At 43.2% G+C, this 72089-nt stretch overlaps 1 protein-coding gene across 1 annotated transcript; it reads right to left on the bottom strand.

Annotated features, from left to right (window-relative positions):
- Positions 1–18702: 18702 nt before the first annotated feature.
- Positions 18703–39483, bottom strand: LOC109683009 (ral guanine nucleotide dissociation stimulator-like). Its single transcript, XM_074060260.1, has 13 exons — positions 39344–39483; positions 25625–25684; positions 24655–24848; positions 24188–24408; positions 23308–23617; positions 22873–22976; positions 22376–22460; positions 21134–21202; positions 20677–20763; positions 20210–20242; positions 19777–19898; positions 19490–19585; positions 18703–19211 (listed from the first exon to the last, which is right to left on the bottom strand). The coding sequence occupies exons 5-13, from the start codon at positions 23578–23580 to the stop codon at positions 18899–18901; spliced, it is 1182 nt and encodes a 393-aa protein (XP_073916361.1). The 5' UTR covers positions 23581–23617; positions 24188–24408; positions 24655–24848; positions 25625–25684; positions 39344–39483; the 3' UTR covers positions 18703–18898.
- Positions 39484–72089: the final 32606 nt, after the last annotated feature.

Raw genomic sequence — 72089 nt, 5'->3', positions numbered from 1 at the left:
TAGGGTCCACTGATGTTCCTGTATGTCTATGGGTACAGAACCCTACAATTCTCTCAGTCACAAATTCTTGAACCAGTTGTAATTTCATGCTGATGAGTCTAGGACTGGGAAATGGGAATCCTCCTGCGATTTCCTTTCCCCCTCTTCTCCAGTATCCGTGTCTTCTCTCTGGGTGTATTACTTGGCTTGCATGGACCATATGCTTCAATGGCTTCCCAAGAAAGGATGCTCACAGGGGAGGTAAACCAGTGAGCCTTGGTACAATGGGGAATATGCATCTAATTCATGCTCCCATTGGCTGACTATAGAGCCTAGATTTAAAATTAATTTTCAGAAAACATTTTTCAGCGTTTTGATGGCCTTGGTCATTCCCAGTGTTGCTGATGAAAATATGAAGCCATCATGACTTCTAATTTATTCATGTGATCTATGATTTTATTCTGGAAGCTTAGCTATCTTCCTTTTTTCCCCAGTATTCAAACAATTTTCCTCATTTTGAGTCTGTTTGCATTTGTTGCACTGAGTACTTGATGTGTCCTTTTAATCTGGAAACGTATGTTCCTCAGTCTGGTGTAGTTTCCCCAAATTTCCATTGATGATACCACCCTGTTATTTTTGGAAATACTTATATTCACTTATTGGTGAAATTTATAGTCAAAATTTCAGCTCCAATTTTTGGAAGATTTCCTCAATTTTTATTTCAAACCTCAAATTAAAGTTTTCCTTCATTATCTTGCCTTCCTTATTAAATGAGTTCCTACCCCCTTAAGCTTTCTCTTTTTCATAGTATCCAATTCTTGTTTCATGGATACAGAATCCTTTTTCACTTCCCAGAGGATATGGAGCTTGCAATGTTGTCTCTTCCTTGCATATTGTTTGTTCTCTCCAAGTCCTTTTTTGGTGTTTCCTTTCATCATTATCTTTCACATGGGAGATTTCCCAGAGTGTCTACTCCTTGGTATAGTGCTTTTGATTAACGGACTAAACAGCTGATTAAGGGCTTTGAGACTATTGGGAGATGCTCTTAGTTTTAGACTTTATTCAGTGATGATCAGGCTGGTCCTTCTGTGAGCAATCTCCAATAACAGTGACTTAGATATTTTCTCTCAGGAGCATCCTGCTCCCCAGTGCAGGATTTTCCAATCTCTGTCCTTCTAAGAGAGGAGTGAAGAAAGGGGGCTGGGTATCCTCAGCTTTCAGTTCACCTGCAGTTGTTCATGCCTGTCTTCAGCATGGCATGAGCTGTCACCTGTATTTCTTACCTAGCAACTCTCTTTCCTCTCCTTTCCAAACAATATGTCTTCAAATTAATTCCAGGTAGAGGAGAGGCCACTGCCTGGCAACATAGACTTGTAAAAGTGTCTTGTTTGAGTATTGCTCACCAACTTTTACTAGTCCTTGTCTGAGCCATCCTTTCCTCCAGTTTCCAGGACCTTCCAGGCTCCTGACATTTTGAGAACTACACAGTGTGAGGGATATTGTTTCTCAGCTTTCTCCACTGCAGGTTTAGGGCTTGGCTAGCTGCTCCATGAGTGACCACTTGTCCATCTGCTGCCCAGCTTCCACATGTGCATCCTTTATCCTCCAGGTTATAGATTTAAAAAATATTTAAAAATCTATTTAGTGTAGTTTTAGTGGGAAGTGAGCAAAAATAGGTGTGTATCTCACCACCTCATCCAGAATTCCCACCTGACTTTTAATTTTGACTTTGTATATTACAACAGGTCATCAGAATGTATGTATTGTACATATCATCATATGTCATTCTATATATTTTTAGTGAAAACTCTTTTTATAATGTTATTTTAAGAGGGACTAAATTTAGTTCTTAAAAATGTTTTCTGGCCCATTACTATATATTTTTAGTAAAGTCAAGACCTGCCCAAAGCATGTGTGTAGTGTTTTTCTCCAAAAGTCCCTCTCTTTAGAGCATCCTCTTCACTTCTGTGCATAGAGAAGCATGATGCCACCTGAGCTGCCATGCCGCAAGGACCCCAGTGTGTGTCACGGAACTGGCTCTTCTTGCTATCACTTGAGACCATACTGTTCTTCAGTTGTAGATAAGATTCCCAGAGATTCTGCAGTCTTGTCTGGCATTACAGCCACAGTGAGGGAAGGAATTACAGGAGAGTGTGTTGCCATTATCTTGGGCCTTTCTATGGTTGAGGTCTGAAATGTCTCCTTCCAAAAGTTCATGTATAGAAGGTGTGGTCCCCAGTGCAGTAATGTTCAGAGGTGGGGCCTTTGGAAGACGATTGAATCATGAGGGTTCTGACCTCATTAGTGGTTCAAGTCATTGATGTATTCATAATCTAATGGGAAATGGGGTATCTTTGGAGGAAGTAGGTACACATGAATGCATCAACAGACTGAGTGGAAGTAGTATGTAGCTTCTGACCAACATTTAAGAATTGAGGTCATTTTTTGTTGCTTTCTCTTCTACCTGCTGGACAGAGAGGACTCCAGACCCTGGGAGACAGCAGTGTAAGACACTTGGAGGAAGAGTATGGACACTCACATGGGGCTGTTGGAAGGAAACATGTCTCTGGAGATATGGCCTTGAAAGAAATATTTTGTTCTTGTCTTCCTCCCCTCTCTATGCTTCCTGCCCAGCATGAGGTGAGCTTCTCTGCCATCATGTTCTGCTTTCCCACAGCCCTAAAACAACAGAGCCAAGTGACCGTGAACTGAAACCGTGAGCCCAAATAAACCTTTCCTCCTTTAAGTTAACTTTCTCAAGTATTTTGACAGTGATGAAAAACTGACCAATATAGATCTGATCCTTTACTCCTCAGTCATCCTCCACTCTTCTGTGCTTAAAACCTATTTTTGCATCTTTGGCACTCAAGCTAAACTTATGTCCAAACTCCAGAAAGAGGTGACATATTTTATAATGACCTATAACATATGCTTATAAGGAGTTTTTCTCTCTTTGAAAAATATTCTGTTATCTACAGAAAAGGTATTGGTGGCTTGGATTTTTGGCTATTTTGGCCTTTGAAACATAAGGAGAATCAGAGGTATTTTGTTTGTATTATTAACGCTGTTAATGTATCAGCTCTCTCTAGAGTTTTGAAACCCTGTCACCATTAAGACCAATTCTAAACTAAAAATTCTCTACTTTTAGATGTTGTATATCTGGATTTCTAGACTTTGAAGCTTAAGGTTGGAGGAGTGGAAAAATTCAATATTAGTTCACTAAATCTTCATGATGACTCATTTTGTGTGGCTTTCATCATTTTATGGGTGAGGACACTGAGACTCAGGGACAGGAAGTGACTTTCCTAAGGTGTGGTGGGGGAGTAGGACGCTCAGGATTGATGTGCTATGACTGAAGACGTATGGTCAGCAGGGAGACAGGTCAGAATTGTGCATGATATCCAGAGTGATGCACTTGGGAGGGACTAAAGGAGTGTGTGGTTAGTGTCTGTGTTCTATGTACTGTGCTTGGTGCTTCACCTGACATCACCTACAAGGGTGCATCACCCCCATCTTTCAAAGGATTCCATGGAGGTGTTGAGTGAAAGCAGGTATCATGGGGGCATTAGGCATTATTTTATTAGATTCATTTGACAACATTTCATGTTCAATAATAATAGAGATGAGATCAGAGAAAGAAAGGCTGAGTGTTCAGTTCTATGTTTCCCTAGCTCTTGGCGTCTCCCTTCGGGAAGGGAGGATGGTGTAGGGACATAAGCTCAGAAGCCAGGTTAACGAGGTTCAGAGCATGGCTCTGCCATTTATGGCAGCCTGACCTCTCAGTGCCTCAGTTTCTCACCAGTAACATGGATATCAAGTAACATTCACTGGCCTGTTCAGAGGATTAAAACAGATATCAAATTTTTATACATTTTAAAAAAATGAAGAATAGGAGGGTAAAATAGGTCTTTTCTGGGGGGTAGGTACCAGTGGAAGGGGATAGCATAAGAAAAAGGTGAAGGAGGGTGAACATGGTGGGTGTATTTTATATTCCTATATGAAAATAGAAGAATGATACCTGTTGAAATTGTTCTAAGAAGTCGGGGAGGAGGGAGGAGAGAGCAGGGAGAACAACGGAGGGGGAAAATCTAACTAAGATATATAGAAAGCTCATATGTAAATATCACAGTGTATCCCCCTGTACAACTATTATATGCTAATAAAAAGAAAGTATATCACATTATTTTTTTTCTGTACTAGGAGAGAATTCAGGGTCTTGTGCCTGCTAGGCAGGTGCTCTGCCACTTGAACCATGTCCCCAGCCTTTTTTGCTTTGCTTATTATTTTTATTTGACAAATAATGTATCTATTAATGGGATGTAATGTGATTTGATGCATATGTACATTGCGGAATGATCAATTTTGTGTAATTAGCATATCAATTGCCTCAAATATCTATCATTTCTTTGTGGTGGGAACATTTAAAATAATCTTTTAGCTATTTTGAAATACATAAAATATTATGATTAATATTATGATTAATATTTTATGTAAATACTATGTCACCTTGCTGTACAGTAGAACACCAGAACTTATTCCTTTCTTTGTTAGAGTACACACTAATTCTAAAAAGGGGTTTCATTTAGATATCTCTATACATGAATATAATTATCAAATTCACCCCCTCTATTACTCTTTTTTTAATCCCCCCTCCCCTTTTAAACAATTCATGCATATGAAGTTCTTTGATCATATTCACTCCCTCATCACCCTGTCTTTTTCCCTTCCACTGTTTTCCTCCTCCTCTGCAGTCCCCCTTTTGCACTATGGCATTCTTTTTTTTTTCAGGTCTAGAGTCCACATATGAGAGAGAACGTGTGATATGTCTTTCTCAGTCTGGCTTATTTTGGTTAGCATAATGATCTTCAGTTCCACCTATTTTCCTGCAAATGACATTTCATTCTTCTTTAAAGCTGAACAATACTCCATTGTGTAAGCATACCACATTTTCTTTATCCATTGATGGGTACCTAGGCTATTTCATATTTTGGCTATTGTGAACAGTAGTGATATAAACATGGGTGTGCAGTTATCTCTACTGTATGCTGACTTGCATGCCTTTGGACACATGTCCAGGAGTGGCAGGATCATATGGTAGTTCTAGTTTTAGTTTCTTTAGGAACCTCCATACTAATTTCTATGGTAACTCCCCCAATTTATATTCACACCAGCGGTCTACAAGGCGTTGTGGTTATTTTTGAGATAGGGTCTTGCTTTATGCTGGGCTGGCCTGGACCATGAGCCTGGCCATGTAGCTGTGGATGACAGGTGTGCACTACTGTGCTCAGCCATTGGTTGAGATGAGTCATGTGGCTCAGGCCCCCTACAGTTGGAGACATGCTGGGCCATGAATTACTTTCCTTCTATGCCTCAGAGTGACAATGGCTGGGTGCATAGCCTGTCATGAAGATCAAGGAAGAGGCATATTCAGCAACTTGTACACATAAGCATTGTCTCCTTTTAGGAGCATCTTTCCTTCCAGAACTGGAACTTTGGAAGGTCAACAGACAATAAAGGCAGTAATGATGACCACAATGGACCCCCTGTTACTACATGTGAGAAGAACTTCACTTTGTAAGTTATGACTCCTGGGACCCTGAGGTACCACCGATATCCTTCTTGCACAGGTGAGAAAACAGATTCAGAGTGGTCAGGGAGTTCCTGAATCTATCAAGGCAGAGCAAAGGGCAAGAGGGACTTGTGTTTGTGAGAGTGTGTGTGGAGTGGGAGACGATTTCTGCACTTTGCCTACAGCTCAGCTTTGTGTGTGTGGTTTTGCACAGTAAATAGTAAGAACCAGATGTCTGTGTCCCCATCCCAGCCATTCCACCTGCCACTTGAATAGACAATCATTATTGTCAGCAGAGGTGCCAGAATGCCCCTCCAGGGCAGGATACCATGGGCACATCTGTCTCCCTCTCTTGCCTCTAGATCTGCTAAGCTCCAGGCAACACTTCTAGCTCTGTTGCATGTTGTGCTTGTCCCCAGGACACCCTAACCTGGCAATTCTCTGTCCTCTCAGGCTGTGGTCACAGACCCGGGAAGGCTCTCTAGGTGGCAGATGAAAACACCCCATTCAATATTTATGGGGAAGTAATTTATACCATTGTGTATTTTCCTCATCTGCCCATGATCAGCAGGACTGTCTGTTCAACCTGTGCATGGGGTTTGCATGTGTCTGGTTGTATGGATCTGCATGTGTGCACCTGTGTGTCTTCATTTCTGTGTCTGTGAGTATAGTGTTGGGAGGTTAGGTTTTCTGCTGTGGGGCCCTCTGTGTCTTTGAATGAATTTGGGTGTAGGTATCCATCACTGAGTGTGGGTCAGTTGTACAAATCTGTGTGCACATGTGTATCTGCTTGGGCACACATGTGTACAAACCAGTGTGTGAGTATATTCTCTCTGTGACTCTATCAACCCTTCACCTGAACAGGAACTGAGTTAGGATATGCGAAGCACTCAGAGCAATGCCTGCCACCAACCTGGACTTATGCCTTGGTCTCTCTGTTCCCATAAACACTCAGCGATCCCCCAAGTTGTGCAAAGTGGCTCCCAGCCCCTCTCTGCACAGCTACTACTTTAGCTCTCTCTGCTTAGACACAAATGACAAATCGCCTGTTGACACACAGGGCTCTTGACCTCCTGCATCCCAGAATGTACTCACTGCTGACCAAGAGGAGTATGGTCCTCCCTGCCTGGCAAACCGCCAGTTCTTGGGGCTTGCCTGCCACATTGGATCTTCAGCCAAATGTTTCTCAGTCTGTTTCTTCTACACCCCACTTCAGCCTTCTCGAAGCTCCCCCAACTCTACTGTCTTCCTACCCGTTGATAATAAATAACATTTACCCAAAGGTTTAGTGTCCCTAATCCAAAGGGCTTGGTACCAGAAGTTCCCCCAATTTCAGTCCTTCAGATTTGCAGTGTTTGCATAGACTTTCAGTGCTCAAAAAGTTGTATATTTGACACCTTTCAGAATCTGGATTTTTGATGAGTGATGCTCTACCAGTACATACACCTGTGACTATTCATTACATGGTTCCCTCCCCTACTGCCCAATGTGTGAGCAGAGGCCAGGTCCATTCTCACTCTGTAACATCCTTGCTCTAGAACAATGTCTGGTTTGTAGAAAGTATTCAGGATGCACCCTCATTTACTGAGCACCTACACAGAGCTAAGCACTTCACAGAACTCACCAAATGCTTGCAGTCCCTGTAGTAAGCAGTTCTATCTCACTCAAAATCATAGAAACCTTTCAAGACATTAGTGATCTCATCTGGTGAATGAATACAGAGAGGAAGGAAGAGTGAGTATCTCAATTAGATACTCACAGACAGTAGTTTGTCCCCAACCAACAAACACTGGAAAAGGAATATGTGGCCTTGCCTGGGGACATTCTTGATTGTCTTATTTGGAGGAGTCTTCCTGCATCTAGTATGTAGAGGAGGGATGTAGCTAAACACCTTCTAATGCACTGAACAACAACCAGGGAACATCCCACACCAAATATCATTTCATACTGTGTAGCCCAAGAAGCCCTGTTCTAGGAAATTAAAACGAATTATTAAAAAAAAGACTACAGACTTAGAGTAGTCAGGAAAGTTTCCAAGATAAGGTGACACTTTGTTTGGACAAAGCAGTTGGAAAGATTATCTTCTGAGTGATGCCTTTTGCCTGACTTGTTCTTTCTTCAATAAGACTCTTCCCTTACAAAGTTCTCTGTCACAGTGTAAAAACACAAATTCACGTGACACAGAGACACTTACACATATGCACACAGATGCAGATAAGGACACATGCAGTCACAGATGTTCATGTGCACATGTGTGATTATGCTCACACACAAATGCACACTGAGGCAAATATATATTCTCACATATTCATCCTGACCCAAGGGCCTCCCCAAGGTGACTGGATCTCCTCCTCACACTCTCAGGGAGCTGTCCAGTTGCTGGTCATAGTGTCAGCCTCCTTTGCCTGGGAATTCCAGCACCCCTCTCTAAAGTCTCTACACAATACCCTAGTCTGAATCCTCCTTGTCCCACTCACAAAAGGATTGTGGTCAGCGAACTCATGCCTCACCTTGATTCTGAGATCCTGGCACAGGAGACAAATGAGGTCATGTGTGGATACTGGGAACCAGGGAAAGGCAGAAGTTGGTGTTGAGGCTGCAGTGGGGCTCATGTGGTCAAGGCCCCTGTGTCTCTTCTGTGCCTCTAGGGACAGGGCCAGCACTAATTGCCAACTGCTTCTGGAAGATGTTGATTTCAGTCCTCTGAGGAACCTGCACCTTCAAGGAAAGGAAGCAGTGAGTAGACCCTGGGGTGACTGTGGTCATCCACTGAGTGTGGATTAGGTGTACATGTTTGTGCCTTTCTCCGGTGACTGGGCAATCCCTGTCTCTGTCCACAGTGGCCCCTGCCCTGTCCTCTTATTGCATCCTCCTACTCATGAAGATTCATCCTGATCCTTCACACCACTTTTCTGAGTTATTTCATGGCAGCCTGTGCAGGGCACTGGTCATAGTGGCTCCCAGAAGGAGTGTCACCCATGAGGGTACCTGTTTTAGTCCTGCCTGGTTCTGCTTGTGGATGATTGGGAGGGGCTCACTTGTGAGTATGACCCTGCCAGCTCCTGGAGGGTCACAGGACCTTGCAACCTGCACTGAGACCTTAACCAAGCCCTGCTCTTGCTATGCTTCCACCTTAGCTCCAGCCTCCCCCACCTCCTGCAGCTCTGCTCAAGGCCAGATTCTTACTCCAGTTCTTAAGAATCTGGTACAGGAGAGTGGGGAAGGAATCATAGATATTCCTGAAAAGAGGGAGACCAGCTCACTGCCTCTCTTCACGTTTGCCAAAACCAAACTCAAAAGTTGGAGTTCAGGATGAACATCTGTGAGCACCATGGCCACAGTATCTCTTGCTGCTCTCAACTGTGTGTTAAATGAACTCAGCCCTCACCTCCATATGGTCCCTGATCTACCTGGGACATGGCATCCTCATTTTACCTCAACCAGTCAACCTGCACAACCATAGGAATGATGCTCTCAGGTATACTGAGCTGAGCCTAGGAGGCCCACAGCACCAACCTGCCATTCTTTTGTAGGAGTTCATGATAGGGACAGGAGCTTTCTAGCACAGTGCTCTTTGTTCCTGGAGAAGCCTGGTGTTGATGCTGTGCTCATTTTTGTACAGATAAATGGCCATGAAAACCTCCGGTATTTTGCTATCACTTCTGCTATCAGCAAAGATCACAGGCAGTTGCAAGAACAGTTCCTGCACTCTACCATGTGGAGATGCATTTGGATAAACATTTGGAGACAAGAGGGCAGGATCTGCCTTCCTTGGTAAGAAATGGCAGGTGTTAATTTAGGTCACTAGGTGTCCTGAACATAAAGTGTCGGCTTACCATGTGTTCTGAATCTGCCAAGCTTCTCTCTTGCTTCTGCCACCTGGAGCACACAGGGAGGGAACATGGGATCTACGGCCAGCAACACCCTGGCCTGACTGTCATAGAGGACTGGCCAGGAATGCATGAGTCTCTTCCACTGGGCTACGAAATGAACCTTAAGATGTCTTTAGAAAACTCAACCTGACCTGGGTTGAGTTCAGGTCTGTGTTCTGGCTCTGAACTACATTTAAATAGCCACATCAGTTCAGAGGCCTTGGCATCCCAGGCTGCAAGACCTGGGCACCTGAGAGTGGGTCTCCTATTGACTCTGACAGCAGTGTTGAAGATCCTCAAACAGCTGGCTTATCACACATGAGGAGGCAGTGTGGAGCTAATCTCACGGTGGGAACCTATTGGTTGGGGAAAGGGAGGGACGGAGAATGTGTCCATGGAGAGGAAAATGTTTGGGTCCTGTGTTCCTGCAAATGTACTGGAATAGTTCAAGATGACCCTGGATGAAAGAGTTGACTCTGTACCTTCCTCAACTGTAAGTAGCCAGATGGGAATTCTTTCTTTCTAGAGGGTTCATGAAGACCTGATGGGTCACATGACTTGTGGTGTCCACACGGTGGTTGCACACCCTGTACATTAACCTCCTGGGAAGAATTATTCCAGGGAACAGTCACACTCTTGCCTCCTTCAAGGGTAAGGTGAACACTATATTACAGCAAATTATGGAGCTAATTGGTGAATTCCAGTGCTTTCTGAGTTTGTGGGAGTTGAGCGTGGACTTCTGGGGTACCACTCTCAGGCAGCACTATACTACTTTTCTGCCCAGCTTCTTGCAGCTCCAATAGGAGAACTATTCCTGGTATTTCTGAACTCTCAGTGGAAGAGAAATTTGCAAGCTCTTGGCCTCTTTCCTTCTCAGTGTTCATATAAACAATTCAATTACCCAAGGCACAGGACAATTTTTGATCCACTTAACACAGACCCACCTTCTCCTTCTCACACTGCCTTTGGTGTGGTCATACATTGACCAGGAGTTCTGGTTGGAGACCTTGCCTTGGGGAACTTCAAAATGTCTTGGAACATGTTCTGTTGTCAGGATAGCAGGTCCTGGTATCCAGAGGGTGGAGGCTGGACCACTGCTCGATACCCTGCTGTGATCAGGCTGCCCTTCATGGAGAATTTACCCAAACCCAAAGGTCAGTAGAGCACAAATGGAGATCCCACTTCAACCCATCACGATGTTGTCATGTCTCTAGGAACCCATAGCAAAGACCAGGCATTGTTTTCTGAGTGATGGCTTCACAAGATGGTCCAGTTACACGGCAATGACTTTGAATCAGATATGTGGAGATCTCCTCCTAGTGGGGAGCAGGTTGGAGCCATGAGGTCAGTAGAAGTCACTTCCCAGCAGATTAGAACTCCAGGAGTGGGGAGAACGGGAGAATGGAACCTGCACAGAGCTTTCCACCACCACAGTGCAGATCACTTCATCCAACAGAATTTCCCCACACCAGGACTAGACACTTGAGGGCTCCAGAGATGAGGACCTTGGCAGAAATCTTGTGATGTTCCATGTCCTGTTCTAGTAAATAATTATCATTGGTTGTGTCCATAAACCATGCCCTCTGGTTGTTAGGAAAACAAGAGTGGAAAACATAGGGAAGCTTGATCCCTAATGTTGCAGACTCAAAATAGCATCCTGCTCCTGCACCATAAGTGAATGTCTGCTTAAGAGAGAAATTTTCCAGAGTTATATGCTCTGCAGACTCGAGGACCCCTGCCTGGTTAGATTGTAAGTCTGCTTAGTTTTGAGTCATGTTGTGTTTTCTGAGTCTCTCTTTCTTTCTTTTGCCTCCACTCTTCCCTCTGCCACACCACCTGGGTCCAATCCTCACACTGAATCTCTCTCTTCATTTTGGTGTCTACATTTTTATTTCCTTATTTTTCTTGCAGTCCAATTCCTTTTACTTTTTACTGTTGTGCTGGGGGTGCATTGTGGCATTTACAAAATTTCTTACAATATATCATATATAATTACATTTGAATTCACCTCCCTCATCATTCTCCTTTATCTCTCCTCCCCCCATTCCTGGAATAGTTTCAACAGGTCTCATTTTTCCATTTACATACATGTGTGCACAGTATTTGCATCATATTCACACATCTACACACTTTCCCAACATCCTCCCCTCTCCCATTGGGACCAAGCCCCCAGATAGGACCTGTTCTGCTCTTCTGTTCTCTGATTTTGTGAAAGAAAAAAATGACATTTTTGTTTGTTTAAGATAGCTGTGCAGGGAGTTTTCTTATTCTCCATGCAGGGAGCTTTGGAGCCAGGATAGTGACAAATGGAAGCCATTGCCTCCTAGTACGTGAAGAGGACTGTCAAGCCAGAGGGCTTGGTCCTGATGCTCATGCAGGGTCAGGCAGCAGGATGCTGCCCTTGTCATTGACGACCGGGAGCAACAACCTTGTGGAGCCAGCTATGCAGGACCCTCCCAACCCTCCTATCCGATGTTCATTGCCTGTCTTTCTACGCTGCAATAACAAGGACAGTGTTGGAGAAACTGTCAGAAAACTGAATGAACAGGCAAAAAGTCTTTTTTTTCCTTTTTCTTTTATTATTCATATGTGCACACAAGGCTTGGGTCATTTCTCCCCCTGCCCCCACCCCCTCCCTTACCCACTCCGCCCCCTCCCTCTCCCCCCCACCCCCTCAATACCCAGCAGAAACTATTTTGCCCTTATTTCTAATTTTGTTGTAGAGAGAGTATAAGCAATAATAGGAAGGAACAAGGGTTTTTGCTGGTTGAGATAAGGATAGCTATACAGGGCATTGACTCACATTGATTTCCTGTGCGTGTGTTACCTTCTGGGTTAATTCTTTTTGATCTCACCTTTTCTCTAGTTCCTGGTCCCCTTTTCCTTTTGGCCTCAGTTGCTTTTAAGGTATCTGCTTTAGTTTCTCTGCATTAAGGGCAACAAATGCTAGCTAGTTTTTTAGGTGTCTTACCTATCCTCACCCCTCCCTTGTGTGCTCTCGCTTTTATCATGTGTTCAAAGTCCAATCCCCTTGTTGTGTTTGCCCTTGATCTAATGTCCACATATGAGGGAGAACATACAATTTTTGGTCTTTTGGGCCAGGCTAACCTCACTCAGAATGATGTTCTCCAATTCCATCCATTTACCAGCGAATGATAACATTTCGTTCTTCTTCATGGCTGCATAGAATTCCATTGTGTATAAATACCACATTTTCTTAATTCATTCGTCAGTAGTGGGTCATCTTGGCTGTTTCCATAACTTGGCTATTGTGAATAGTGCCGCAATACATGGGTGTGCAGGTGCCTCTGGAGTAACCTGTGTCACAGTCTGCAAAAAGTCTTTGGAATGAGTAAATTCAAAGCCCAAGTCAAGGGTCTACTCATTTCATGAGTGTGTGAATGTGTCATGAGTGCAGAGTGTGTGGCTCAGAGGGCAGGGACAGAGGCAAAAGAAAGATTCAGAGCCTTAGAAAAGACTCACTGTAGTTTTAGTTGCAAAGACGCAACTAAAGTCATCTTCTGTTCACTCGGACTCAATGAACTCTGTTTTAATTATGCTCTCAGGTCACAGTGCATTGCCACACCCTTCCTATTCTAAGACCGAAGTCTAAGATCCGAATACTCACTTTTGGCAATAACATCACAAGAGAAGCCTTGAGGCCACATGTTGATCTTCCTTTGGGACTTGTTGGGTTGTTTATTTTCCTATTAAGATAAATATAATAAAATAAAATATAAATATATATATATGAAATACAATAAAAATTTTACTCTTTCCTCCATGTTGTGAGTGTGGAATTCAGGGCATTAAGCAAATCCATAACATTGTGCAGCCATCACCTCTCTCCAGCTCCTGAAAATCTTCACTGCAACACACACCACTCTCATTAAATGGTAACATCCCCCGTTCACCTGCACATCCAGCACCTGAATACCCAGTTCTGCTGGTCTCTAGGAATTTGCCTATTTTTAAATACCTCATGAAAAGGTAATCTTAGGACATTTGACCTTTTGTACCTAGCTTGTTTCACTTCCTACAAGGTTGGAAGTGTTTCTGCCATTTTCTTTTGAAATACACCCTTATCTGCTTTCTGTTTCTTTTCCTTCTGAGTTCTGGGTACATTATGTTTGGTTGCCTTCCTTATGTCTCACAAGACTGTGATGCTCTGCTTACTTCTCTCCCTTTTTTTTCTCTTCAGATTTGAGCTTCTAAATTGCTCTAATATCAATTTCACTCTTCTACTTACTCGAATATGCTGTGAAATTCTGTAGTGAATTTGGTAAAATTCAGTTAGTGTATTTTTCATCTCCAGAATTACCATTTGGTTTTTTTTCATAATTTCTATTTCTCTTTTTATTCTCATTTTATCCACATGTCTTTTCCCTGACTTCCTTTAATTCTGTGCCCATTTCCCCGTTTCATTGTGCATATTTATGATATTTCGGCTAAAAAGCATCCTGGGGGTGGATAACAGGTACCAAAACATATTCACTTAGAGGGGATGAGTTCTCTATTCTATAGTAGGCTGTCAAGAGTTTATAACAATTTATTATGTATGTTAGAAAGGACTAGAGGAGGAGTTAAAAGTTTCCCAACACAAAGAAATGGTAAAAGTTTCAGGAGACAGAAATACTAATAATTTTGATTAGATCATTATATTCATTATTGAATTATTACTCCTTATACAATAAACATGTTCAATTATTAGGTGTTAAGTTGTTCTCTTGGTTTGGTGCTGGGGGAGAAGAGGGAAAGGGAGCAGCAGAGAGGTGAATGGCTATAAAAGAGCATCATGAGGTGTCCTCCTATGATGGCACATCTCTGTATGTTTACTGCTCTGGGGGAAAATGAACTTACACATTGGATAAAATTGCATAAGGCTGTATAGTCTACCTCCCTCCCACATGCACACAGGTATGCATATGTAAATCAGAGGAAATGTGAATGAGATTGTGGATTGCAAGAACCTTTTTAAAAAAAACTCATTATTTTTTTGGTGGCACTGGGGTTTGAACTCTGGGCCTCACACTTGCTAGGCATACACTCTACCACTTGAGCCACTCTGCCAGTGAGATTGTGGATTGAATCAATGTTGATATCCTGATTAGAACACTGAGTAATGTTTTGCAAAATATTACCACTGGGGGAAACTAGGTTAAGTCTCCATGGGATTTCTTAAAACTGTATGCAAATGTATAATAATCTTAAAAGGAAAAGCTTAGTTTTAAAAATACCAGCCTCACAGGTTTCTGCGAGGATCAAATGAGATAGCACATGGGGAAGAAAATTCATTCTGTAAATGTTTATTGACTCCTTGCATCTGTCCATGCATCATGTGAATGACAAGTTTATAGCTGTGAATGAAATAAACAGGATTCACCTTACACTTAGAATTATGCTCTAGTGTCAGACAAAAGTCAGTTGTTATTTTTTTAAATTGTCATTAAAATTGCCGTTTTAGTGTGCATTCATTGAGCAGCAGCAAACACTGAGTACATGTAAAGACAGGAGTCTTCAAGGGATTATAGAACTTCTCCAGGTTCTCATGGGCAGAATGCAAACCCAGATTTTTCACCAAAGTTGCATCTCATTATCTCTAAACTCACTGCCTTCAAAAAGGGGTTCTGTTTCCTTTGCAGAATTACACAGAGAAGACAGCTGAGGTGGAATGTGGAGACTTACAAAAGTGGGGAAGAACAACCATGGATTCAGAAGGCACATTTGGTTCCTGGGGAGGGGAGATGATGTCATCAGTGCCAATGGGCAGGTGGTACTGACCCTGGGCTTGGACTTGACACCCTGAGATTTGCCTAGGTGACATTCCTCCATGGCTTGGTGATGCAACACTCAACCTGACTCTGTGCAGAGTAACATTTTAGGTGCTGTGATCCTTGGTATCTTGGCAGCTCTTCCACACCATGTCCAGAAGAATGAATCAAAATGAAGTTCAAGAAGGCCTGGAAAGGGCAGAAAATATCACACAATTCAAGAGGGGATGTGATTGGGAAGGAAGACTTATTTCAGTCCCTATATGTTGGGAGAACTTAGGTAATGTTTGTGCCCCTCTCATGAGGCGCACAATGTCACAGGAGAAAAACACAATGACAATAATACTTGCTCAGATTGCTGGAGTGCTTACTGTGTGAAATCACTCTCCTGAAGGCTTTCTATAACCAGCTTTAGATGCAGGCAGCATCGAGTAGTGTGGAGTAGTTTCCACACTACTCCAGTGGTGTGGAAACTGGACCACTGACCAGTGAGAAAATTAGCATAAAGTCTCAAAAATAATACAGAATGGAATAAGATTTGAGCTGAGTTAGTGTGGGTATCAGTCCCAGCCCCTCCATGAAATTTAAAAAGATACACTACAACATTTCTGTAAATACTTATGAGAAATTGAGGCTTATTAATATGTTTTTAATGGACACATAAAACTGTGCATATGTATGGGATGTAATGTGATTTCATATAAGTATACATGATGTAATGATCAAATCAGAATAATTAGCTTATACATCACCTCCTACATTTATTTCTTGTGTTCAGAGCATTAAAAAAACCCTCTCCTCTAGCTCTTTTGGAACATATAATGCATTATTGCTAGCTGTAGTTGTGTTGCTCAGGAACACACAGTGCAGAATGTATTCCCATTTGTCTGGACATTTCTAAGATATCGTCCTGTATACTGGACATTTGCTGAGAGTAGATTTTGAGCACTTTCCATACTCCAGTACGTTGTGTAACCAACCTCTCTATACTGTGTGAGGTAGCTTGTTTCACTGTGGTAATCTTTTCACTATGTATATGCAAAACATCACTTTGTACAATTTAAACATATAGGCAAAGATTCAAAATAATAAGGTACAATACAGCTTGCTGATACAACGTTGGGGGGTGGGGTAGGCTGGAGAACTTGCATGGATGTTTAAGAAAAAGTTTGAGGCTCCCAAGATACTAGTGCTGGAGGAAGTTGCTTGGGCCAAGAAACCAAGCTCTGAGGTAAATGCATCCTTCCTTCTCCCTCATCAGGCTCAAGGTGAGACATCCCAGGGAACATCTGAATCGGGTACATCTGGAGCAGAATGTCCAGGTCTTCAAATTTTGGACCCAAGCATAGGCAAGTGTTGAGTCTTTGGCTCCCCATGATCTCCACCCTCTTGGTCAAGGGGAGGTGTGACCCTCTAAAGGAAAAAGATTTAAGCCTTGGTTCACCCCAGGCCTGGCATCTGCCCCAGAACATTGGACTCTTCAGGTAATGCATTGGGCAAACAGTTTTGCAGGACACCCTAGCATCTCACATGGTGGTGTCAGAGTCTGTAGCAGTGAGCAGCCCAGGTCTGACTTGAGGGGAGGTAAGAAGGTCACAGAAGTCCAGTGTTTCTCCAGTGCAAAATCTTCCAGGGTGTCATCTCAGCTCGGGATCCAGGTTGGAAAGAGGACAACTGGTGTACTTGTGCAGTTACACTATGTGGCCCTTAAGGCACTATGACCCCATCTGTGGCTCTGAATGTATGGATCATGGATGGTGATGAGGAAGGCTAGTAATTAGTGCACACTTGCCTAGTGACAAAGCTTTCAACTCTCACAACCCTAATAACCTTCATATAACTCTCCTTACAGTTAAGAAGAGGGAAGCCAAGGAGATTAAGTAACTTTCCCACATCATGTAGTGAATGAAATGTGGGTATTAACAGGACTGTGAGAAATGTGGCTCCAGAGCTTACATTCCTTGATTCAATAAATGTCCTTCGAATGATTCCATGCACAAGGACTTGTGTAAGAAAATGAGGATATAATTAATAATGCAAAAATAAATTATTGGTAAGTCCTGTATGCCATCCATGTTCCAGCCACAGAACAATGTGTAAAACAAATGCTTAACATGATGCTGACAATGATGGTGAGGGGAGGAATAACACAGGAGAGCAGGCCTGATGTTTGATGTGGATTATCTCAAGGAATTTCTACAGAAACTATAGGAGGAAGGAGCTTTTATTGCCCCCCTCTCACAGAGAAGAAAAGTGAGGCTAAGAGAGGTAAGTCAGTCAGTCAGTCAAAGGACTGGGAATGGGAGGACACAGATTGAAACCTGGTCCTCTCATTTCCAAAGCCCATGCTCTGAACCACCTGGGCTCAAGCATTAACTCACCTTTCCTTTGTTTTGTTAAACATCTCTTCTTAAGCTTTCTACTTAGTAGGCTGGCACTCACTGAACCTCTGTCCCCTTCTACAGGTGGTGAAGGCATTTATTGTCCACATCCCTCAAGTCCTATCAACATCTGCTTGGTTTGGGATGCATAGGTACAGTACAGAATCAGCCTCAGCCTCAACTCGGCACTCAGATGTATAGCTTCTGGACAGGCTCACACAGTCCCACATTTCAGACACAACAAGGGGAGAACATGCACACACAACATAGGGACATCTGGGTCTGCCCTGGGGCAAAAGCAGATGCACACTGGACATGCATGTACACAAAGCACAGAAACCAAACACACACACACACACACACACACACACACTCAGTGGCACAGACTACAGACTGAGACCTAGACATAGATACAAACAAAACACATGAACACACAGAGATACAAACAGAAACACCAAAAGGAGCCTCAAATTCATCCATCCACCATCACCCATACAGAACATAGTCACTCCCAGAGAGACACACACATACTGTTATTAAAGAGATATACACACACATGCAGAAATTTGTACAATTGACACTCATTCAGGGACTTCAATGCTCAAATGCATTCAGACATACAGTCACCCACTGAGGGTCCCACAGCTGAAAACCCAATCTCCCAACACTATAGTCATAGACACTGAAATGCAGATACACAAATGCACACATGCATATTCATACAACAGACACAGGCACACTGCCACACCCGCATGCACACGAAAATGGCAAGTACATGCCCTGAGAAACTGACATGTACATTCCAAAAGGTTCCTACTCCATAGGTGAGATGGATGTTCAGGTTTCCTATCAATTGCACAGTGCTTTCACAGAGCACGGAGCTCCCTCTGGTGAATAGGAGAGGAGAGTGACCCAGGTTTTTCCACCAGTCTGTGATATGATTGAACTGACACTTATTAGTAGTGTGAGAACTTTCTACTGGCTTTGAGATTCCTCTCATTCTCTTTTGATCTGTGTGTTTTTGTAAAATTCAGTTTCCTTAGGGATGGGAATGTCTAGGGCTTCCTGTTTTATTTTCTTCACCCTAACATTGCATTTTTCACAGGAAATTTAAGAATAAACTACAATGATTAGCTTATAGAAACAGTACTTTAATAACAATTACGAACTAGCATATTCTATTTACACAAATATTTCCCAGTAATTTTTTTCTTCTAATGCAAATATTCCATAGTCATTCATTCACATACTTGTTCTTCCCACAAACCCTTGTCTTGAGTGGACATGATTTTGAAGTTGCCCTTGTTGGTCTGAGTCATTGCATTTTCATGGGAGGGAGTGTTGAGCTGGCCCCTTGATGGACTGGAGCTTCTGGGCTTGTGTGGAGACAGTGAAGGCTGGCACCATATAGGAGAATGTGGAAAGCTGTGAGCTTGTCTTCTCATCCTGGCCATCAGGAGACCCCAGGACACAGCTCATGTGGATTCCCTCCATGTGTGAGCTGGTAGAGCCAGCTGGGTCCACACAGAGTTGGTCACCAGTGTCCCCACTGCTGAAATCGGAGCCACAGCTAAGCTGGTCACACCTCTTGGAGTGGGAGGTTCTGCTACTACTGAGCTCTGTCTTGGGGACCTTGTGGCTGGATGGAGGAGACAGATTACTTGAGGGACATCCACAAGGACAGATCCCATACCCTGACTCCCCATAGCACTCTGGGCTTGCTCTGTTCTTGGTTCTTGATCATTAACCCATACTCCCACATCATGTGAGGGAGTTCTCCAGTTCACAGAGGAAACTGAGGCCCGGAGGCCTCAGTTTAGGTGGGGTGAGATCCTCACAATACTTCCTTGAATGGCTCCCCCAGCCTACAGCCCAGAAGCTTCTCTGTCCCCTGCCCAGCAGTGCAAAGGCACTTACTTTCTCCATTGCTTCCCAATGCTTGTGTGCTTGTTGGCCTTGGGGATCTTGCTGTTTGACTGCAATGGGGACTCCAGCTCACATGAGAGTTGGTAGCTAAGGAAAGGGACAGCTATGAGGTTATCAGGAGGCAAACCCTGCCTCCCTCTCCTGGCCTGCCTGGAAGCTGAACTCCAGGTGCCCAGCATTCACCAGATAACAGTGTGTCACTGAATCTGGATACAGAACAGGCTCTTGGGGGCCACACAGAGTTACTCTTACTGCCCACAGTTCCTGCCCCACTTCACCTCTGGGCCTCACTGAGCCTCTCCATTCCTCGGAACCAGGTCCCAAAGTGCTCGTGGGGGTCAACATCATAGTTGTTGCAGGCCAACTGCAGCAGCTTGATCTCAGAAATGACATCAAATTCCTGGGCCAGGGAAAGGTCAAGACAGCAACAGCCTGAGCAGGTGCAAGTTGAGGCAATGACCAATCTCTATGTCAGTACTCCTGTTCTCGCCTTCCCACAGTCCTATTCAGGTTCCCTTTTGTTATCACAGCTGAGTTCAAACAGTCACTCCCACCATGCTGACCCTAGCTCTGACACCCCCAACATTCTGTGGAGAGTGTCTCTCTGTATCAAATGACCCCATAAATGAAGATTGGTGGTGGACAGAGCTGAGTCTACTAGTCAACCTCTTCTCACTATCCACCTCACAAGTGAGGGTGGCATCTGCTCACCTTCCTCATCTTCTCAAAGTTAATGGCTCCTCCCTAGAAGGTAGATAGGCAATGAGGTTACCAAGTGGCCTCTTCACAATTAAACCAAGCTTAACGCTGCACTACCATGAGAGCCCACCACAGGGCCCACCCAAGACTGGTCTAGAGCTGGTTTTCATTCCAGGGCATTGGGACCTGGGGACACAGGTCGGGAACCCTTTTGCTCAGTAATCTAGGAGAACATCTCAGAGACTGAGGCTTTGAATGAGAAGGCCCTGCTTGTCCCATGAACTGCCTGACTTGAAGGACCTTGCTTCACTCTCCTGCCAAACCTGCCTGCAGTTCTATTGTAAAGATCCCATACCTGGTGGGATGGGTGTGGTGTTGAGAAGAGTAAGTGGGTCTATCAGGAGAGCTGGAGGTCAGGGCAACACAGGGGATCTCTCCATCCAGCTCCATTCCTCCAACCCTGCCCCAAGGCCACTCACATGCAGATAGTCCTCCATGGAATTGTCCAGCATCTCCAGGTCAGTGAGGAAGGTGCCAAGGTAGGGGATGATTCCCTTGATATCACCCTGAGGCATCAGGTGGGGAGTGATCAGCAAGTTCCAGGGCCCCACTCTGAAAATTTCTCAGCCTGACCCCACGCCCACCAAGGCCTTCCACTTAGAATATCCTGGAGACCACTGGCCACCTCTCTCTAGAAACCCCCTCCTGGCAGCTGCAAGCCTGCACTGCCTGTGGTTAGATCCAAGCTTGTATTTTGCAGATCCTGAGGTATGACACCCCTGCCACCACCCTCCTGGTAGACTGTGCCAGATTCTAGGTGAGGTCGTAATGGATGGGCATTTCAGGCAGTGGGGCAATAGGCAGGATGGGCTGTGGAGTCCCCTCTAGTCACTGCTTCCTGGGAGTTGCTCACTACCTTTAGGCTCAGTCACTTACCACCTCCTTCTGCTGCCTCTGTGATCTCTTGAGTTTCTTCCCTAGGCCTGCAAATTTAGAAATCCTCCCCTGGCAGGATTAAGGATGGGATTAGTGAACCCTTTCCCCTCTTGACGTATGTTTTTGTCAATGTCTGTCTGTCTGTCCCTCTCCCCCTCTCTTTGTCTCTGTCTGTCTGCCTGTCTCTCTCTCTGGTGGTACGGGGGTTTGAACTCTGGGTCTCATGCTTGCTAGGAGGTGCTCTACCATTTACACTGTGACCTTACCTTTTTGTATTGATAATGTTCCTTTCTACACTTTGATCCAGTACTCTAACCTTGGGCCTGGAGGAACCCTGCTTGGTTGTGCTATACCTGCCACCAGGTATATTAGATTTAGATCAGGTCCCTACTCAAGCACTCACTCACTCACGCTGTTGTGTGGCCTCACTCTTCCTGTTTCATCATCTGCAAATTGCACAGGAGAATACACCTGTGTCATAAGGACAGGAAAGACTCAGAATCTCCTTGAGTGCTGTCCTCATCAATCCTGTGGCCAAGTCCTGCTCAGAGCTCCTGCACATGCATTTTTTCCATTGGACCTCATTGCTTCCAGGGTGGTTTGCCTGCATGTTCATCACTCATCAATAACCAGATGACAAAACTGAGCCCCTCAGAGGGGTGGCAACATGTGCACGGCCTTAGAGGTGCTTAAGGGAAGCAGTTTGTCAGCCCCCATGTGGCCACTGATCAGGGTTTTTTCATCAGACCCCTCTGTGGTTCCAGGCTTAGTGATGAGTCAAGCTACAAAGGGAGAGGGAAAAAGTGTCTCATACTCCTGCCTGCTCCAGCCTCCACTGCAGCCTCCACTGCAGCCTCCACTGCAGCCTCCACTGCAGTCTCTGTCCCCAAGTGGGTCTGATGCTCTGTCAATGTTTCAGGTCTCCACAGAACACAGGCTGTTCCCTGTCACAAAACTCTGATTTTGCCCGCTAGGGTCTGACAGGTCTTGAGGGATCATTATTTGACCGGGATGCCAGAGACTCTCCTAATTTTGCTGGTTCATCCACCCTCCTGGGTCACACCAACTGCTCCCACAATATCCCATTACCAGACTCTTTTACCTCAAACTGGCCCCCATCTGTCCAACGGCCAATACATCCCTCTTAACCTTATCCAGGGAGCCAGGACCAGACATGTGCAAAAAACGTGGAACTAACATCACTTCTGGCCTCCTCCTGTCTGCCCCCAAACTCTCCCCTACCTTGCTGAGCAGCTCCCTCCTTCGAGCATGGGTAAACTCATGAGAGAAAGTCTTTGACAGCTTCTTGAATTTTCTCAAGCTGTCCCTGCAGGAAGGGCAGGGACAGTGGGAAGGGTTTGGAGGGGCAAGAGCATCAATTCATTTTTCTCAGAAATGGGACTCCAAACTGCTGGGCAAGAGCTTTGGAGAAGTTTCCTAAGCACACATGAGTTTCTAGGAGAACCTTTGTTGTGGCACAACATGGGGTCGAAATCCCCTTTCCATTGAGGGGTTCTGTTTGAATTTCAACTTCATGGAGTTCTGTGGTGCCAAGAAATCTACCATGAGACTTTGCCCGGTGTTTGGTGGACAAAGAATCCTTGTCTGACCAGTGTCCATTTGGACTGAGTTGTGCCACCAGTGGTCCCTGCACCCAGGGCTTATGTCTGGGCTCACTGAAGAGCTAGCTATACTAGTTCCTGTACACAAAGAGATCCTGTGGAGGGGAGTGCACTCACCTGGAGACCTCTTCCCAAGTCCTCTTCAGGTGGTGGATGGCATTGCTCTGAAGAGCAGAGAGGATGGCATAGAGGGAGGAGAAGTTTTTCAGGACTCCACACTCCTGGAGAGGAGGACTATGTGAGCCATGGAAGGAGCTTCTGCCTGTGCCTGCTTTCATTTACTACAGGGATGAGCCCTCCTGATGATACTGTTGGTGGGGAGCTCCGGGGACACAGAGGGACTCAGGTGTCACTAGAGTAGGACTTCTGATAATGTCACAGGTAGAGTGTCAAAGGGTGTGATTCCCCCCATGCTCCTCTACTATAGACTGTGAGTGTCGAGGCCACAACCTGGAGGAGGGAGCTGGGTGTTGGCAGTGGCTCTGACCACAGTCCACTCCTGAGAGTGGAGGCATGTGAAAAGGGTTTCCCTAGATCCCTCCTGGAGCATACCATTGCCACCTCAATCCAGTGTTCCACCACCTGGGCTCTGTCTGAGGCCTTCAGGCTCTGGTCTCCCAGGCAGGTGGTGATGACAGAGGAGACCACAGTTTCAAACTGAGTGATGGCGTTGCGGATGGTGGGGGCGAGATACTTCTTGCCCTTCATGTCCTGCTGAGACCACATGGAGTCGAGGCAGTGGTATGGTACCACCTTCTTGAACAGCTCCCGGGGAAGGGGATCCATGTCACCTGGCCCTGCCACAGACCAAAGTGTCCAGGCCATGATTGGAGCTCAGTGGTAGATGCAGGAACTTGAGAAACTGAAGGTGTGGGTAAAACCTTGTAAAATCTCTGGATTTGTTACTTAACCACCAAGAGCACCCAACATATGAGTGACCCAAAGGACACATGGTGGGAGAGGCTGAAGGGTATTTTTCCTACTGAAACTCAGTAGAGGGCTGCCAGAAAGTGTCTCATGCCTGCACAGCCCTCTATTACCTTCTGCAACCCCCACTCCCACCCAGAACTATATCAATCTAAAACCAGGTCCACATACAAATTTGCTATAACCACAAGCTTATCCTATGTATGCTATCACGGACACATCAGGTTCCTAATGAGTGTTATAACTTGAAAGGCCTTATATGAAGATCAAGGTGACACACTGACCTGGTTACACCTCTGTCCCAATCCCTGAATCTTCACAGTAACTATAGGCATTCCAATTTCCATTGTGTGAAGGGGAATTGAGATTAGGTCTTAAGAAACTTGCCATGGTCATGGGATTTGCAAAGGTAGAGCTGGGGTTTCAATGAGAACATCGAATCTGGGCCAGGGAACACCAGTTCTGGGCAGAAGAGGCCACAACCCTGCCCTCATCAGATACTCACAGCATCCATCAGTGTGAGTTGCTTTGCCACCAGGTCTGGAGGGAAAGCTAAGAGGTGAGGCTTCTCCATGCGCAGTTCATTCTTGGTGGCCACAACAGAAGGCCAGGAAGTCTCTTGTGACGGGCTTGAAACCATGTTTGGCTGCAGATATTGAGCCTCTGAGGGACCTGGATCAAGGTCTGGAGTTGGGTTTAGGACCAGCACTGGAGCTGGTGATACAGCTGCAGGACACAAGAACCCCATATGACTGCCTTGCACTAAGCTTTCTCAAGGCAGAAATGACCCCAGCCTGCCTGAGAAGCCAGAGTGTCTGTCCCCAGAAAAGAACAATTTCTGAGACTCAGGTCCACCCTCTGTGGAGTCCCAGGATTGTCGTTCTCCTGATTTAGGCTTCGGGGCTCTTAGGGCAAGGTCCAACAATGACCTTCTACTCATGTGCACTATGTTCACAGCCCCGGGCTTCTCACCATAATGCTCTCCTTCACTCGGCTTGAAGTGCTCCCATTGGGTCAGGAGAAGGTGGGCATGCCTATCCAGGTCTGAGCCAGGCATGGTAAGCTGCAAGTAAGCCATCAGCATCTTGAGGCAGGGAAACTCTGGAGGCTGACAGAAATCATCTGAATACTGGTCCAGCCATATATCAAGGACAGAGGTGATGGCCCTGGAGTCAGATGGATGTGCAGCAGAATCAGAGCCCTGGTCTTGCCTTTTCCTGCCATGCCACAGTGAACTTGTGGGTACCGGGTTCCTGTGAATGTACCTGTCTATCCAGAGGATAGCTCACCCCAGACCAAGATGTTTGTATGTCCAGGCAGTGTCAAGCAAGATAAACAGGGAGGAGCTTCAGGCAACCTCCATGGGAGGGAGCCCAGCACAATGTTTTGAGTGCATTGTCCCTGCTCAGAGACTTTCCACATAGTGCTGTGTCTGTTTGGGACCCTTCCCTCAGGAATGTCAAGACAATTAGGGCATGTACTCCTGCCTGGCATCTACCTGAACCTGGTGGATTCTGCTGTATTCAGGGTCTTCCTACACACACTTCTTCCGAGGAGCACACACTACACTGAGAACTCAACAAGAACCCTGGGAACCAGTTTAGTGCCAATTAGTGAGGATAGATGCCCTCATACATTGTGTGTCCCTGACATGCAACAAGTTGGGGAAGCCTGGCCAGGATGGGCTGTGGTGGGGTTGATGCATTCTCAAAAGGTCTGGCTCTGCTATTCTAGTCTGCCCTGTGGTCCCCAGGTGCTCAGGAACTCATATGCAGCTCTTGTCTTCTTCTTCCACTAGGGAAAGCCCTAGACCTGAGTCCTCAAGTGGAAATCACAAGATGTTTGGGATACAGGCTTTGCCCAGAGTCCTCCCCATACCAAGTCCCACCAATGTTCGTTTTATGCCAACAGGTGCCTCCCTGATGGCCAGAAGCTCACTTACTTTTTGAATTGATCATTTGGTCCACAATCCTCACTGGAGTAGGGGAGGATGCAGCCATATCTAGAGGAATAGTGAGGATGTCACATCCACTGTACCTGCTTATGATGTCTATTTTTAATGGTTGGCTCCATGCTATGAATGGAGCTGAGGATGACAGGGATTTAACTTTAACTGCTCTTTGATCAAATGATGGCATATGCCTGGCAATCCCCTGCCACACATCATGTGCCTCATGTACTTTAGAACAAGCAGCTCCTTCCCAGATACTTCAGTGGATACAGAGATGCCGGCCCACCCCCAGAGCTCCCTGATCTGGATACAGCTAGGTCAGGGACATGTCTGTGGATGAGGAAGCTCCATTACAAATGAGGAGATTGGTTTGCTAGAGGACTCAGGTAAGTGAGGAAAAAGGATCAGAAAGTCTTCAAGCTGGGTGGGGAGTCACGTAGAAGAGTCCATAGCCATGGACAGTGGATCCTGCAGAGACAGGTCCAGGACAAGCACTCCCAGGGCTCATCCCATGTCGTCCTAGCAACACCCTGAGTGTGGTCCCTGAGCACCCAACCCCCACCATCACACAGAGCATTCCCTAGGCACAGGCAGGACTGGGGGAGTTCTCTGGGCTTGGAGGCGGTGCTCACATTGCGAACAGCAGGTCCAGCACCTGCTGAGTGGCAGCAAACTGTCGGTAAGTGCACAGAAAGATGGGGACAAAGAGTGGGTCCCCGAGCAGCAGGGAAGGTACCAGGTGGCCCACCAACTTCTTCAGGGTTCTTGCCTTGAGGGCCTCTACCCTGCAGGGCTCCTCCAGGAGAGAGGAGACTCATTTTCACTCTGGGTTGGGACCAAGAAGGGACAGTTTAAACATGGAAACTGAATCAAACTGGAAAAGGACTCACTGGCTTAGAGTTGAGAAAGAATTTAGCTACACACACACACACACACACACACACACACACACACACACACTCTCTCTCTCTCTCTCTCTCTCTCTCTCTCTCTGGTGTTATCTGTGGGGGATCAAAGTGGTTGGGGTGGCCTGCCATGCCTGCCCTGGCCTGCTCTGTGTCACCTTTGAGGTCCTCTGATAAAATCTCCAGGTGTGTCTTGGGTGAGGGTTGACCCAGTGTGTCTTGACTTGGTTTACACCTCCACTCTGGGCTCTCTTGAGGCCTGAACCTCCACAAATAGGGAGACAGTGAGAGAACATCCTTCTTTCTACAGCGTCTCCAGACAAGTGATAAGGCTACAGTTGGTTTGGAATGTGGGCACCTGCTCACTAGGGTTCAACATTCTATGGTCCATCATCCAGGAAGTGAGGGCATCTCTGGAGGTACCTCAACTGAAAATATTCCTAAGATCAGACCTCCCCAAAGTCTATTAGAATGTTGGACCCCCTCCCAGTCTAGGCCATAAGGACAGGTTTGACACAGTTCTCCCACACACTGCACCCTAGTGTCTTGGACAGGCCTGGGTGCAATCACTGCTCCAACATTGAGGACACAGGGCTAGGTGTGTGACCCTGCCCAGATCATTAAGCATCTCAGGACCTCCTCAATCTCCCTGATTGCCCATGGAGGGGGTCATCCTGGCATCTGATTCTTAGGAAGTCATTAGTTTTTCATGCCCACTAGTGCCTGTATCTCCAGTGACTATTTTAGCACTTGTCTCACATGGCTAATGCACTAACTGAGTGGTGGGAAATTTAAAGAAGGGAAGCAATAATAATGGAATATACATTGGATGTGGTATTGCACAAGTGTAATTTCAAACTAGGGAAGATGAGGCCAGAGGATCAATGTTCACAACTAGGCTGGGCTACATAGCCATACAGTGATTCAAAACAAAACCAGAAATCCACAACTCACCCTAGACTTGAGTTCCATAGTTGTATTTAGGGAAAAATCACAAATGTGTACATGGAGACTATTACATACACACAAAGCCTTATATGAACACACAAATTCATGTGTACACAGAGATTACACATATGCACATAGATGCAGATAAGGACACATGCAGTCACAGATGTTCATGTACACATGTGTGATTATGCTCACACACAAATGCACACCGAGGCAAAAATACATGCTCACATATTCCTCCTGACCACAGGGCCTCCCCAAGGTGACCCCAACTTCTCCTTTTCCTCTCATGGAGCTGCCCAGTTGCTGGTCATACTCTCAGCCTCCTTTGCCTGGGAATTCTAGCACCCTTCCCTAAACTCTCTACAAAATCCCTGGTCAGAATCTTCCTTGTCCCATTAAATAAAGGACTGAGATCAGACAACTCAAGCCTCAACTTGATTCTGAGATCCTGGTACAGGAGGCAAATGAGGTCACGTGTGTGGATCCTGGGAACCAGGGAAAGGCAGGAGTTAGTGCTGAGGCTGCAGTGTGGCTCACGAGGTCAAGGCCCCTGTGTCTCTTCTGAGCCTCTAGAGACAGGACAAGCACTAACTTCCAACTGTTTCTGGAAGATGTTGATGAGGAACCAGCACTTTCAGGGAAAGAAAGAAATGAGTGGACCTTGGAATGTTTGTGGTCATCCACTGAGTGCTGGATTTGTTGAAAGTTTGTGCCTTTCTACTGTGATTGGTTAATCCCTGTTTCTGTCCCCAGTGGCCTCTGCCCTATCCTCTTATTGCATCCTCCTACTCGTGAAGATTCATCCTGATCCTTCAGGTCATTTTTCTCAGTTCTTTCATGGCCGCCTGTGCAGGGCCCTGGTCATAGTGGCTCCAAGGGGCAGTGTTACCCATGGGTCTCCCTGCTTTTGCCCTGCAAGGTTCTGCTTGCTGATGATGGGGAGGGGCTTGCTTGTGAGCATGACCCTGCTGGCTCCTTGAGGGTCACAGGATCCTGCAACCTGCACTGAGGCCCTAACCCAGCCCTGCTCTTGCCTTGCTCTCACCTCAGCTACAGCTTCCCCCATCTTCTGCTTTCCTGTTCAAGGCCAGATTCCTCCTCCAGCTCTTGACATTCTGCTACAGATGGCACCAGGCAGGAATTATAGATATTCCTGTAGAGATGAAGACCAGCCCTTGCCTCCCTCCACGTTTGCCAAAAACCAAATTCAAAAAGTAGGAGTTCAGGTTGAACATCCTGTGAGTCCCATGGCCACAGTTCATTAACTGTGTGTTGAATGAACTCCGCTCTCTCCTTCGACATGGTCCTTGATCCACATGGGCCATAGCATCCCTCTTGTAACCTCTCTGTTATGCCAGTCAACCTCTATAACCACAGGAATGATGCTTTCAGGTACACTGAGCTGAACCTATGATCCCCAAGGCTTTGTAGGAGTCCATGTCTTTGTAGAAGTTCACAGCAGAGAGAGGAGCTTTCCAGAAAGTTGCTCCTTGCTCCTGGAGAAGCCTGGTGAGGGTGCTGTGCTCACTTTTGTGCAGAGATAGAGCCATGAGAGCCTCCAGTATTTTGCTATCACTTCTGCCATCAGTAAAGAGCAAAGGCTTGAGCATGGGCAGGTCCCACACTCTATCATGTGGAGATGCATTTGGATAAACATTTGGAGACCCAGGGCAGGATCTGCCTTCCTTGGTAAGAAATGGCAGGTGTTGATTTAGGTCGCTAGGTGTCCTGAACATAGAGTGTTGGCTTGCCATGTGTTCTGAATCTGCCAGGCCTCTCTCTTGATGCTGCCACCTGGAGCACACAGGGAGGGGACATGAGAACTATGGACAGCAACACCCTGGGGCTGAGTCCTGCTATCATAAAGAAGGACTGGACAGGAATGCATAAGCCTCTTCCACTGAACTACAAAATGAACCTTAAGATATCATTAGAAAACTCAAACTGACCTGGGTGTGGACTTGCCTCAGGTCTCTGTTCTGGCTCTGACCTACAGTTAAATAGTCACAGCAGCATAAAGGCCTTGGTATCCCAGGCGGCAAGGCTTGGGCACCTGAGAGTGGATCTACTTAAACTCTGACCAGTGTTGAAGATCCTCAAATAATTGGTTTATCACACAGCAGGAGGCAGTGTGGAGCTAATTTCATATTGGGTACCTATTGGCTGGGGAAAGGGTAGGATGGGGAATGTGTAAATGGGAAGAAAAATGTTTGGGTCCTGTGTTCCTGGAAACTTACTGGAGTAGTTCATTTCAAGATGACACTGGATGAAAGAGTTGACTCTCTATCTTCTCAACTGTAAGTAGCCATTGGGAGTTCTTTATTTCTAGAGGGTTTATGAAGACACCATATGGGTCACATGACTTGTGGTGTCCACACAATGGTTGTGCACCCTGTACATTAACCTCCTGGGAAGAATTCTTCCAGGCAAGAGTCACACCCTTGCCTCCTTCAAGGCAAGGTGCATACTATCTTCCAGCATGATGGTGCCAATGAGTGAATGCTAGTGCTTTCTAACTTTATGTGAGTGAGCATGGACTTCTAGGAAACCACTCTCAGGCAGCACATACTGTTTTCCTGCCCAGCTTCCTACAGTTTCAACAGGGGAGCCATTCTTGCTATTCCTGGACTCTCAGGGGGAGGAAATTTGCAAGCTCTTGGCCTCTTTCCTACTCAGTCTTTATGGGAATAATCCCATTACCTGAGGCACAGGACAACTCTTGACCCAAGTAGCCCAGCTTTTATCTTCTTCTTCTCAGACTACCTTTTGTATAGTCATGCGTTGATCAGTAGTTCTATTTGGAGGCTGCCTAACGCCTGATCTTAAGCCATGAAAGCTCATTTTTCTCTGTGATCCGGCCTGGCCCCAATACCCATTAGATAATGCTTCCAAATGGCCACTTAATGGCATTTTCAATCCCAATATCTTAAGGGATTTATACAATCTCTGTGAGCGTGCTGGTAAATGGAAGGAATTTTCCTATGTCCAATCCTTTCCCTATCTCTGCATCAAACCCTCCCTCTGTACTTTCTGTTCCCTGTACAGATTCTATGAGCCTGTAAACCAGTTTCTAAATCAACCAATTCCTCTCCCAAACCTCCTCCTTCCCCATGTAAACAGACTTCTTGCACTGCTTACTCTACCTATCTCCTCCTATCTTCCTGAAAAACTTTCCCCATCATGGAGTTAAGAAAGCCACTCCTTGCCAACTTTGGCCTCAAGGTGATTCCAGCTCTGGGAGAGCTCATGCTCCCTTCCTGTGGGCTGAGACCAAGCCCCAGATTTATTTGTGTACAGATTTATTTGCTACATTGGCAGAGTCCTGTTTGATGATGTCATCTGATGACTGCTTCTCTTCCCCCCACCATCTAATGTCCCTTTTTCCTGAGACAGCGACCAGAGAGTGGAGGTTTCATTTTGCTGAAAGTGTTCCAGTACCAGTAAGTGGGAGCAACCTAGAGACACAGGTGATGGCTAATCCCATAGGCGTGTGTCATGCCTCCAGGCTCTGCCTTCCCCTCCCTTACCTAAGATGTCAGCACACCTTTTCTACTTCCTCCATGGTCTCACCACGTATCCTTTGTCTCTGTCTGCCTCCCCTCCCTGGGCTTACTGGGACCCTACCTCCCACGAAAAACCTGTAGCGTGGTACTTAATGACTTAAGTTATTCCAACTAGTTTGCCAGGCTTCTCAGTCTAAAGTAACTTTAAGTTAGCTGCTTTACAAAAAGCACTTATAAAAACCTGTGGCTGCCACACTCATGCCATAACTCCGCCCCCACAAAGGGAGGAGGGAAGGCAAACAGGCACGCTTGTGCACAGGATGCTGGCTCCTGGACACAGCAAAAACACCTGCCATAGCTAAGAAAATCCACAGAGAGGACCCAGCACATCCTGGGCCACCAGCCACACGTGGGGATGGCTGCAGCCTGCCACCACTTCCCCTAGAATAAACGCACGCAGAGTACACAGGAAGAGGAGGGGGCGACAGGCTGCAGGATCAGGCGTAGGCAGTCAGGGTCATTTGTCCCAGGTGTGTGTGGAGGGAGTGGCACCTTGCACAAGTCCTGCTCCTAGCCCCACCTCACACCTCAGGGCATCAGACCCAGCCCTTGTAAGCTAATTGTTAGCTCAAGGTTATAGTTCCAGAAATAACAAAATAGACATTACTGTGGTCTCTAAACTTCTCATTTAAAATTTTCTAAACCTTGGGCCTCAACATAAATTTTTCCCTCCAAATATTAACACTAGTTGTCCCGTATGGCACTGTTATTGGCCTGAAATGCCCTCTGAATGCCCTTCTCTAACTTTACAAATGATTTATTTCTTTGTTAAAAAGGTAGCCTTTATTAGAGGCTGCCTGCTGTTAGCTAAAAGATGGGATCCTAGTGTTTTGTTCTTTCTAGATGGGATCTGCACCTTCCAGTCTTCTGGCTGGTAGATGTTGGAAGCTTTGTACTGAGGCCTGGCCTCAGTATGCCTTGGGTGACCAAGAGAAGTGGCCTTCACAGGGCTCCTTAAATTACAATAACATACTCCAATTAGATCTTTCCTATAAAAGTAAAAAAAGTAAACTGAGGTCCCCTATACAAATTTCTACCTTCTAAGCCATTCCAATATGCAGAATCTCTTAACGAATGCTTCCCTCTTCAACAAGCAATGGTAGGAAGAGGGCAAGTCCTATGTCCCCTTCCAGTTATCAGATCTAAGGGAAATTTAAAAACATCTAAACAGCTGTACTGATGCCCATACAAATACATTCAAGCCTTTATCTCTGTGATCCAAACCTTTCAACTGACATGAAAGGATATCATGCTTCTACTAGACCAGACTCTTATTAGAAAAGCAATGGGTTCTGGCCCAGGCCACTCATGTTGGAAATGATTATATGGCTCAAGCAGTAGCGTGCTGCTTTACACGCATGAAGTCCTGATTTCAAGCCTAGTACAGCCAAAGTAAAGAAAAAAAGTATTTGGGGATGAGGAAGTAGCTCAATGGGAGAATGTCTGCTCAGCATGTGCAAAGCCCTGGGCTCAATTCCCCAGCATTACTAAACAAACAAACAAATAAGAGACCTGCTCTTTAGAGTGTCAGGTGTCAAAGTAAAATAACAACTTTACTTTACAGCAACAACCTAAAAAAAAATTCTCTTACCTTTCTACATCTTAAGGAGGCTATCAGAACGCATACCATGGTGGACTCAGAGTCACAGGTGAGAGAGGCTCTCCTCAAAGATAAATTTTTAACAGTCAGCCCCAGGTATTCATAAAAAACTCAGACTGTGGCTGAAGGGAAAAAGTCATTGAACCAAGTAATACAGCTAGCCATGTCTGTATTTATAGCTATGTCTGTATGTCCGGGACCTTACTAACAGGAGCAAAAAAAAAAAAAAAAAGATAAGAGACACCATGGCCTCATTGCTGCTTTCAGAGAGGGCCTCATTGCTGCTTTCAGAGAGGGCCCCACCCGACTGGGGCCTGCATCCTGAACTTGCTACCATGGTGGACAGGAGGGGCACTTCTGCAGAGAATGCTTAAGGGGAGACAGCCAGGGAGACAGCCCCACCCCCAACCAGGACCCTGCCCTCTCTGCAAGGGTAACCACTGGAGGTCTAAGTGCCCCCATCGAGACAGAAGGCGAGGTGCCACCGCCTATGGATTGATGGGTCCCAGCCTCCTGTCCACACTCCACTTCTTGGCATCAATGTTGAAGAGCCATAATGGCAGAAAAACAAAAGGTCATTTTCCTCCTAGACAGTGGAGCCCATTTCTCTGTTTTACCTTTTTCTCCTGCTCCCCAGTCCAATGACAAAAGTTATTATTCGGGGCAAATCTGGCAAGCCCCTAGAGCACTAGTTTACCTGGCCTCTGGCCTGCTCTTGGGGAGACCTCCTCTTCTGTCACTCTTTCCACATAGTACCTAAAACTCCAGTGCCCCTTCTGGGACGGGATTTACTATCTCAATTAAAAGCTCACATTCTTCACCCCCAGACAGCTATCTCTGCTGCACCCTCCTTCAGGACAAAAGAGATTCCACAGTGTGGACTGACAAAGATGAGTGTGGGGTGGGCCAGGACGGCCCTCCCTATATTCAAATAAAACTCAAAAATCCCTCACAGTTTCCACACCCAAAACAATATCCCCTCAAGCCTGAGGGAGATGAGGCCTGATGCCTATCATAAATTCCTTAAAACAACAAGGGCTACTAATTAGTTACTCCAGCCCCTATAATAAATTTAAAATTCTTATAAAAGCTAATTTTAAAGTACAAGCTACAAAGTAAACAACTAAAAGGATATAGATAGGTAGTAAGTGTATTTTTTGAGAAGTTAAAGGAAAAAGAAATGTTTTTGGATGAGAAAGGATTTTATAAAGAAAGGTTTATCCTAAAGATTGTTTCAAATAGGAGGGGTAAAGACAAACCATCAAAGGGTTTAGTATGTTATATAAAGGTCTAAGTAAGTTTTAAAAGTGTATAAAAAGCTTCAATGTGTAATAAAGTTGACTATAATCTAAGAGTTGCCTAAAAGATTTTTAGGGTCATGTCAAACTAAAATCAAATCCTCTATGTCTATAAAATAGCAAGGTTATCTTAATATTGTTCTGCTCTGAGTAACATCTACAAAAAAAGTTACAGAGGAAGATTTAATCAAAAAAATTATTTGTGTTTTCTGCTGATCTTGTCAAGCTCAATGGGTTCCCCCAATGGTGGCACCTCTCAAGAAACAATCAGAAAAATGGAGAAGGGAACTGGAGGACTCTTGGAATCCTCTAGGGAACAACATTTCACAGTGGTTCTCCTGGCCAATACCCATCCTAAAGCCTATGTTTCTTGCTCTCCTATTCTTAAGTTTCCTCCCTTGTGTCATACTACAACAAGGGCTACTATTGTCTGCTATTGCTAATCAAAAGTTTAACCAGTTGTACCTCCAGGGATACCAACCTCCCCAAAACCATCCAGAGGACTGTTATGAGGGCCCCCACCGGGACACAGGAGCCTGAGGATCATGCCCAATACAAAGCCCCCCTGCCAACAGGAAGGAGCTAAAGAGACCGATGCTTCACCCCAATTCCTGATCCTCAGCCCCTACCCTCATCATTATTAAAGAAAAAATGGGGGAATGATAGAACAATAATGTCGCCATTTTGTGAATCAGCCAAAATGGCAGCCCCGCCTTTAAACCAATTCCCGCACTCTAAGACAGCCTCACCTCTACCACAGACTACTGCCCATGTGCTAACTTCCTTATCCTCCCCCTTCTATAAAAGCCACTGCTTGCTCAGACTCGGGGCTGCACCATCTTTTCCCCGGCCAGTCTGGCAGTTTGGGCCTGCCATTAAACTTTGCTGTATGGACGTGAGACTTTTCTCATGAGCTTTCTTTGTGAGCGGCGTTTTTCCTAACAAACCCCAAAGGTAAGTAAAGCACAAATGGAGACCCTAATTGAGCTACAGACTAGGTTTTATGTCTCTGAGAACTCACAGCTAGGAGCAGGCATTATTACCTAATGATGTCCTCAGAAGATAGTCCAGTTATAGGGCAATGACTTTGAGTTAGGTATGTGGAGACCTCTATTTAGGAAACTTGTTGGAGCCATGAGGTCAGTAGAAGTCACTTCCCATTGGGTCAGGACTCATGGAGGGGGAGAATAGGAGAATGGAGCCTGCACAGAGCTTTCCACCACTAAAGTGCAGGTGACTTCCCATAGGATTTCCCACGTCAGGTCTAGACACTTGAGGGCTCCAGAGATGAAGACCTTGGCAGAAATCCTGTGATATTCCATATCCTGCCCTAATAAGTAATTATCACTTGTTCTGTCCATAAACCATGTCCTCTTGTTGTTAGGAAAACAAAAGTGAAAGCTTGATGCCTAATGGTGTAGACTCAGGTAGGAACCTTTCAAAATGGCCTCCTGCCCTTGTACCATAATTGAATGTCAGCTTGAGAGAGAATTTTTCCAGAGTTATGTGCTCAGCAGATTCCAGGACCTTGGTTTGGTTAGATTGCAAATCTGCTTGGTTCTGAAATCTCTCATTTTTTCCTTTGTCTCCATCCCCTTCCTCCACCAATCCACACTCCACTCTCACACTGAAGCTCACTCTGTCTCTCCATTTTGTCTGAACATTTTCTTTTTAAAAAACTTTTAAGTAAGTTTCTGTCTGTTTGCAACTGAAACCACAGTGCATGTTTGCTAAGACTCTGGCTCCTTCTTTTGCCTCTTAAACTGCCCTCTGAGCTGCACAGTCTACATTCCATGCTGGACCTTCTGTCTGCCAAAGCAGTGGTTCATTTCCTCAGTTCTGTTTTCAAATTTTTCTATTTTTAACATTGAAAACTTGGGTTGTAACACACTTGTACATGGAAGCAATGCTAGGAATCTCTCTGTACAGCTATCCTTAACTCAACTAGCAAGAATGCTTTGTCTTTCTTATTATGCTTATGTCTTCTCTTCAACAAAATTAAAGATAAGGGCAGAATAGGTTCTGACTGAAAGCGAGGCGGGAGGGTTGGGTAGGGGCAAGGGGCAGGGGGGAGAAATGACCCAAACAACGTATGCACATGTGAATAAATGAATGAATAAAAAAAGAAAAGAAAACTGGGTCTCCAAAATGTGTCTCTCAAGCTGGGTCTTCTTCTCAACTCAGACCAGTACACACAACCACCTATGGCCATTTCTTAGATGTCACAGACGCCTCAAATATAACCCCTCAGACTGAACTCATCCCCACCACTCATATTCCTCAATCCAATGCTCTTTCTATACTCCCTACTGCAGTAAATGGTCCCAGAAACTACTCAGTTCCCCAAGTCAGGTATTAGAGAATTCATTTTATTCATCGTACACACATTTATTAACATTAATTATGTGCATGAACACAACGGTGTATAGAAAATATGTGGACCCCAATTTTCCTCAAGTCCAGTTAGTCTTATTCATACTACGTCCTTTAAAACTCCTGAATCCATTTCCATCACTCACCTCCCATTTATAGTACTTTGCTTCCAGTTCTCATTTCTCAGCTGGATTATTATAATAGCTGGAACTTATCACTGGGCTTCCAGGTTCACTAACCTTCAACTCATCATCCAAACTGCAGCCTCTCTGACCACTTCACTTTTTTTAATATCTCCCATAATTTTCTCAATTTAAAGAATTAATTTTCCTAACCTCCCATGCAATTTTAAAATTCTGTCACTATCTTTAGCATGAATAACACTATGCTCAATTCCATCAGATCCCTAGTTGAGCACTGTACCTTAAAGCAGGACTATTAGAGATCCCCGATTTATTAACAAAAATAATAAATATTATAAATGTTTTCTATGAATAAAATTATTGAGTGCGTACTGTTTACTTCCTAGTCTTTGACATGAAGCAAAACCATCCTTGCATATAAAATCAAGAAAACATGAATTCACAAAAGTGCTGCCTTCTAGAGAAAGGATTCACTACTGTAGTACTCTCCAGAGCCATATTGACCACTTGTCTATTAAGAGACGCTTGAAATAACATCTGATATATGGCACTCAATAAATATTTATTAAATAAATTAAGCTGCTTCTTACTCATGTTTCCTGTGTCTCCTACTAATCTCCACGGAACTCAAAGTAAAAAGTACACTTCAAGCCAGGTGGGATGGAGCAAACCTGTAATCCCAACACTTGGAGGATCACCAGTTCCAGGTCAGCCTGCACTACTCTGCCTGAAAAAAACAAAGGAGGCCAGTCCAGGGCCTCACACCTGTAACCTTGGCTATCCAGAGGGTAGTAGATCGAGGAGAGGATCACAGTCCAAGTCCACCTGGGGCAAAAGCTTTGCCAGACCTCATCTCAACCAATAAAAGCTGGGCATGGTGGCCAGTAACAGATACACAGGAAGCAGAAAGTGTATAGAGGAGGATCACTGGCCATGCCTGCCCAGGCAAAAAGTGACAGACCCTATCACAGAAATAATGAAAGCAAAAATAAATAAATAACAAAAAGGGTTAGTGGCTCAGCTCAAGTGATACAGTGCTCAACTAGCAAGCGTGAGGCCCTGATTTCAAACCCCAGTACTGCCTCCTCCTCAAAGACAAATATCTGTATTGTTCAAAGAAAAAAAGTCACTGATCTTCTTCATTTATTTTTAAAACCCTTTCCAAACGTGGGCAGGTCAAAGAGCAAGCAAAAGAAGACTAAAGCATGCTGACACTTGCTAATCAAGCCAGGCATTCTCTGGCTTGCTCCTGCCAATGTACATGCAAGCACCAAGAGTCCAAAACTCAGGCAAAACCACGTGTGGGTCACACTACACCACCATTCCCTGAACACATAGATTGTATCACTAAAGCAGATGTCAGCTGTTTTTTTTCTATCAGAGCTTTAACTAGAAATTACAGTTTTTAAAATCTTAGCCAAAAATACCTAATGAAGTGGTGTTGTTCAGACTCTGAAGTATTCTGTTTTTTCCTTCCTTTTCTCTTTAGAATGCCCTTATTCATGATTCATCTTTAGAAATTTTAAAACGTCAGCATTTTAATCAATTCTATGAAGTATTCTGGCTTTCTCAGCAGTGTTAACATTTCCAATTAAATAACTTGAACTTGAGCACATGCAAGGGAACTATTTGATTGTTAGTCTGATATTACATTTCCTTGTTTAAAGTTTCAAAACAAGAAATGCTAAATCTAGATTAAGACCATGGTTTTCAAAGTAAGATCTTCCAGAAGTGTCAAAATCACTGTCTAATGGAAGGAACATGAGGTGGGAGTCAGAGGATTCTGGAGAAAGAATTCTATCTTTAAAACATACTCAAAAGTGTGGCCTGGAAAACCCTTTTCTATCAATTTGCTAGGTCCTTGACTGACAAGAAGGGTATAATAACTTCCTTTCTATTCCGGGCACTCTGCACACTCTACCAAATGAACATAGACTTGCAAACTCTTGAGACGCTAGACAGAGAGTACAGCATGCAGCTTAAGGGAAACCAGTCAGATGGCCTGGCTGAGTCACAACTATGACTGGGGACAAGTTACACCTCAAAGCTGCCGGCTTTCGTTTCCTCATCTGTAAAGGGGGCATAATAATAGACCTTACATAATAGGAACTTTTGATGATTAAGTGAGATAATATATACAGGCAATCCATGCACCTCTCCATTCTTACTCAAGATAAATATTCAGGTTAATTTGTCTATATTTATATTTTGTCCAGTTAAGCTAAGTCAGCTGAAACTTACACAGTCAAGGCATTACAAAAACCATGATTACTTTGCAAGAATTCTTTCCCTTTAACCTTCTACTGCCAGCAGTAAGTCTGGTGGGAGAGTCGGGACAAGGAATGCGCTCCTGAAGGCAATCCCTTCTCTTCACCTCTCGGACCAAAAAGACGCTGCTCCCTCTGAGACGTGTTCTGCACGGTCCTGCACAGGCACTGCGAGATGGCAACCAAGTGGAGCTAGGAGACTGAGAGGCTCCAAGGCTTTGTGGTCGGTAGTGAGGCGACCTCTGACTAAAGCACTCGCAGGTCGGCCCACTCCCATGCAGCTAGCGAGGCTCGCAGGCCTGATGACCTAGCAGGTGCCGGCTCCTTCGCGACAGCACCTGCGGCACTGGCTGCACAGGCGGCACAAGCGGCACCTGCAGCACTGGCTGCACAGGCGGCACCTGCGGCACCTGGGGCACTGGCTGCACAAGCGGCACCTGGGGCACTGGCTGCACAGGCGGCACCTGCGGCACCAGAACACTAGCAGCCTGGCTCCAGGGCGCCTGGCCGCGCCGCCCCCCACCTGCCTCAACGCCCCACGCAGGGCCCGTCCAGGTCCGGGTTGCCAACCACTGGCCGTCCTGACTCTTCCAGGCCCTGTACTAACCTCTGATGACGCCGGTCTGCAGGTCCCCGCACAGGATGGTAAAGGACTGGCCACCACCGCAGCAGGCAGCTCACCTACAAACCAAGTCAAGCCTATCCGATGCCTACGCTGCTGATGCCCAGACGCTCGCCCCCCACTCTGGACTCGGCCAGACAAGGGCCAGGTGGCCGGGACCTCTCCGCTTGTCTCCAGGGACTGAGCGCCTGGGCGGCCCCGGAGCATTGCTGCCGCCGCCAACTCCTCTGCCCGCCATGGCTTCAGCTCCAGGCAGGGACGGGAGACAGCGAGGGAAGCTGAGGACCTGAGGATTTCACGCCTCCCGTCTGGCGCAGGCGCATGAATGACGTCACTCGAGCCCCGCCCTCAGGGGAGCAGGCGCCCATAGTAACTGTACAATAAATGTTACCACGAAGCTTGATAATATGTACTTTACGACAGTGTCGTAAAGTAGTGTAAGAGGAGAAAATACTAACCTTTTAGTATATGTGTCTATTTTAAACCAACAGAATAATAATATGCATTTTCTTTCACGCCTGGCTTTTTTTCTAATATATGGATGTAAGAGTTTTATGTCATACATAATAAATCTGGAGCTGGGAGTGGTGGCACAGGCTGTGATCCAGTCTTCAGGAGGCTGACAGAGGAGGACATGAGTTTGAGGTGAGCTGCAGACCAGCCTGAGACACATAGCCAGACACTGAGTCAGAAATTTGAAACGAAATCAAAGAAAATCTGTAACAATAGACTAAATTAGAGGACAGTATTCAACTGTGTAAATAATTCAGTCATTTCTCTATTGCTGGATAATTTTAATTTGTAAAAAACCTTTGAAACAAATGAAGTAAAATAACAGAGTCAAAATATATTGTATTTCCTAAGCATACATAACATTTGTTTTTGTATGTATGTGTGATTTGGGCTGTAAGTAGTATGTATTTCTTATCATGAATCATGTTTGAAAGATGAGAATTTGGATTTTTAAAAACTTTTTGTAAGATAATAAATAACCTTTATAAACATCTTCAGCCACTGGTCTGATTTTTTTCTTTAGGCTAATAAGCCAGCAGTGTGTTCTTTTTGGGTCTCTGGCACAGAATAGGCATTCCCACCTGAATGGCCCCCTCCCATTCCTAAGCCAATTTTCTTCTTTGGCAGAGGGAAAACATGCTGAATGCTGAGCTTCCCCTCTATGGCCTCCTTGTGAGATGTGGAACAGCTGAGCACTGGGAACTGCTTAAGGACCTCACCCATCCTTGTGCCAGGCTTGCCTTAAATGGGTACTTGTATGGTGCTGTCACTGACTTCAGGTGCTGCTGCACCTACTTGGTGAGCAGGCACTGGTTATGAACTGAGGGGTCAGAACAATAAATGTCTTCACCATATATAGAAGGGAACAGAGGTTCATGTGTGTGCCAGCCTGCCAGGTACAAAACTGAAGAAGGGATGTTTAGCAAAAGAATAGAAAGGTGAATTGATGCTTGAGCCCAAGTGGTTCAGAGCATGGGCTTTGGAAATGAGAGGACCAGGTTTCAGTCCTTGTCCTCCCATTCCCAGTCCATGCCTTGGAAAATGACCTTTCCTCTCTTAGCCTCAATTTTCTTCTCTGTGGGATGGGGATAAAGGCTTCTTCCTCCTGTGTTTTTTGTAAACGTTCCTTGAGATAATCCATATCAAACATTTGGTCTACTTACATGTGTCATTCCTCACCTTGCAATTATCATCAGCATCACATTCAGCATTTGCTTCACTTGCCGTTCTGTACCTCGAACACGGTGGATGTAAGCATTTGTTAATGATTTATTTTTGCATTATTAATTATGTCCTTCTTTTCTTGCACAAGACCTTGCACTGGAATTGTTCAGTGGATACCTTCTAAATCAAGGGGTGCAAGCTCTGCAGCCACATTTTTTACAGTCCTATTTGGATCCCCATTTCATTAGCTCCATGATGTTGGAAAGTTATTTAACCTCCTTTACTTCCCTCCCCTTAACTGTAAGGAGAGTTAGAGTGAAGGTTAATGGGTTTGTGAGAGTTAAAGAATTTGTCACTTACCAAGTGTGTATTTGTAGCCACAGATGAAACCACAGCGCCCCTGGTGGGGATACTGTGTGACTGCACATGAATGCCAGCTGTCTTCCCTACAACCTGGACCCCAGGCTGGTGTGACGTCCTGGAAATTCCAACCCAAGCACACAGACACTGGACTTTTCACCTGTCCTTGAGCCTGGATGCTCACCACCGTAGACTCAGCACATCTGAGTGCCCCACCAAGGCATTCTCCACGTCGGCTGGCCTAATGTGGTACCAGGGCTGTGACAAACCCATCTTAAATCTTGTGCTTTGGAGGGTCACTCCTCCTGTTGACACAGAAGGTGGACATCATAGGATGCTAGAGACTCAACACCTGCCAATGTTTGGGGACAAAAATGTGAAGACTTGGACATTCTATGTTAAAACCACCAGCCTCAACTCTTCCTTGGGATGTCTCACCTTGAACCTGGTGAGGGAGGAGGAAGGACACTTTGTTCTTACAGGCCTTTGGGTACTTGGCAAAGCAGTTTCCCCCAGTGCCAGGCTCTAAATTTGTCTTAAACATTCAGGCAAATTCTCCACGTTTGCCCCCCCTTTGTATCAGCAAGCTGTGTTTTATCTTATGTTTTGGCTTCTAGCATATATTTAATTCATACAATGTGAAGTTTTATATATCCGTGGTGAAAAGATCACTTATAGTGAAGCAAGTTAATCTATCCATTACCTCACAGAGTATAGAGGGGTTGGTTACTTAATGTACTAGTGTATAGGAAGAGCACTCACAATCTACTCTCAGCAAATTACCAGTGCACATACAATCAGCATATTTCAGAAATTTCAAGGGAAAAAGCATGAATAAATTCTCTTTTCTGTTTCAGAAAAGGACCACTATAGTTAACAATTATGTGTTATTTTTTCCTTAAAGTGATAGAAGAAAAGTTTCTTGATGCTCTCAACAAAAAGATGAGATAAATGTAGAAGGAGATGGGTATGCTAATTCCCGTGATTTGATAATTACATTATATAGATATATATACGTATATTTATATATACATATATATGAAATCACATTTTATACCACAAAAATACACAATTGTTTCATGTTCATGAAAAACAACAAATAATAAACCTCAATTTCTCTGAACTATGTTAGAAGTTTTCTAATGTGTTTTTTTAATGTCATGTAGGGATTAGGGATGAGACCTGCACTACCTGAGCGCAAATGTACATTTCATTCTGGATTATTTTGGGGATTTTATGCTAATTTACTCCCTGGGTCAGTGACCCATTTTCCATATCAGTATGTACAATTGCATTTCACTGCCTGGATGACATGTGGTTATATGAAGCACTGAGGAGACTGATTTCACATTGTAAGCACTCAAGAAAGCTGAGATATTATTATTGTTGTTCTCCTGTGACATTGTGTGCCACATGAAAGGGACACAAACATAAAATAATCTCCCATTACCCATAGGGACCAAAATGAGTCTCACTTCCCAATACTATCCCTTCTTTAATTATGTAAAATCTTCTCTTTCCAAACCCTCTTGAACTTCGTTTTGATTGATTATCTGAACACAGGGTAGGGGATGTCCTCAGGTACCAATGATCAGTGCACCCAAATGTGACTCTGTTCAGAATCAGGACATGGGTCTGGTCACCAAGCCATGGAGGAATGTCATTCAGGCAAAAGTCAAGGTGTCAAGATCCAGAGATCCAGGCCAGGTTCAGCCCCACCTACCCAGAGGCATCTCCCCTCCCTAGGAACAAGATGTAGCCCATTGCATCCATGGTTGCTCTGTTATCACGGTTGTAAAAGTCCCCACATTCCATTTCAGTTGTCGTCTCTGGGTAATTCTGCAAAGGGAACAGAAAACCTTTTTGGAGGCAGTGAGGTTGGAGATGATGAGATACAACTTCAGTGGATTTGTGTTCTGCCCCTGAGTCTACCTGAGACCTGACAATTCTATAATACCTTGAAGACACCTGCCTTTCCATGGAAGCACTCAATGTTTGCTGCTGTTCAATGAATGCACATTAAAACAGCAAATCTTATTGATAATTTCAAAAACAAAACTCACTTTGGTCTGACACTCCACTAGAAAGTAACTCTCTTTATAACCTGAACCCAGTGTGTGTTATACACAGCTATAAACTCATCATTCACATGGGGCATTGACAGAGGTGAGGGGTCAATAAACACTCACAGAATGAATTTTCTTTCCCATGTGCTATCTCATTTGATCCTCACAGAAGCCTATGAGGCTGGTGTTTTTATTTATTTATTTTTATTTATTTTATTTATTTTTATTCATATGTGCATACAATGTTTGGGTCATTTCTCCCCCCTGCCCCCACCCCCTCCCTTACTCCCCACCCCCTCCCTCTCTCCCCCATCCCCTCGCTACCTGGCAGAAACTATTTTGCCCTTATCTCTAATTTTGTTGAAGAGAGAGTATAAGCAATAATAGGAAGGACCAAGGGTTTATGCTAGTTGAGATAAGGATAGCTATACAGGGAGTTGACTCACATTGATTTCCTGTACATGTGTGTTACCTTCTAAGTTAGTTCTTCTTGATCTAAGCTTTTCTCTAGTTCCTGGTCCCCTTTTCCTATTGGCCTCAGTTGCTTTAAAGTACCTGCTTTAGTTTCTCTGCGTTGAGGGCAACAAATGCTATCTAGTTTTTTGGGTGTCTTAACTATCCTCATACCTCCCTTGTGTGCTCTCGCTTTTATCATGTGCTCAAAGTCCAATCCCCTTGTTGTGTTTGCCCTTGATCTAATGTCCGCATATGAGGGAGAACATACAATTTTTGGTCTTTTGGGCCAGGCTAACCTCACTCAGAATGATGTTCTCCAATTCCATCCATTTACCAGTAAATGATAACATTTCGTTCTTCTTCGTGGCTGCATAAAATTCCATTGTGTATAAATACCACATTTTCTTAATCCATTCGTCAGTAGTGAGGCACCTTGGCTGTTTTCATAACTTGGCTATTGTGAATAGTGTTGCAATAAACATGGGTGTGCAGGTGCCTCTGGAGTAACCTGTGTCACAGTCTTTTGGGTATATCCCCAAGAGTGGTATTGCTGGATCAAATGGTAGATCAATGTTTAGCTTTTTAAGTAGCCTCCAAATTTTTTTCCAGAGTGGTTGTACTAGTTTACATTCCCACCAGCAGTGTAAGAGGGTTCCTTTTTCCCCGCATCCTCACCAACACCTGTTGTTAGTGGTGTTGCTAATGATGGCTATTCTAACAGGGGTGAGGTGGAATCTTAGTGTGGTTTTAATTTGCATTTCCTTTATTGCTAGAGATGGTGAGCATTTTTTCATGTGTTTTTTGGCCATTTGAATTTCTTCTTTTGAGAAATTGCTGTTTAGTTCACTTGCCTATTTCTTTATTGGTTCATTAATTTTGGGAGAATTTAGTTTTTTAAGTTCCCTATATATTCTGGTTATCAGTCCTTTGATATGTACTGATATGTAGCTGGCAAATATTTTCTCCCACTCTGTGGGTGTTCTCTTCAGTTTAGAGACCATTTCTTTTGTTGAGCAGAAGCTTTTTAGTTTTATGAAGTCCCATTTATCTATGCTATCTCTTAGTTGCTGTGCTGCTGGGGTTCCATTGAGAAAGTTCTTACCTATACCTATTAATTCCAGAGTATTTCCTACTCTTTCCTGTATCAACTTTAGAGTTTGGGGTCTGATATTAAGATCCTTGATCCATTTTGAGTTAATCTTGGTATAGGGTGATATACATGGATCTAGTTTCAGTTTTTTGCAGACTGCTAACCAGTTTTCCCAGCAGTTTTTGTTGAAGAGACTGTCTTTTCTCCGTTGTATATTTTTAGTGCCTTTGTCAAAGACAAGTTGGTTATAGTTGTGTGGCTTCATATCTGGGTCCTCTATTCTGCTCCACTGGTCTTCATGTCTGTTTTTGTGCTAGTGCCATGCTGTTTTCATTGTTATTGCTTTGTAATATAGTTTGAAGTCGGGTTTCGTGATACCTCCAGCATTGTTCATTTGACTGAGTATTGCCTTGGCTATTCGTGGAGGCTGGTGTTTTTAAAACCAAGCTTTTATTTTAAGATTATTCTACATATGCATACAGTTTTAAGAAATTGCACAGCAAAATCCCTTGGAGACTTAACCTAGTTTCCCCAATGGTAACATTTTGCAAAACTATTCTTTGATGTTCTAATCAGGATATCAACATTGATTCAATCCACTAATCTTATTTAGATTTCCTCTGGTTTACCTGTGCTGTGTGTGTGGTTTGTGTGTGTGTGTTATGTGTGTATGTGTTTCTCAAAGCTGTGTACATATAGGAATCATTTGGGGTGTTTGAAAAATGCGTGCAGACAGCACCCCCTTCAGTTCATAGCATGAGGATAGTCAGGACACCAGGAGAGCTTGCAGTTAAGTTTCTTTGGTAAAAGAGATGGTGTCTGGATCACTTTCAGTATCTGGTCACTTGAAATTACCAGTTTTGAACTCTAATTCCCCTTAGTGGCCATGAATATCCTGGGTTGGCTAGGGTTTGTTTGACAAGGGTTTTAGCAGCTTTTCTCATATCCAACCAGTTTTCTGCAGTCCCTGGATTTCTCATTTACAGTTTGACAGTGTAAGAGAGGGGTTTGGATCCTTGACCTGCCATTAATTTGGCATGAAGAAAACACACATTTCTAATCTTCAGTTTATCACCTCTGCAAGAAATAGACAATAGTGCTTCCTGGATTCCCAGCCAGTATAAGTAACTTGTTCACACCCTGGTTTCGTTAAGAGGGATGGTGTTATTTGAACTCAGCCAAAACCTGTGTTCGTAACTGTGGGACATAAGGGAAACACATTCTTGTGGTTTCTGAATCCAGCCTTCTGTCTACCCAATGAGTCAGCACTTAAGATTCAGGATAGAAAGGGATGTGGCAAGGCACTGAGAGGTTTGAGCATAATTACAACAGGTTTCATTGAGAATGAACAGAAGATGACCTGAGGAACTCTCAGGATGCTCCCTGCATGGATTTTTGGAGTCAGGATGGGGACAAATTGGAAACCATTACCTTATAGTGTAGCAGGGAGGAGGATCAGAAGAAAACAGTCTAGGCCTGAGTACTGAGAAAGTAGCAGGGAGGTAGGGATGGCATAGCGGAGAGATAAAACCTGAGAACTCTGAACATGGGGAAGGTCACATAGCACCAGGGAGGGTTAAGTCACATAGCACTAGGGTAAAGTAGCCAATAAACTTAAATATAACCATATATGGATGAGACCTTGCTTTTTGCTTCTGTAGCCTGCTTGCAAGGGTCTATAAGGTGAGACCACTTTGTTCTCGGGACTCAGCCTTTGGACATGAGTCCACTGAGTCTGTGCTGGCACAATAAAATGTTGTTTTCTGCTAATTGCCTCAAGAGTCCCTTATCTCAGCTAGCAAACTCCTGCAACATTTCTTGGGGGCTCATTATCTGGGATTGTGGAGATGGTGAGTTATCACCTCCCTTGTCACCAGGATGTGTTCCCCCTGACTACCAGGAGGAGCTCCCACCAGGCGCCAATGGACAGCTTGATCTGGAGGGGGATTCATCCTTCATCCTCCTAGCGAGTTGGGGTGAGGGCCACAGATTCACAACAGAACCCAGTGAGGTGCAGGAACCAGTGAGGAGAGGGGAGCACTGCTCATCAGACTGGTAAGAACCCGGTTCAAATTCAGCCTTGCCCCAGTTGGCAGAAGCAGAGCTTGATTACCTCCCAATGGGACATCCTAGTAACCACCATTTTGGGGGTGAAACCATGTCTTTCAGGGTCAGGGAGCAGTACGGAAGTACGGTGCTGTATGAGAGTATGAAAATTCAAGCTGAGAAGCAACCCAGCTGCAAAGCGATTGAGGAGTTCCCTCCTGCTCTGTGTCTGTCTTCCCATCTGGTAATGGGAGGAGATGGGTGGAAATCAGAGTAAAAACATTCCTTTGGAGTGTATGATTAATAACCTTAAAAAGAGATTTAATGGAGACTACGGAGTTAACTTATAACAATCTAAAGGTCCTTTGTGAAGTAGATTGGCCTGTTTTGGTGTAGTATGGCCCCTGGAAGGGTCACTAGATAAAACTGTGATTAATGAAGTTTCTGGAGTAATTGCGGGGAAAAAAAAAAAACCTACCACCCAGGAGAATAGGAAAAGCCAAGAGGCTAAAACTGGTCTTCAAAAACCAGACTTTGTTGTTTATTTAAGTCCAGGTAGCAATTTATTGGGCAGACTGAGGAGAAATCAGAGTCTTTTAGTCTTGATGGATAGCTTTTGTGCCACAGTTTGCACATCTTTGCCCAAATGGGCATCCTGAAGGAGGACTGAGGCTCAGCACTAACTGAGCTCTTACAAAAATGAACACATGAAGGATGGACTTGCACTGATACATAAGATTTGGTCTGACTTGAAAGAAAAGGAATGTTGCAGAAAGGTTGTGAATGTAGAGAGAGGAAAATGGAGAAATGGAAACAAAATTGGGATGAGGTCTTCATGGATGAAGTGAAGGGGAGGGGAGAAAGAGAGAGAGGAGAAAAAAGGGGAGAGAGAGAAAAAACATGTCATAAAATGTTTTGAGATGGAAAAGGATAAGAAGTTTAATACACTCCTTCAGTTGAGTTTTTGTGTCTTAAAAATAAAAAGTAAATAAAAACAATTTAGGATTATTAAAATATGCCAGAAATACTGAACTTGCTGGCACCTTTACTTCTAGGGAGCATGAACAGGGAGAACCTATCTAAAAGGGTAAAAAGAAAGGAGCAACTTTGGCTGTTGCTGATAAAAAAACAAAAACAAAACCAAAAAACTTCCAAAAGGGTGGTGCAGTAAGCTTCATCTGATATTGAGACAGTCATGAGATGCTTATGTTTCCCTTGTAATGGCCGGTCAGCTTATGCATCCATCTCATGGTACGCTCACTGTATGTGTGTGTGTGTGTGTGTGTGTGTGTGTGTAAACATCTTCAAAATGGTTCTTAAAATGCTGCTATAAGGTTAATATGATACTCAAGAGAACAAAAAACCCCAGGGTATTTATTTTAAAGTTCTCTGTTATAAACTGCTTAAGATTTTACTGATAGATATGTAAACATCTTGAGAACAGTTCTTATCATAGGGTCAATGTAAAAATTATTACTGTGTTCTACTGCTTCTTTTAAGAAAACAGGTTATCAACTTATTTCAATCTGGTCTCACTAAGATGCAGGCATTTGGGGGTTAACACTCTGGCTTAGACCAGAGGGGAAAAAAAAGAAAAAGAAAACAAAAGTGTGTGTGTGGGGGAGCACAGCCTGCAAAAAAATCTTGGAATCTGGGTAGTTAAAGAAATGACCTTCACATGTTTCCTTCTGCCATAATTATAATCTGGAATTTAATTCTCTCTTATAATACAAGGGTCTATTAACAAATGGGCTTTCTATAAATTGTTTTTGTATAAAAAATAATTTTAAGGTTGCTTTCTTTATGTTTTTTTCCCATACAAATATAAGATTCTAAGTTAAAAGATTTTATAAATTAATTTCAACAAGTAACATGATATTAAAGATATGATTTTTTCAAATAAAAAGATAAAAAATACTTAAAAAAAGATAAAGACAAGCTCCCCTAGGGGATACAAAATAAGTTGCTATAAAGATACAGAGTAAGTTGTCATAAAAGATGGAGCTAATAGATGCTTATGCAAGTGATTAACTAAAATCCAGTTACACTAAAGGTTTTATAAGGTCAAAATTTAATGTACTGATGCTAAACTAAAAACTTAATTCTCTAAGCTCATAACAACAAGGCTATCTTTAAAATATTGTATTGTTCTTGATAACATTTACAAAAAATTGTCTTAAAATGGTTTTTGATTTGTCAAGATAACTGTCAGGAATTTTTGGTGCAACAGGTTAATCCACAAATTTGGCAAGACAACAAGTTTATTAAAACACAAAAAGACAAGAGGCAGCTGAGCACAGGGAATACTGCTGTACTGATGTGAGAGTTGGAACAAATTTACGTATGTAAAACCAAAGTGCACCTACAGGATTGGAAGAAAAAAACTCAAAAAGGAGCACTACACTGGAAGTCAAGACCTCCAGTTTTTATTGGACTCAACAGAGTGAAGGTGTTAGTCTTACTCCTTCCACATGTTGGATGGAGGAAAGTTTTTGCCTTGAGATGGCCTGTTATTTTAGGGAGGCTCCATTGACTACAGGTTGGTGGGATCCTGCTGTATGCCATGTGCCATTTGTTAATATCAACAATCTGGATGTGATCTCTTATCAACATCTGAATCCTGATTCTTGGCCACTGTGTTTCCTATCTCCACACTTAGTCCCTATAAATATTTACCGTTTTTCTCTGGTGATTTTTCTCGGGGTTTTAACTATTAAGGTAACTGAGTCATGTTCATTTAGGAGTTGGTTTATGTTGGGGTTAACAATGAATACAGCCATGTTAGGACTAGACCTCCTCCCCCTTGCAGATGGCCTATCTTTATCTCCCTGGATAGATGCCAAGGATAGTTGGGAAGACAGTGACCTAACTACAACTTACCTTTCTTGGTTGCCTATCAACAATATCCCTTAGTGACCTTTCTGGTAGCCCCCTATATCTAGCCCAAACCTGTGTATGGCAATGGGCTCTAGCTCTCTTGCTGGGGTCTCCCTCCACAGGGCTCCTGCCTGAACAATAAACCCTGTACTGGTGTTTGAGCCATCTCTCTGCCTCTTTCATACCTCTTATTTTCTAACAGTTTATATAAAACTTTCTAGATGACCTTATGGTTAATCAACTATTATCTTGGGTGATTCTAATAGTCAACTATTATCTTGGGTGATTCTAATAGTTTGTACCCTATATGTGTCTGTGACTGGGTTATTTGGGGTCACTGACACTGTTTCCCCCCAAATGATGAAAAAATCTAAGGTTTTCAATCAAGAGCAACAACTAAACTAATATGTATATATAACCTCTATAGAGCTGTGATGCTGTTGCTCGTTCCTGTATATTAAATACATTTATGTTTTTCAAGTATATCAAGCCTTCTAAAATACAAAATTTAGATAAGCATAGTAACAAGAGGTTAGTGGTACTGATACACTGTTCTGTTAGTTGCTAAATTGTCCATCAGAATTTGAGCCATGACTCTTAAGGTTTTGTTATTACAGTACTGATCCTTCTGGGACATTTACAATCAAGTCTATTTTAAAAAATGACTCCAATCACTGCTTATGTGTCAACCAGTTTGGCTTTTTAGACATATGCTTTTGTTAGATTTTGTTTTGCATTGTCCTTGTCTAGAAGCCCACTACCTAAGAGCCACTCCTTCTAAGCCTCTTTGTTGCTTAAATTTGGCCAAAAGGGTCTAGTTGGCACTGACTCCCACCTGATCTGCTCATTATTCCCTCCCAACCTGGGACCAAGACCAACCAAACAAACAAAATCCAGGAAAAAGCAAATCCTGATGATGACCAACAAGAAAGATCTTCAGTCTAAGGCCAAAGAACCATGAACACACCCAGTCTTGTCTGGTCTCGAAAGCTAAGCAGGGTCAAGCCTGGTTAGTACTTGGATGGAAGACAGATCTTCAGAAAAGACTGCTCAGAGATGAGCAGTTTAGAGACAAAGGGGTAGAATGCCATCAAAGTTCCAATGGAGTCACTGGTGCCAGACCTCTCAAAAATAACCAAGGCCAAGAGGATTGAAGAAATGGTTCTTATGCATGTGTGGGTATCTGGCATTAAAGCCCTTCCAGATACAAAGTCATATTTTTAGACAGGTCTTCTACTAAACTAGAGACAAAATAACAACTTTTACTGGGTCTAAACATGTCCTTTGATACTTAAAGATGATGGTTTTAACTTTTTTAAACAATGGGTTTTCTTAGATATACACTGAGAGTATATTGATGGCATAGTAATTCTAATCAGTTAAACAAAAACCAAAAAACCCCCCCAAAACAGGAGGATCCAAAATGGCAACTTTGATACAGATGCAGACAGTGTGAGCTCCATGAATCAGGGACCTTGCTGAGATGCTGGAGCCATGTGTGGTGGAGGTGAAGCAACAGGTAGAGTTGAAACTTCAGCAACCTGAACCTGTAGCCTGTGGAAGGCTTCTCTATGCCACAACACATTGAGAGAACAGGCGGGCTGCAACCCCACACCACCAGCTCCAAACGTGCTTGGGAGACCTTTGGTAGACCCAACAGGTGAGAGCCAAGCATCATGTGTTATCCCTCAGCCACCACTGGGATAAACCAGCACAGCACTCCCCCCACCCCCTGACTGATCCTCCACCTGCCAGAAAAAAACTGAATAAACAATGGAACTGAAAACTAGCACACAGTGGAGGGGGTGGGGTTTGCTGAAAGCTCACCAGAGAAGGGGGAGGAGCAAGGAGCTGAACTTGCACAAACCATCAATAAACAAACAGCAGGAGGGCCGCCAGCAGGCAGGTGATAGGTCACTGCCTGAAGTAAGGAAGGAGCAAAGGCAGCAGACTACAGGGCTAAGACCCTGGGCACCCACTGTCAGACGGCTCTGCAGCATTGAGAAACAAACACGCTGACAGTGGCAGCTGGCCGATGGATCACTGACCTTGACTTTGCTCCAGGGAAAGTGGCGATGAAAAGACACGAGCCCCTAGTAAACAAGCACAGAGATAAGCCAACTCCAAAGCAGGACTACTAGTAGACTGCAGAGCTGCCACACCTGACTGTGCCAGAGGCTGACCAAGCAGCAGCTGCTGAAGGACAGAAGAAAAAAAAATACAGCACAACCCACAGGCCAACCACCTAGCAAGACTAAGACAGAGCTTCTGCTTAAATACCAACATCAGGACTGGATACTGGAGGAATAACACCAGAACTTAAAATAAGACTGAAATTCAATTGATCCTGAATCTGGAGTTTTTGTTTGTTTCTTGTTTATTTGCTCATCTCTCCCCATTGATTTCTTTGGGTTTTTTGTTTTTCATTTTTTGTTGTTGTTTTGTTTTATCACTGTGAATTAGTGAATACTAAATTACACCCAAACCAGGAACAGAAACAGCACACACACAATTAACTAAAAATCCAATACAGCCACAAAACAAAATTTAGCCAAGGGAAAGAAACCAGGTGACTGAAACCACCAACTGGCCTATCAAGAACAGTTACACAATACCAACAGGAAAATGGGAAGAAGAAAAAGGGACGGAAAACATCCCCCCCCCAAATAATTTAATACAGGATTCAGAGGGAAATGAAGAAAATGGATACTCAGTTCTGGACTCCAACAAAACAAAGATAAACGATGCCAAGGAACCCAATGATGTCCACAAGAACACCCTTAAAGAAGCTATTCTGCAACTAATCACTGAGAATTCCATGGAGATGATACTAGACATGGTTAACCAAAATGTACAAGAAGCACTCGAGATTTTTTCAAGACACCAAAAATAAAGAATACAAGAAGACACAGGAACAAATAAATGAAATCATAGGAGCCCTAAATAAACATCAAAGTGAAACAGAGATCACTATAAATAGGAAGAAAAATGAATTAAAGACAAAAATAGACAATACTAAAGAGGAAGTGACCCATGACATGGAAAACTTCAGAAAAAAGAATGAAACAGAAACACAAAACAAAATGGAAGGCCACTCCAGCAGACTAGAACTAGAAGAAGACAGAATCTCAGAACTTGAAGTTGAAATGGAAATTAAAGGAAAAACTGAAGACCTATTAGTCAGACAACTCAAGGCTGGTGAAAAGGAAAATTCAAGAACTCACCAACTCCATCAAAAGACCAAACCTGAGAATCATGGGCATTGAAGAAGGAAAAGAGGTGAAAGCAAAAGGAATTCGTAATATAGTTAACAAAATAATAGCAGAAAATTTCTAGAAAAAACTATGCCCATTCAGGTACAGGAAGCCTCCAGGACATCAAACAAACTTGACCAAAATAGAACTATCCCTCAACAGATTATCATTGAAACAACAAGCACAGAGAAGAGAGAAAGAATATTTAGACTGAAAGAGAGAAAAAACAAATAACATACAAAGGTAAACCCATCAAAATCACAGCAGATTTCTCAATGGGAACCTTAAAAGCAAGAAGAGCATGGAGTGAGGTCTTCTGGGCACTGAATGAAAATAACTTCAATCCTAGGATACTCTACCCAGCAAAACTATCATTCAAAATTGATGGATCAATAAAAGTCTTCCATGATAAGCAGAAACTAAAACAATATGTGACCACCAGGCCACGACTACAAAAGATTTTTCAAGGAATTCTGCACACAGAAAATGAAAGCAAACAAAACCATAAAAGGATAAGGCAGTGCCAAACCACAGGAGAATAAAAGACAAGAAAGTAGAGAGTAGCATTGATTCAGCTGCACACAATCAAACCCTCAAAAAAACAAAAACAACTAAATGACAAGAATCACCACATACCTATCAATACTACAACTGAATGTTAATAGACTTAATTCCCCCATCAAAGGACGGTTTGGCAAATGGATTAAAAAGGAAGATCCAACAATCTGTTGCTTACAGGAGACCCGTCTCATTGAAAGAAACAAGCACTTGCTTAGGATGAAAGTCTGGAAGAAGATTTACCAAGACTGTGGCCTCCCAAAACAGACAGGAGTACCAACACTTGTCTCAGACAAAGTAGACTTCAAACTTACATTGATCAAAGAGATAAAGAAGGAAACTCCACCCCAATAAATGGGGAAGTACACCAAAAGGAAATAACAATTATCAACCTATATGCACCCAACATCAATGCACCCAAGTTCATCAAACATACCCTGAAGGACCTAAAAATATATATAGCCTCCAACACAGTGGTACTGGGAGACATTAATACCCCCTATCACTAATAAATAGGTCATCCAAACAAAAATCAATAAAGAAATTCTAGAACTAAATCACAACATAGGTAAAATAGACCTAGATTATGTCTACAGAATATTTCATCCAACATAGGAACAATATACATTCTTCTCAGCAGTCCATGAAACTTTCTCCAAAATTGATAATATCTAAGGGCACAAAGCAAGCCTCAGCAAATATAAGAAAATAGAGATAATCCCATGCATTCTATGATCACAATGCATTAAAACTAGAATTCAACAACAAAAACAGCAGTAAAAAACATGCAAAGAATTGGAAGCTGAACAACTCATTGCTCAATGACGAATGGGTCATTGATGAAATAAATGAGGAAGTTAAAAGGTTCCTGGAAGTTAATGAACATGAGAACATGACCTACTGGAATCTATGGGACACAGCAAAGACAATCCTAAGAGGAAAGTTTATAGCCACAAGTGCATATATTAAAAGGACAGAAAGATCTCAAATCAATGACCTAATGCTACATCTCAAACTCCTTGAAAAACAAGAACAAGCAAATCTCAAAACAAGCAGGAGAGAATTAATAAAAATAAGGGCTGAAATCAATGAAATAGAAACAACAACAACAACAACAAAATAAAAGAATCAATGAAACAAAAAGCTGGTTCTTTGAAAAAATAAATAAGATTGAGAGACCCCTGGCAAACTTGACTAAAATGAGGAGAGAAAAACCCCCAAATCAGTAAAATCAGAAATGCAAAAGGAGAGATAACAAACACCACAGAAATCCAAGAAATCATCAGAGAATACTTTGAAAACCTATATTCTAATAAATTTGAAAATCTTGAACAAATGGACAGATTTCTAAATATTTATGACCATCCAAAATTGAACGAAGAGGATATTAATCACTTGAATAGATCCATAAGACAAAGTGAAATTGAAGCAGCAATAAAGAGTCTTCCAACAAAGAAAAGTCCAGGACCTAATGGAGTCTCTGCTGAATTCTATCAGACGTTTAAAGAAGAACTAATACCAACCCTCCTTAAGCTGTTCCACAAAATAGAAAGGGAAGGAACACTGCCTAACTCATTTTATGAACCCAGTATTACACTCATCCCAAAACCAGACAAAGACACCTCCAAAAAGGAGAACTATAGGCCAATCTCCTTAATGAACACTGATACAAAAATCCTCAATAAAATAATGGCAAACCAAATCAAACAACATATCAGAAAGATCGTTCACAATGACCATGTCGGCTTCGTCCCAGGGATGCAGGGGTGTTTCAACATATGCAAATCTATAAATGTAATACAGGACATTAATAGAAGCAAAGACAAAAACCACTTGATCATCTCAATAGATGAAGAAAAAGCCTTTGACAAGATCCAACACCATTTCATGATAAAAGCTCAAAGAAAACTAGGAATAGAAGGAAAGTACCTCAACATTATAAAAGCTATATATGACAAACCTACAGCCAGCATTATACTTAATGGAGAAAAACTGAAACCATTCCCCTAAAATCAGGAACTAGAAAAGGAAGCCCACTACCTCCACTCTTATTCAACATAGTACTGGAATTCCTAGCCAGAGCAATTAGGCAAGAAGAAGGAATAAAAGGAATACAAATAGGTAAAGAAACTGTCAAAATATCCCTATTTGCAGACGACATGATCCTATACCTTAAAGACCCAAAAAACTGTACCCAAAAACTCCTAGATACCAGCTATAGCAAGGTGGCAGGATACAAAATCAACTTAAAAAAATCATGAGCTTTTCCATACACCAATAACAAACAAACTGAGAAAGAATATATGGAAACAATTCCATTTACCATAGCCTCAAAAATAATCAAATACCTAGGAGTAAACTTAGCAAAGGATATGAAAGACCTCTACAAGGATAACTATAAAGCCCTGAAGAAAATGATCGAGGAAGACTACAGAAGGTGGAGAGATGTACTGTGCTCATGGATTGGTAGAATCAACATAGTAAAATTGGCTTTATTACCAAAAGCAATCTACATGTTTAATGTAATTCCCATCAAAATCCCAATGACTTTCATCATAGAGATTGAAAAAATCTACCCTGAAGTTCATTTGGAAACACAAGAGACTGCTAATAGCCAAGGCAATACTTAGCAAAAAGAGCAATGCTGGAGGTATCACAATACTGAACTACAAACTATGTTACAAAGCAATAGCAATAAAAACAGCATGGTACTGGCACAAGAACAGATATGAAGGACTTTAATATCAAACCCAAAAGTCTGAAGTTACTATAGGAAAAAGCAGGGAATACTCTGGAAGTAATAGGTATAGGCAAGGACTTCCTCAATAGAACTCCAGCAGCTCAGCAACTAGTAGAAAAGAAGGACAAATGGGACTTCATAAAATTAAAGAGCTTCTGCACAACAATAGAAATTGTCTCTAAACCGAAGAGAACACCCACAGAGTGGGAGAATATATTTGCCAGCTATACATCAGACAAAGGACTGATAACCAGAATATATAGGGAACTTAAAAAAACTAAACTCTCCCAAAGTCAATGAACCAGTAAAGAAATGGGCAACTGAATTAAACAGAACTTCCTCAAAAGAAGAAATTCAAATGTCCAAAACACACACGAAAAAATGCTCACCATCTCTAGCCATAAAGGAAGTGCAAATCAAAACCACACCAAGATTCCACCTCACCCATGTTAGAATAGCTATCATCAAAAACACCACCACCAACAGGTGTTGGTGAGGATGTGGGGAAAAAGGAACCCATGTACAATGTTGGTGGGAATGCAAGCTAATGCAACCACTCTGGAAAAACAATATATTGGCTTCTTAAAAATCTAAACATAGATCTGCCATATGATCCAGCAATCCTACTCCTGGGGATATACCCAAAGAAATGAGACACAGGTAACTCCAGAGGCACCTGCACACCCATGTTTATTGCAGCATTATTCACAATAGCCAAGTTATGGAAACAGTCAAGATACCCCACTACTGACGAACGGATTAAGAAAATGTGGTATTTATACACAATGGAATTTTACTCAGGCATGAAGAAGAATGAAATCTTACCATTCGCAAGTAAATGGATGGAACTGGAGAGCATCATTCTGAGTGAGGTTAGCTAAGCTCAGAAGACCAAAAATCGTATGTTCTCTCTCATATGTGGACTTTAGATCTAGGGCAAATACAGCAATGATGTAGGACTTGGGTCACATGATAAGGGGAAAGCACATATGGGAGATATGGGGATAGGTAGGAAACCCCAAACAGGAAAGTGTTTGATGTCCCCACTGCAGAGGAACTAATACAGAAACCTTAAAGCAACAGAGGTCAATATAGGAAGGCGATCAGGAACTAGTGATAGGTCAGGTAGCGATGAATCAGCTTGGCTTGTAACACATTTGTACATGGAAGCAATGCTAGGAATCTCTCTATCAAGCTATCCTTATCGAAACTAGCAAAAATGCTTTGTCTTTCTTACTACTGCTTATGTCTTCTCTTCAACAAAATTAGAATTAAGGGCAGAACAGGTTCTGCCTGGAAGCAAGGGGGGTGAGGGGTCGAGGGAGGAGGTAGGGGTCAAGGGGGGAGGAATGACCCAAACAATGTATGCACATGTGAATTAATTAATTAAAAAATTTAAAAATCATTGGGTAAAAAAATAATATCCAACCATTAAAACCCAGTTGGAGGGGCCCTTTGTTATTATCTTGTCTACTCCCACTATAGTTAAAGTAGCAATAATTGCTCCTTGGATCCACCACAGTCATGTCAAGCCAGCTTTTCTCGAGTAGGAGTGCATCCCTGATCCAGCTTCATCATGCAGGATCACCCTCCAGAACCTAAGTGTCCCCCCTTGGCATAACTCTGCTTGCCAGGAAACAACAGGGGACCAAGAACAATGGGACAACAGCCCTGCGCTAGTCACCACTGGAAGCTGACTAGTCTATGCATGGCAGAAGCTTGAGGAGTCAACTCTCCAACAGGACAAATGGATGGTTTTCACCCCAGTTATCTCTCTGTAATGTGCTGTCACCCCTTGTCTGTATCTGCTGCTATAGTTCTCACCCTAGTTTTTGCCATAGGCTTGGCAGAAACCTATGGCTGATTGGTCTCATGGAGAAAGGTTTTTATTAGCTCTCTTCTATCTCTTTTGGGCAGGATGCATAGTTAACTATTTATTGTTACTGATCTGGTTTAACAAAGGACAAAATACGCAGCCCTACTTCATAAGGGAAAGCTGCCCCTAACTCCACCTGTGATACCTGTAACCCTGTAAATTTCACTGTAATTAAGCCATCTGATAAAACATGGAGAAAAGTAATTAATATAAAAATAGATAAGAAGGGTCTTGACCCTGGGAGTCTGATACATCTCAAATTAATAACTGTTATCCATGAGATTTCCTCATATCAAGTTTTTCACTCCTTTTATAAGGAAATGGAAAATAAATTTTCCATCTTTGCCAAAGCTAAAAACTTGTTCCTCTCACTGGCTGAATCTATAGCCCAAACACTAAATGTCACTTCACGCTATGTTTGTGGTGAGAACCAACATGGGATATCATTGGGCTTAGAAAAAAGATGACAAATGGCCTTACATGTGAGTTTTAAAAATGCAAACCCTTAAATTAAGATGATGCTCTTTGACCTTAAGTGGGTCCAAGCATCAGAGGTGGGAATAATGCTTTTTTCTTTTATTCATTTATGCATAAAATGTTTGGGTCATTTCTCCCCGCTTCCTCCTGGCCCCTCACTTATCCCCCTGCCCCCTCCCTCTCCTCTCCTTCCCAAAGAGGGAGATAATGTAGCAGGGAGGAGGATCAGAAGAAAACAGTCTAGACCTGAGTCCTGAGAAAGTAGCAGGGAGGTAGGGATGGCATAGCAGAGAGATAAAACCTGAGAAATCTGAACATGGGGAAGGTCATGGGGAAAGTCACATAGCACAAAGGTAAAGTAACCAATAAAATTAAATATAACCATATATGGATTAGAACTTGCTTTTTGCTTCTGTAACCCGCTTGCAAGGGTATATAAGGAGAGAACCCTTTGTTCCTGGGGCTCAGCCTTTGGACAGGAGTCTGCTGAGTCTGTGCTGGCACAATAAAACGTTGCTTCCTGCTAAATGACTCAAGAGTCCTGTATCTCAGCTAGCAGACTCCTGCAACAATAGGATATGAACAGACCCATGGGCCTGGAGGGCTTGATTCTGATACCTCAGTGTTGCATAGCAGGATGTGACCCTTGTCACTGATGATCTGGAGCAAGGATCCTGTGTAGCCCACTATGTAGGACTCCCCCAACATTTCTGTCCACTCACCATTGGACAGCTTATCGGCGGGACACCAGTGGGGACAAAGAGGGAGAGTGATGGAGGAACTGTGTCAGAAAATTCAATGAAACTATGAAGTTTCCTTGGAATCACCATATGTGATGCCCAAGTCAAGGGTCTACTTGTTTCATGGGTGTGTAGAAATCACCAATGTGTCTTCAAAGTGGAAAATATAAATTAAGAAGAACAAAAGGCACAATTGGAACACAAAATTACTGGTGCCGCCTCCAGGTATTCTTCATTTCTATGCACTGGGTGTGATGTCTTTATCTGTCAGGTGAGCTGCATTAGTCCTCAAAATAATGCAGTTTTCATCTGAAGCCTCCAGAGGAAATTGGAGACAAAACAGCAAGGAAGGATAACTTGGCAGGGGCAGGGTGGCTGTTCTACCACCTGGTGTCACACAGTGGTTCAAGACCACCTGAGCCCTAACTGATCTTTGCCAATACCCTCCAAACAGAACCTGGATGTTGAAGAGAGAGATGACCTTCCCCATGGAACCCAGCTTAATCTTCATTTCCCTGAGGACTCCACAGGTTATGCCCTGTTCACAAAAGACAGAGGACTGACATTGGCCAAAGAGTCCAGGAGAATTATAAATCAGAAAGAATCATACACAACCCTCTACTTGCAGATCACATTCGATGATGCATAGATAAGAGTCCTTAGAAAGCTGGGATTCTGAGTTCAGGGCATTGATCCAACTCTAATAAGTGGGCATTTTTCATACCCAGTTAGGATGTGTGTGGTTAACAGTATCCAGAGATGGAGGCAAAGAGTGAAGCACAGAAGGTATGCTCAAGGCTATGGCATGCCATGTGGGGTATGGACTGTACTCTGTATGTCAGGCATGTGTCAGTTTGCCAGAAGGCTGTCAGGCCATTGAATACACATCTATGTCTGACTGTTGAATGGTGATAGGAATCTGTCCTTAAACACTTCTCAGGTTTGTATCTTGATTGTCAAGATTGTTCACACTGTTCCCTCTGCTTGTCCTCCCAGCCTTATTTGTCTTCCCAATGAACTTGAATCCTCATTTACATTTCTCTCCTTATCTCCTTTGCTGAGTGTTTTACAGTCAGAGGGACCACCACACACTAACCATGTGCCAATTAATGCCCCCTCATCTCTTCCACCATCAAAGGGGATAAATGCAACACTGACTTCCTACTGTGCTTCCTAGTGTATGGGATCTCTTTGCATCATATGACATTCACACCAAATGTTCAGTGAATGACTAGTAGTAGCTATCACTCAGCCCTCAAGAAAAGTCTGGTGAACATTTGGTTGCAGTATTTTCTCCATTCTATAATTCTAGAGCATTGTAATAACTTCTGCTTGTCTGTGTCCCTCAGTAGATAACAAGCATCCAAGAAAAGAGATTGTCCAATTTTCCTCTGTTCTACCAGCAGCTGCTACAATAAAACATCAATGACAACAATAACTTCAATGTGAACATGTGATACGGGCTAGACATTGTGGTCAGAGATTGACATACATCATTTACCTATCACAATACAACTAGACAGGCAATATCATTTCAATTTTAGAGTTGAGAATTCTGATGCCAAAAGGTTGAATGATAGCCTGTGGACTTGAAGTCTGCAATGGGCAGAGCTGACACTTGGACCCATGTCTGAGCTCATGGGAGAGGAGGCTGTTTCCTTGGTGCCATGTCACCACTAAAACTGCAGGTGTGTGAAAAATGTTGTAGAGATGAGTGAACAGGTGTAAAAGCACTTTCAGGAAGAAAGAATCAATGCAGAGAGCCAGGAGTCATGGGTCAGGCCTGTTCTTCTCACTCTCCTTCTTCCTTGTCCAAATAGAAACTCTGAGTCATTCAACCACAGGTCCAGAGTCTTAACATTTCTCAGGCCTGGAAGCAGACCAATTCACTAAGTTTTTGTTAGTCTTTGCAAAAAAAAAATCAGACAAGTTTGTGAACCGGAACAAAAATAGTCTATTTCTTAGACATAATATTTAATGCTTAGACATACATAACACTCTAAATGCTTCGTCCACCTGGTGGCTCAGTGATACTCTGGGATCCCACTGAGAGGTTGTGTACATGTGTGTGTGCATGCACTTGTATGCATATTTGTGTGTATTTGCTGTACACAGAATATCTCTTCCCCTCCCCAACCCTCACTAGTATCTCTTGCTAGTATGCCAGCTCTGCTAGTGTTTGTGTGTTGCTGCCATAGAAAGGGATGGTAGATGTGGCAAGACATGCTGGCCACATTCTCCATGTTGCTGGAGAGATCTCCTTATCCTACCACCTCCCTGTGCTCCCCTGAGCTGACCATAATGGGCACTGTGGTGAAATGTCCTGGTATTTGTCCAGGTCAAAGGTTCACAGTCTTTCCCGACTGGCTAAAAGGCTTGGGGGATGTGTTAGGGCATGCAGTATGGGGGGCAATGGAGTTGTACAGGAATCTGGAAGAAGAAGCAAGGACCCTTTGAACATGCAAGTCACTTAAGATGGTGACCTGAGGAACTTTTAAGTAATTAAAGAGGGTAACAAATACTTTGATAGAAAAGATCATTTTTTCTTACACTACCTACTGTTTCTGACTGTCCATAGACCTCATGAAGCAGAAGGCCTGTGTGTTTTCTCCACTGCTCAAGCTCCTCAGGCAGCAGGGCCTCTCCACCAGTACAGCAGTGCTCCAGGGTTGGGAACCTGAGACTTGGGAGAAAGCATAGGTGTCAGTCTTTGGACACACTCTCCCAAACTCAGTGCCTTAAGATGTCATAGGTTATTCATCCTTCTCCTCTTCTCATTCATCCTCTGGTCATTTTCCTAATGGCCAACGCAAAGTGAATGTTGCTCCCTTCCTGTATGTCCCTGTTACCTCTTCTGGCAGAACATAGGTGAGTGGTGGAGAGGCTATTGGGCTGCATAGGGAAGTTTGGATTAAATTTGAACGTGGATGTAACAAGAGGAAGGAAGGTAGATTCATCAGTAATCATCTTAGAGAAGGATTTTATGTGGCTAAGAGGGATATTTTTATAAACTATAAAGAGGTGCATGACAAGACCCCTAGGGACATGCTAGGGAGATGATACTGTACTTCCTTTTATAAGAGCTGACTTATGCCAGTTGAAGGACTTTTGTATTTCTCAGCACAGAATGAAAGTGAGGATTGGAAATGATTTGTTAAGGACTTTAGATCAGGTTGGGACAAATATAGGCAAAGACAGAAGGGTGCTGGGAAAGAGAATTGCAGAGAGAACAGAAATTTGGAGAGAATGAATTTCAGAGAGCACAGAAAAGCCTGTGTAAGACTTTGTATTTGTTTATTAGGTACATCATGAGATTTAACTGTCTCCTCCATTTTCCCCATGAATTTCATAAAAACAATCACAAAATAACGATTGAATTCCCTGAAGAAAAAGGGGTGGTGAGTGAATGAGTTCTGACCCAGCTGTCCAGAGCTGGAGTCTAGCCAGCTCTTGGATGGGGGGAGGCAGCAAATTCTGGCACATTGTTCCCTCTCATGCCTTTTTCTAGTGCAAATAGAGCATAGAGAGATAACAACGGAGGGCTTTTCACTGAGATCATTGTTGCAGTTCCCCAGTGTACATAAGGTGGGAAGAGTCACATGTCATAAATTATGTCCTGATGATACTTTAGTGGGTTAAACAAAGGGCCATCACCTGAGGAGTGTTGTAAAAGTCAGCTGTGTATGAGATCTGAAATACAGATGGGAACAGAAACCAGCCAGACTGAGACTTCATGGATTAACCCAAGTTGTAATTCATTTCACATCATAAGGGTCCTTCTAGAACAGATTAATATTTTAACTCTTATGATGAAAATATGTAAGCTCTGATTTGCATTACAATTTCAATTGCAGTGTCTCTAAAGAATACATAAATGCCCATGAGGTTCAAATAACAGAACTCAAGTTCCCTAAAAATTAACTCTGAAGCACAGGAGAATGCAAAACTGAAACTTCAGATAATGCTACCAATCCATCAGATTAACCTCGACAGCAACAATTGTTGCAAAGAATGTGGGACAGTGGAAATTATCCTACCTTGCTAGTGGGAGCATAAATAGGCTTTATACTGTGAGAAACAATATGAGATTTGTAGTGTTATTGTGACATAGTCATTCTTTCTCTAGAGAATTTCTTTAGAGAGGCATGCTTAGATGTACCAGTGTGCATGTAAGACACCTCAGTGCATCATTAATCACCAAGAACCTGCAAATGAAAACTACACACATATGCACTAATGGCAGCATGAATAAAAATTGGGGTATTTCTTAAAATGGGATATTAGACAGCAATTAAATAAATTAACCTTGGTAATATGCAGCAGCATGGATGTATCTTAGACACATATGTTTGGACAAAAGGCCAGATGCCAGAAAATACTGTATGTCTGCATACATAAAGTTCAAAAGCATGTAAAGTAGTATTATCTGTTCACTGGTATTTCCTTAGGAGAGAAACTAAGGAAACTAAAGGAAACAGATTCGTGATTTCCTCTAGGGGATGAGAAGACATGCAGAAATCTCTGAGGCCCTAGCCACACTCATCTTTGTAATTTGGATGACATGTTACACAGCGTCTTCTTTTAGACAGTTCTATAATCTGAAAGTTTCCCTCATATGCATTTTTCTGTCTGTTGTTGTTTCACAAGAAAAACATTAAAATAATCCCAGAAGGATGCAAGCTCACTGAATGTCTCTCTCAGGTCTTCGGGTCATGTTTTGATTCACGTAATTAGATTGCTCATTATTAACACCAACTCACATGCACTTGAACACACACACATGCACACACACACACATGCACACACATGCATGCACACACACATGCACACACACAAACCACAGACACACACACCCAGTCCCCAAACACCAAAGGAAAATCCAACCAGAGCACACCAGATTCCTGTAAAATATTACTGTTACAGTCAATTCTACATACTTGGTGAATTTCTGCTGTAGAATCATTTGATGTTCACCTGGTGCAGCAAGGGTTTGGGCAATGGAGTATCTGAATAACACCTGAAAGATGAGGAAAGAACTTTATTTTTATAGTGAAGCTTAAAAATATCACCAATTATTGCCATTTTATTTCTCATCATCCCTCTGGGCAACCCTGTGTACTCAGGCATTTTTTTTTTGATCTAGTGATATCGAGCATGAATTTCAAACATGGTGCATGCCGGGTATTGTAAGGGGAATGCAAAAGGAATGAGATCATGATCCAGGTCATACATAGAATAAACATGAACATGGGGACGTAAAACAGGGCTAAATGATAAGGCAGAAGTTGGTAGATGTCATAGAGAGATTTGAAGAAAGTCCTGTAAGAAATTAGCAGAGGAAATAGTCCTTGCATTTTGGGGATAGTTCTTATGGAGGAGGGCCATTTAGTAAGGACGTCAGCAAATGAACACAGATGCTATGGGCAGAGAGGTGGGTGAGGGCCTCATGAAGACAGGTGACTCTCAGGACTCTCAGGAGCAAAAGAAGCATTTCAATCAATATGAATTACTTTGCTTACTTAGACACAGACGAGAGGAGCAAAAGGTAAGATTGGAAAGACTCAGGTTATCAGGAGCCAGATTTCTCAGGGTCTGAAATGTCTGGCATGCACCATTATTCAGTAGAGTTGGGAATCTTCAGGTTGGGATGGAGGAAGGCTAAGAAAGTGAGGAAACAGCAGAGAGGAGAGAATATGGTCTTGAGGCCACCTGATCTGAATCCACACCGTGTTGCTTAATGTCTATGCAATTCTCTTTCCTTATGTAAAATGGGATTATCCATGTTGTCCATGCAGAACCACACTGAGTTATGGTTCATGGAGTAAGATCTGGTTCCATTCCCAGTACCTTTCAGTTTTGAATCTCTGGCTTCTACCTCTGGTATATCTCACATCCTCATTATAAAATTTAGTTTCTAATGAACTGCTCCCACCAAAACGTGTGTAATTCCACATCCTCACATCCTCCCCACATCAACCATACATTGGTGTGTAACCTGGTCCCAGGTCTATGGGGCTAGATCTCTGACCAGATGGCAAGCGATTGCCTTAGGACACTCAGTACTAACCCAACAGGCCTGCTTATCTAAAAAGGGGTTATCAACCAAAGGATGCTGTAGTTGTTCTCCTCAGTTTTGTGCATGGGAAGACACAAAAGTAAGTCTCCAAGTATAAAGAAGGGTGGGAGGATACACCTGGAGAAAAGTAAGGGAAACTCAAAAGCTGTCCACATTCCTGAGGTTTTTCTGATTGTTGTTGCAGACTCTTACCAAGCTCAGCTGCTGTCCTTTCCTCCATTATCATGAGATGTTCCAGTGTCCCTCTCCCATACACAGACACTCCCTGACCTATGGTGGTTTGTTCTAATGATTCTTCAACTTCTTGATGGCCAGAAAGCAATATGCATTAAGTAGAAAATGCAGGTGAATTTCATATTTTGATCATTTCTTGGCGAGTCAGATGCATAAGATTTTCTCTTGCCCTACTGAGTAGTGATAGTGAGTCAAGGCTCCTTGTTACCAGTTGACCAAGAGGAGAAACCATGGATGCTGCACAGTGGACTGTGTTTCTAGGCTGGGATATCAGTAGGTTAGGTATTTATTAGCTACACTTTCAGTGCTTTCAACTTAGGATATTTTCAATTTACAATGAGTTTATCAAGACGTAATCTCATCATAACTCAAGAGCCCCCGTATTCCCTTTTCCATTAGGTACTTCTAAGTGGATTTCTGTTGCTGGCAGCCATGGGGCTGCTACTTAGGACAGGATTATAGATCACTGTGTCAGGGCCTTTCCCAGCGCTGGATGCTTAGTAGATGCTCACCACATGTGGGTGGTGGTTGGTTGTAATCTAAGACTCATCTTGGTGCTTTGCAGGTTTTAGTTGGGATACAGAGCAGGGAGATGGAGTCTTTTTCAACACATCTGGCATGAAGGGCTGAGTTGAGTGGGATGGACAGAAAGGAAATAGAGGAAGTACTCTGTTTTGTGAATTTGAAGCATAAATTATTTTTAATCCCATCTTTGTTAATAAGGACTAAAATAATTTAAAATTTTCTTACTAAAATATTCACAAAAGTAGTAAGTGGGCATTAAAATGGTTAAACTCAAATACTGATGTTTTGGTAAATTTGTAGATAGGGATACTTTTAAAATTACCAAAGCTTAAAATACATGAAGAAGTTGGGGACACTCCTAATACTATAGGAAGAATTAGGCCTTTTGCAGTCAGGGCTATTGGTATAGCCATAAGCCACAGATGTGGGGATATGGGATCCTTGATAGTATTTGAAAGGTCAGAGGAGACACTGTGTGGGGGTAGAGAGTGAGATTGAAAAAGTGAAGCTAGAAGTGCTGAAAGGATGATCAGATGGGATTGACTAACCAGTAGGGACACCTGGGAGGATGAGGTGGATAGAGAACACCAGAGCCCACAGGTCATTTGTTCTGCCATGTTTGCAGAAGAAGTGAAAATAAAGGGGGCTGCTTAGCAAGGAGAGGAACAGAAACACAGGGCAGAAGCTTATGGGACTGCAGTGCTAGGGGCAAGTTGAGTGGAGCAGAGGTGGCTGTAGCATGTGGAGAGTGTCCCAAGGAGAAGTGGGTATTGAGGCAGGAAAGATGGGGCTGATTCAATGTGTAGCTGGGTGGAGAGAAGTGGGGAGAGGTGTGGAATATGCTTGAGGACTGAGGGAATAGAGCTACTGGAAAGTGTGGAATTGAAAGCACAGAATGCTGTGAGGTTGTTCTTCTTACCTGTACAATGATCTTGGTGTCAAACTGTGGCAGGTGGTCAATGAAGAGTGTAAACCCTGCTACCCATGGTTCCAGCATACACCCCAGTACAGCAGAATCCAGCTTGGGTCCGACAGGCACCAGAGACATCTGATGTCTTCAGGTGAAGTAATTTCCTGCTAAATCCGAGATACAGTGGCCTCAGCTGTGCCACCATGGACAGATGTTGGCAAGCGCTGGGGAATCTGCTTTTCAGCTCAAGAATCACCCCTCACTCACAGTTCATGTGATTTATATGGTCTAGGGTACCCAGGTCCCAAAGATGTACTGCCACATCCTATTTCCTGATCACATGCAACTGAAACTCATTCAGCGCTAATAACCCTTAAGGCCTTGGCTAAGGAAGCTGGGAGACTGTGACTTGGTCTGTGGAAGAAGGACATGTGTTTCTTCAGTAGACCTGCCAAAATGGCTGGCTCTTCCTACCTCTCCATAAAATAAACTGAGAAATCTGCAAGGTTTCTAAATTCAATATTCAATGTGAGAATCTCTGTCTCATTTTCAGGATAGGAAATGAAAGAATATAACCACAATTACCTTGGTAAAATAGAAGAAGTATTCAATACATGCTAACAATTTCTACTGACAAAACATAAATATTACCCCATTCATACAAGTAAACAATTTTCTTTTGCTTTTTATACCAAATCAGTCCCTTTCCTCATCCCAAAATCCTGGTTCCCACAGCTCAGAGTGCAGTGGTGAATGTGAATTTTAGTGAAATGTGATGAAAGTTACCTGCCAGACCTGGACTACTCTATTCTGTTCTAAAAGGGAAAGATTTGGCCCTGCCTCCTTATCAGGCAAGAATAGAGCCTGCACAGGGACTCCATCCTCAGAGTGCAGGTCACTTCATCCCATAGGATTTTCCACACCAGGACTAGACACCAGAGATGAAGACCTTGGCAGAAATCTTGTGATACTGCATGGCCTGTTCTCATAAGTAATTATCACTTGTTCTGTCCATAAACCATGTGCTCTGATTTTAGGAAAACAAGAGTGGAAAATAGAAGAAAGTTTGATGCCTAATGCTGCAGGCTGAGATTGGATTCTTTCAAAATGACTTTTTACCCCTGCACCATAACTGAATGTTAGGCCAAGAGAGAACTTTTGCTATATGTTCTGCTGACTCCAGGACCCCTGCTTGGTGAGATTCCAAGTCAGCTTGGTTTTGAGCCAGGGTTGTTTTCTGAGTCTTTCATTCTTTCTTTCTTTTGTCTCCATTTCTTTCCTCTGCCATACCACTTAGGTCTGCCCTCACAATGAAGCTTTCTCTCTCTCTTCATCCTGCTGTGTAAATTTTTTTCTAATAAGTTTCTCCCTATTTGTAATGAAACAACCACGAGTGTTTTTTAGGCTTGGGCTCTTTGTTTGCCTCTCTCTCTGCCCTCTGAGCTGCACACTCTATATTCCAGGTTTGACTGCCCTTGAAGCAGTCTTTATTTTCCTCAGTTCTGCTTTCAAAAATGTTCTAGTTGTTCAAATTGAAAATAGTACCTGCTTGAAATCACCCATGTTGATGAGTAGTTGGTAGGTAATTTCTCCCTGTTCCTGGTCTCATCTTTGAGGTGCTAGAGTTGCTTGGATACCACTCATCTGCCGTTTTTGAATGTCTCTCATTGGTTTAAATCAGAATATTCTTGATTTCACATAGTGGTCATGATTACAGCAATCGAGGTTCTTTTATTCCATTCCAATTTTAATAAGTAATGTGACTAACACTCAGCACATTATGCTTCATGTAATAATGCACAATTTACAGAATGGTTTAGCAAGGATTTAAGGGGCCAAAGGTTTTAAGGGCCCATGCTAAAGGCATAGTCCATAAGGTTTATAGGGATGCAAGAGAGTCTCTGCAGGTGGGAAAGAAGGGTTGGGGAGTCCTGCATGGTGGGTTTCACAAGCTCTTTACTCCACAAGGTGGAATTGTTTCTGCCATTGTTTTTCATCAAATACACCCTCCTCTGCTTGCTTTCTCTTCTAGACCTGGGTATAGTATATTTGGTTGATTTCCTTATGTCCTACAAGACCCTGAAGCTCTGTTCACTTCTCTCCATTCTTTCTGTCTCCTCAGACTTGAAATTGCTCTAATTTCAACTTTCTGAATCTTCTATCTGCTTAAGTATGCTATTAAACACTATAGATAAGTTGGTAAAATTCAGTTATTTTTCCATTACCATTTGGATGTTTTTTAAAAATAATTTCTATTTCTCTTTTCATTCTCAATTTGTCCATGTAGTGTCTTTTCTCTGACTTCCTTTAATTCTGTGCCCATTTTTCCCACTGTCTAATTGCACATATTTATCATAGTTAGGTTAAAAAGCATGCTGGGGTTGGATAACAGGTCAGTGACCAATGCATGGCAACTGAGCAGGAATGAGTCTGTCTTTCATAGTGGGCTGACAAGATGCAAGAGTTTATAACAATTTATTATATATTTTAAAGTACTAGAGAGGAGTTAAAAGTTTCACAACACAAAGAAATGATAAAAGTTTCAGGAGACAAAAATACTAATGATCCTGATTTGATCATTATATCCACATGTTGAATTAGTACTCCATGTCCCATAAATATGTCCAATTATTAAATGCTAGGTTGTTCTCTGAGTTTGGAGCTGGGACAGAAGAGGGAAAGGCAGCAGCTTGGAAGAGGAATTGGTATAAAAGAGACCATGAGAGGATTCCAAGATGGCAGCAAGAGGGAGGAAACAGAAAGCGTGCCTCCTAAAGTAAAATCTTGGAGAGATGCTGGAGATACACATTACAGGAAAAACCACCGAGAAGAGGCAAAACTTTGACTTCTCCACACTTCCAGCTCACGCATAGCATCTCCACTTCACATTAAATGGAGAAACTAGGAGGGCTCCTGCACTGCCGCCAGATGGCAGCACCCAGACGGCTTGGGAAGATGTGGACCACAAGGTGAACTAAGCAGTACACGGTACTCCCACAGACGACCCTGGGCCAGATCAGCATAGTCCCCTGGACAGACCGACCCCCACCCAGGGAGAAAAGGAAAAAAAATGGAATAATAAGCAAAGAGGGCAGGATGCACTGAGCACCGAAGGTGGGGGGAAGGGAAATTCCTCACAACAAGCCGGGCCAGAGAAGGCAGGAGTGGCGGCACACACCCAGCAATCAGGAGCAGGAAAGCTTGTAAAAGTGGTGGGAGGAAAGCTTGTAAAAGTGGTGGGAAGACCCACTTCCCATGTGAACTGTAAATAAACACACAGGCCTGAGAAAGCTGGTGCAGTGTCACCTCTCACAGTGAGCTTGGAAAGGGGAAAGATGTAGTAGTGGCGGTTGTGCCCAGGAGAACTCTGAATAAACAAAGCCTGCAGGGCCAGGTGAGTGCTAAGCTCACCCCAGAGATCTGAATAAATAAAGCCTCCAGCAACAGCAGCCTGGCAGCAGCAGGCAGGTGAGCCACAGCCTCAGATAGCCATTCACAGAACTGTCTCCAGACTCTTTTTTTTTCCTCCCTACCTTTGATGAGACAACAACTGAACTATACCTGCATGCTGAAAAACTTACTGAAACTGTATTGCATTTGAACTTGGGACCCTTTGTGGGGTTTTTTTTGTTTTGTTTTGTTTTGTGTTTGTTTATTTTTTTAGTTTTTTCTCCTTTGATGAGACAACGACAGAACTACTTCTGAGACACCATCTCTAGGACTGGAGTCTCAGGAACTAACACCAAAATTATTAAATCTGAAACTTTATTGCATTTGAACTTGGAGATTTATTTTTCAAGTTTATTTTTATTTCTTATTTTCAATCCTCTCTCTGTCTCTCTAATGCCTGTTAGCTTACTGTTCATTACTACACTATCTCTCCCTGTTTATATCTTTGAAAGTTTTTTTGGTTTGTTTTGTTTTTTTCTACTTGTTTATTTGTTTTTTCCTTTTTCTTTAACTTCTTTGCTTTCCCTCTCCTCTCACCCTTCCATTCTAAATATCACCATTGTTATTTTTACAAGCTAGAAAATACTTAATTGCACACAGTACAGGGACAATAACAACACCAAGGGCAATGATGGTAAGACAGAAAAAAAACAGGGAAACCAGGTTCCCCACAGCAAAAAATTAGTACAGGAACCAGAGGGAAATGAAGAAAACAGATACTCAGATCCAGACTCCAACAAAATGAAGATAAACTATGCCAAAGAACACAATGAAGCCCACAAGAACAATCTAAAAGAAGAAATACCAGAGGTAATCAATGAGAATTTTATAGAGATGATACTGGATATGGTCAACCAAAATGCACAGGAGAAACTCAAGAAATTCCAAGACAACAAAAATAGAGAATTTGAAAAAGCACAAGAAGAAATAAAAGAAACCACAGAAGCAATGTATAAACCACCAAAGTGAGACAAACAACACAATTAATAAAGAGACAAATGAACTCAGGACAAAGATAGACAACATTAAAGAGGAAGGGACTCAGGGTATGGAAATCCTCAGAAAAAAGAACAAAACAGAATTGCAAAACAAAATGGAAGGTCAATCCAGCAGAATAGAACAAACAGAAGACAGAATCTCAGAACTTGAAGATGAAATGGTAATTAAAGGAAAAACTGAAGAACTATTAGTTAAACAACTCAAGACCTGTGAAAAGAAAATGCAAGAACTCACTGACTCCATCAAAAGAACAAACCTGAGAATCATGGGCATTGAAGAAGGAGAAGAGGTGCAAGCAAAGGGAATGTATAATATGTTCA

Source organism: Castor canadensis, chromosome 17 (assembly GCF_047511655.1).
Source record: "Castor canadensis chromosome 17, mCasCan1.hap1v2, whole genome shotgun sequence".
Lineage (NCBI taxonomy): Eukaryota > Metazoa > Chordata > Mammalia > Rodentia > Castoridae > Castor > Castor canadensis.
This window is presented reverse-complemented; position numbering and strand designations above follow the sequence as displayed.

Coding starts and splice junctions, on each gene's coding strand:
- LOC109683009 (XM_074060260.1), bottom strand. CDS start 23,580: ATGGCCTGGACACTTTGGTCTGTGGCAGGGCCAGGTGACATGGATCCC. Junction 22,461..22,872: donor ACTTGGGAAGAGGTCTCCAG/GTGAGTGCACTC, acceptor CCCTTCCTGCAG/GGACAGCTTGAGAAAATTCA. Junction 21,203..22,375: donor GGAGGGAGCTGCTCAGCAAG/GTAGGGGAGAGT, acceptor TAATCCTGCCAG/GGGAGGATTTCTAAATTTGC.